The sequence below is a fragment of the Prionailurus bengalensis genome, chromosome A1 (genome assembly GCF_016509475.1).
Source record: "Prionailurus bengalensis isolate Pbe53 chromosome A1, Fcat_Pben_1.1_paternal_pri, whole genome shotgun sequence".
In the NCBI taxonomy this organism is placed as follows: Eukaryota; Metazoa; Chordata; class Mammalia; order Carnivora; family Felidae; genus Prionailurus; species Prionailurus bengalensis.
This window is the reverse complement of record NC_057343.1, coordinates 183,512,773-183,584,861: the sequence shown is the minus strand read 5'-3', so window position 1 is coordinate 183,584,861 and position 72,089 is coordinate 183,512,773.

The window sequence follows — 72,089 nt, the reverse complement described above, 5'->3', positions numbered from 1 at the left end:
TGTTATAATAGTACTGATAGGTTAAGTCTATGGCCGTGGCATTTCCTGTGTGCTATATATAATAATAAATTTGAAAGTTTTCAATTGAGATTTTTATCATACATAGCATAGATTAAAATGATAATTTCTTATCTAGTATATATACTCAGGAGCCTCTAACTTTCAATTTAGATGTTTGTTCCAATATTGATTTTTGTATTGCAACCCTAGAAATAAATACTGATTTAGAGTTGACAGTATAATGCTTTAAATATGTTAGATTGTTTTAGCTCCAGCAGTTCATTTTTTAGTTGTTTTGGTGTGTAACAATTTGGCTTAGGTTGCAATCTTTTTTTGACTACCAGTATTTAAATAGGGAATGAAAAGCAGGTTGATTGTTGACCCCTGGGCACCAAAGTAAGAAATCTCATCATTAGACTATTTTGTAGTGTGTATCCATGTAAGAGGACACCTGTATCTCTTACCTACACAATTGCTCCTACATTTCACATGAGATAATATGAGTAAATGAACAATCCTTTTGAGGTTGTATGTAATAAATTAGGACATTTTCTTATCTGATTGGAGGGTTAGACAAATAGATAAAATTGGTGAGGGTAGGAAATGTGAGTTTGGAAGTTCTTAAAAGCTCTCCTTTCGGGGCGCCTCGGTGGCGCAGTCGGTTAAGCGTCCGACTTCAGCCAGGTCACGATCTCGCCGTCCGTGAGTTCGAGCCCCGCGTCAGGCTCTGGGCTGATGGCTCAGAGCCTGGAGCCTGTTTCCGATGCTGTGTCTCCCTCTCTCTCTGCCCCTCCCCCGTTCATGCTCTGTCTCTCTCTGTCCCAAAAATAAATAAACGTTGAAAAAAAAAAAAAGCTCTCCTTTCAAGGTTTTTGAGTTTATGAATTTCTCATTCATAGAATGGGGATAACAGTAGGAACTTCCTGGTGGATTTTTGTGAGGAAAATGAGATGATATGTTGCTCAGTACAGTGCTTGGTTGCCACGATATATTCTTTAACTTAACCCAACATGTTTACTGAATATGTGCTACCTGGCAAGCACGTTGTTCTAAGTGCTGGGGAATCAGAGATAAACAAAACAATGTCCTTGACCTTATGAGCCTTAAAACAAGGGAGACATAAAGCTGAAAGTAACTCCAAATACAGAAAGTCTTCTGAGTGGACAACTGTTAGAGTCTTATTTATTTCAGTTGGTACCTTTCAGACCTAATTCTTTATTCTTAGTCATTCCAGATTTAGTAGCTCGATTTCTGATATACCTAATAGTGTTCATTACTGATCAAACAGCAACTTAAAGATAGAATGCCATTTGTTCAACTCATTCTTGTTTTCCTTTCTACAGCTTCAGATAAACTCTATTAAGGAGATGATGTAATAGGACAGTTACCTACTAGAGTATAATGATTACCTCCATTCTCATTTCAACTTAGACCAATTTTGAATGACAACTGGAAAATAAAAACACTTAGCTTCTGTAAGTTTCAGTTTCCTTAGTTGTTTCCATGCAAGGTTACACTTAATGAAAAAGAAGAAGAATGAGGAGGAGGAGGAGGAGGAGGAGGAGGAGAGGGAGGGAGAGAAGGAAAAAGAGAAGGAGAAGAGGAAAACAAGGAAGAAAGGAAAAAGAAAAGAAATGAAAAAAAGATCTTTAACAAGTACTTGCTTAATGCCTATTCTATGCCACATGCTGTTTTAAGAGCTGGGAAATTAGCTGAGTCAGTAAATAATTAGTTATAGTATGTCTGAGGGGTAAAAGAGTTCTAGGGAATGGAGAAGGGGAAAGCAAAGAAGTGGTGGTTGTGAAGGGGGCTGTGTTTTTGGATTTGGGTTGTCAGGAACAACTTCCCTGAGAAGATGGTGTAGGAGGAGAGAACAAAGGAAACCAGGAGGTAAAGTAGTGGAAGAACTTTCCAGGCTGAAGGCACAAGAAGTATAAAGGCCCTGAGGCCAGAGGGATGAGGTAGGGGTGGTCTTAAAAGTCCAAATAGCAACTTTGCATTTTTTCTGGCTGAAATGAGAAGTCACCTGGAGAGCTTTCAGCAGACTGGTGAGATGACTGTTTGCTGCTGTCAGAAGGAATGCAGTGGGAAGGAGACTACAGAACTGGATTGGACTTGTTTTTCTTGACCATTTACCTACAGCAGGGAACTGACAAACTGAACACTAAAGAATAGTGTTACAGGTGTTCCTTCCAAGAAAAAAAAATCACATATTTCTATACACAGGCTAATGGTGTCTAGGCATAGACATTCTATATTCTTTGATCCATTCTGGATGTTTCTGTTTTTTGACCCATTTCTTGTGATTCTCATTTAACTGTAGAAAAATATTTGATTGAGGCCATATATCCAAACTTAATGCTTTAGACCAATTAGAAAGCTGAAAAAAAAAAAATAAACCAACTCATAATCATCTTAAAGATAAGAGTCAACCTGGCATTGCAATATAAATAGAGACCAATTTAGGCAAGAGACATAAGGAGAAATCTGGAAATCTCTTTCAAGATGTGATAATATATCCATGTGTGAATATCATTGCATGCAAAAAGCTTCATTGGATGGAAAACTTAATGCAGTTTGCCCAAGGTTAGAGACTGTGGAATTGCATTAGATGAAAGTCCTAAAAGAAGTTCGTGGAAATCCTAATAAAAATATTATTGGTAGGGGTTTTAGGTACTTAGAGTTTTAACTTTTGATTACCCAACAATCTGATGTATTAACTTTGCTTTAGGATTTCAAAAGTCTCTTAATACTATTATTATTCCTACAGAGAGATTAAGCATAGCCAGCAGTCATATTGTTCTGAAAATAGCACTATCTCTTTAAAAAGATTGACATGCTTTGCAAATCGTGAATCTCTGCTTTGTTTTCAAAAACAAATGGACACATTTCCCATTTAAACAGTGGTCTTCACTGTCTGCCCTTTGAATAAATGCTGGGAAAGTGTCTGATGTGCATGTATTTATCTTACAGCTTGACAAATGGAATTAATGCCAAAGTGTTAAGCCATTACTGTGTAGGGGAATAGAGGTCTTACAAATACATTTGCTATTTCACTTTCTCTGCATGTTCTGTGCATTGAAGCCTGGGTTAATGATATCCTCAGAAATTGTATGGTCTGTTAAATGGTAGTGGTGATGAAATATGGTTGTCCACTGCTTCCAGAAGAATAGCTTTATTCGGTAATAAATCCACAATCTTGGAAGGGTGAGGATAGGAGTCAGAGATGGGTATGAAGCAAAGACCCAAAAGGTAGAACCAATTAATATCTTCCAACCTCTGGAAATATATGCTGTGGTCCTGAAGTTTCTCCCTTTCAGACTAAGAACGAGCCACTACCAGCAGCAGTTACCTTCTCATGGGGGTTTCTCATCATGAATGCAAGGACATGGCCAACTTATAGTCCGTATCTCCCAAGATAACACCAGAAGCTGAGACTTAGTTTAATTTTCAGCAAGCATTAGAACCATCACAAAGACGTAAGAGAGATCTTCAACACCCCTACTTACGAGAATTAAAACACCACATTTGGGGGAGAAATATAGGAGAAAAAGAGAAAAATTTGTTTAGCCCCTCCCTTCCCCATATCAAATTCCCCCTCCTCCTCCTCACCCCCATCTCTTCCTGTCCTCTCCCTTCTCCTTTCCATTTCAAAGTAGACCCAGGCCTCCACCATCCTCAGGGATAGGAAAGCCTCAGGGCAAAGTGAAACCAAAGTACTGTAGTTAATGCTTAGCTTTTGAGCTTCCCGAGCCCAGGTCCTCCAGATTTAAAGAAGTTTCAAGGATAATTTTGACAATCAGTGATGTTTACCTTAATTTGCCTTGTTGAATTGAGAACCTAGCTCTTGTATTTGAAGATACAATTTCACTGCATATGCAGTCTGCTTCCAAATTAGCTGTTTTTTTTTTTTTCAAAACATCAAAATATCCTGTTTCCTCAGAATAGGGACTCTATTATATTCATCTCTAAAACCTCACAATGCCTAGATCAGTGCTTTGGACAAAATAGATGCATATTGAAAGTTTCAGTTGATTTATATAAAAATCTCCTGCCACCTTTTGAAGACATTTTATCAGCTACACATTCCATAGACTGCCTAGCCAATCTGAGACTATAGATAAAAGGTTTTCTGTATGCTTTTTTATTTAAAATTACAGTTTTTCCTTGGTGAACAGAATAGAGTTATCTCTGAACTTGTTTTTAAATTGGAACACTAGAATGATTAAAGTTTGGTATTATTTACCAATCAAAAGTTATTCTCTAGTGAATATTCTTCCTTGAAAATATTCAAATTTTCTATAGCCACTGTGCCAGATAATCTAAATCCATAGGACACAAAGTAGCAATTTTATTTGATGCTGACATCTTCTCTTTGGGTTTTCCCTTTAAAAAAAAGCCTATGCGAAATCCACTGAGCATAAAAAAAAGAACCTCTATTTCTACTATCTACTGATGCCTTTTTGAGCTTCCCTTGGTTGGGAATTTAGCATTAACAAAGGAATTTGTGATGTTTTATATACTCTGTACTGTAATCTAATATTCGTCTGTGATATCATTCATAATTACTATATATTTAAATCTCAGTTTGGAATTCAGGTGTCAAAGGAGAAAGAGAACTGGGAAGTCTTCATTATCAGTTATGAGTTTGCTGTAAAACTTAGTGTTAAAACATCCCTTGAAATAGACATTAGAGACCTGAAAAAGGGATAATATAAAATTGATCAAAACCTATATTTCAAAGCAGCTTTCCCCACCATCCAGAAAAAAAAAAAAAGGCTTTAGCTAGAAGTGGTTTAGGGTTATTTCATACATGAACACTTAAAATCAGGCAGACATTTCTATCCTTTATTGGAAAACTTAGATAGAAAAATAGATACATAAATCTATGGATAGATGCATACACCAGATCAGGAATAAACTCCAGAAATAAACAAACTCACCATGAACCTCATCTGTGTAGGGAAAAAAAAATCACAGAGGCTCATTGACTGCAAAGGTTAATCAAGATTCTGAGGGGACATCTCCTGTGTAGCAGCTGACAAGCATTTCATTAGGGAAGAAGTCTGAAGCTTCAATGAGATTCTGGAGAACAAACCCACCAGGAGCCAGATTGCTGGGAGGAGGAGAGATCAGAGCTGGGTGGGTTGAATGGACTTGAATATTGACAGAGGTCTGAATCTCTTCCTGAAAAGTCACCTATTTCACTGTCCCTGGAAATCTTTCTGCCCAGAACTACATAGCACTTAGTAATAGCATTACCTGTAATTGTGAATTCTGCACTTAATAACTTACAACATCATTACTTTTCCCATCAGATAATCCACATTAAAATTCTATATTACTTCTGTGCCTATGTTATATGTCCATACACAAATTGCAAATAATATAGTTATTATTTTGGTTTCAGGTATCACAGATTTTCTCTGGCAGTATTTTATCGTTCCCAGTTTCCATACATTCCACTTATTTGGGAAGGAAAACACACACACACACACACACACACACACACACACATTTAAATTTACCTTTAAGGGTTTTATTGTTGTTATTTGGTTTTATTTGTTGTGTATTTTGGCTTATCAGATCCAATCACTAGGTTGAAATGGGTATGTTTTTTTATTAAATATTATTGAAAATTGGGGACCAAAGTTATTTGTTCAAACAAAGAAACTGAAAATACCATGATTATTTTGGAGATCGTAAAGATGTAAAATCAACATTTGAACCACAGCAGAGTGAAATCACAGCTCAGTAACAAGTTCTCATGGCAAGAATTGTTTATAATAATTAAGGCCAGATTATTAATTGGAGAGAGAAATAGAGGCACAAAAGAGACTCTTTTAAGACACATATTATGGAGAGAGAGCCAGAATTATTTTTAGATTTATTTTTGTACCATCTGTGTGGAATTTTGTTTATCCGTGAAACTCAAGAACAGTAGAGTCTGGTGATTTCTAAGTTGTTACTGGTGTCTTGGGTAGGCCTATTATGGTTATGTTGTTAGGCAGAGGAGTGTTACAATAGTTTTCACTTCTTTTCCTTTCCATTGCTTTATTTCCTTGAACTTCTTTCTGAAGGTAAATGGCCAGCACATTACATAGTCACGTAGCAAATGTCTTATGATCTGCAAAGCCAGTCTCCAAAGTAAATAAAACACCAGTCAAATCCACTTTGTCAGCAGCTTATCAAGAAGCATTTTTGTTTTGGTTAGTTTCGTTTTTTTCTTTACACTGTGTTTGAAGGAAAGTTTTATATTTGAGAGACTAAATGAACACTTGGATGGCAATTGATGGCCCGCCTCACATCCCGGCTGGATATGCATCTGCCTCATTTTCCAATAGGGCAGCCAGGGCTCTGAGTTTTCAATATTAGCGCAGATCCCCAAGGATTGGGTATGGCAAAAAAGCTGACGAACCTTTGTTACCCAGAGCTCTGGCCATCAAAGGCAGGGCCAGTGATGGGGCAGAATCTGCCTCTCTTGCTGTTTCCCTGATCCTCTGGATAAATTCATTACTTTGATCCTTAAAGCAGTAAATCTGACACTTCTCAGCAATACTAAATTCACTTCCTCCCCATTTTGAATAGAGGGACGTTTATAACAGTTGTCGGCTCCTCAGAATCACAAATCCAAGACTGACAGTGGGACTGTCACCTCTGGCTGTCCTGCTAGTATCAGTGGCCCAATATGGAGATGCATACATATTTAACAGAAGGCCTTTCAGTGGTGAAACAGCACGTCACAGCTGAATACTTTATTATAACATCAAATGGCTAAAACTGTTTATTCTGTGAACATAATGGTTTTCTGTGTCTTTGGTTCCTCTTAATCTGTTTTAGTGCCTAGCTTCTCTCAAAAACCTCTTTTGAATGCAGAGTTATTCATTTCAGAGAATAGCTGCAAAAGGAAGAAGAATAAAACAAAATTAGCAGTTGATCAAGAGTACTTTAGGCTGCCACCCTTTCCATTAACGATTTGATTTGATGTGAGTGCAATGCTTTCCCTGATACATTATGATAGAATAACACTGACAGAAAGTAAAACCAGAGAAAACTCAAACTTGATCGGAGCTACAGCAGCCTGCCCCCCTCTCTATTAGCATTTTAATTTGGTGGGAACCATGTGGTGTCTTCATCTCAGTTCCCACAAAAGGCTTTCTCATTTAAGAGTGTCTTACCCTATGAAGTTATCCTGAGCTTTTTAAAAACTGTGTTTATTAATGATCACCTCTGCCTTCCTGTTGGCAGTGGAAGGTGTTTATCAGACACTGCTTTACAGGAGAAATCTGAGGCTGCCTCTTGATGACAGATTGTAAGTCTTCATCAGGACTAAAGTACACACTTAAAGAAAAACATGTTCTTCTGATAGTACCTTTGTTGAAGTGGCTTCCTGCAAGAGAACTGTGTTAATAGTCAAATTTTCATTCTTTTTGCTTGAAATTATCTTCTGCTTTAAAAAGGAATCGAAGAGAAAAAAAATTAATCTTAGAGAGACCAATTCATTCATCATTAATTGAAGTCACCACATTAATCCTATAATGTTTAGTTAAGGGGGAAAAAAAAAGCGTTAGATCTGCAAATGGACATTTTGTTCCACCCACACAGGGATAAAGCAGTGGCGACATTTTCATGCTAGCCCTGCCAAATCCATTGCTCTCCTTCCCCTAGACACTTCCCACACCTGAACTTTGTGACCTGGCTTCCTATGTCAGATGTGGGGATTGAGAACAGTGGGTTGAATCTATCGAAAAGAATATTTTTCTTCTTCTGATGTCTTAACTCAGAACATTTAATTCTCTTGACTGATTGATCAATTCTCGACCAGAAACAAACACCGTAAATCCAATCGGACCCCCTGAAGGATCACGTTATCTTCCACAAGGTTTGCTTTAGCTCCTTTCCCACCCACCACCCCCCTTTTTTTTTTATCCACACCCTCTCAGCCTCCACGGAGAATCAAAACATTTTGTATACCTCGACATTCGGAAAAAATGCAGATCGGAAAATTTGAGAACAAAAAATAAAGGAAAACTTTTTTTATCACTATAATTTTTATCTAAAGGGAAAATTGTGCTTCTTTAAATTTCTTAAGTGGCTACCCAATACAGATAGGGTTCTAGTTCACTGTATTTTTATATTTTTCTGAGACTTTGTGTTAAAGCTTCCCTTTTCAAAATCATTTCTCATATGCATATTCCCTAACTAAGAGTCTTTCACATCAAAGTTACACTTTGAAGCTTTCTCGCAAAGTAGCAGCTAGGCAATCTATGACAACAGCAATAATTTAGTCGCATCGTTTTATTGGAGAAAAAGTTTCATCCTTATTTAAATAGCGGTTTTAAAGCCTAATTAACTAATTTGATAGCTTTATGTATGTAAATTGCCATAACAGAAGAAGGGAATATGCAAGATGGGGTGGGGGGAAGTGCAGGCAGTCTGTCCTTGTCCTATAATGCCCTTTTATTAAGCAGATCTGTATGCTACTGGGGTTTCTGAGGCGAGTCTGTGGCCTTGTAATTTTTAGCAAGGGGATCTGTATGGAGACAAGGTCTTTAAGTGGTTAGCAGCTAATCTAGCCACCATCTTAGGAGGATGAGACCTGTTCATTATTTGGAGATTTATTAATTTGGTACACTAATGACCTTTAAAAATCAGATTTGGGAAAATGAAAAAATTCTCATCCAATCAGCCTAGAGACCAATGGTAGGATACATAATGCCACCAAATTTTTTTCATTATCCTGTAGACACCTGCATATATATTATTGTAAAGTTCTAATAAGTTTATATTTATATAAAACACAGCCATGTACAAACATATTTACCATATATTTATCCATTAATATTTAAGTATTAGCCTATTAAACATACTACTTGTATAAGTTATATTAAAATGTTACTTTAAGTTACACAAAACTTACTTAATATATACTTATTTATTTGGTAAATATATAATAAAATATTTATTTTTTAGATTAAACCAACTGAAATTTATGGTATTCAGCTGTGTTTGACTTATAAAATTGTCATTCTCTGCGATTCAATATGCTGTATATAAAAATAAATGTAATTTCAGTTTATATATATTCGTTAAAACTAAAACTTGGGATTGTTTTTATATGATCATGAACTTGATGAAAGCTATGGATTTCTCCTTAGAAAAATTTACAGTGATATAAAATTTTTCATATAAATATAGGGTGTTTACCACTTTCTGATGAGCATCATATAATTTATCCACTGTTTCTTAACAATCTTCATGCATTGTATGAGACTGTATAGAAAGGCAGACAGCAGAGAATGAAATGATGTATGGGTGATTCGGTGGCCGAAGGGAGGGTTGTGAGGAAAACAGACTAGGACCTAAGCCTAGGTCTAGGCATGGACCCACAAGGATTTCTAAATGGCTGCTTTGGAAGAAAAACTACAATCTAAGGATATTAGAGTCTATTCTCTGGATAATTAATGACCCGTCCCCCCCACCCCCCTTTGGCCTCTTGTGGCTTCTTTCTTTAAGGCCTGAGTTTTCTTTTGGTGAGGAAAGCAAGAACAATTGCTTTATAAGACCTCCAAACTGTAGACTGTAGACTGAATTTCATCTCTGTCTTAAATCCGCCAATTTTTCCTAGTGTGTTATTTCTTCCCTGAGACCATTTCCTTGGCAATCAGAGTAAACCATGGGCATGAACCTAAATAAGGCACTCTAGGAAAACCTAGGAGAGAGTGATGAGCGCCCAAGATAAAAATCTTTGAGAGTTAGTTTACCTTGGAAGAGTAAATAATGTAATGGGCTCTTTCAGTTTAAACAGCTCTTAAAGACCGCCCATCTCCATCCACCTCTTTGAAATGCATGGTGACAACACATTGATATTGCCGAGGTTAATGAGTGACTGATTAACAACAGAGAGCACATTTGCAGGCAAATGAGCTGTAATAATTGTTGCAGGAACTCCTTTGAAGAAAATGTTTTAAATAGGCTTATAAAGGCTCTTGAAATGGCTTCTTCACTCACTCCATCCCCACAAGCTGCACCCTATTCCTTTATTTTTGCCTTCTGCGCTTTTTCTAGGATGGTGAAAGAGAAAATTCCATCAAGCTTTCCCTGAATAATCTAAAAAGCAGTACTTGTTCATCCAGTCTAAGTTATTTCAGGTAATTCCTATAGACAGAAAAATAAAAACAAAAAACAACCAAGCAAGCAAACAAAAACCTAGGGAAAGGTCCAATAAGAACCGTAATCATACATACAGTCTCTTTAACTCGGTGGAATTAACGTTTTGCTGCTTTGATTTGTAGTTTAGGTTTGCTAATTTAGAAACCATGAGCTAGAACTTCAAATCCAGAAAGGCTCAAGCCTATTTTCCTGTGCCTCAGAAAAGGAGTTTGGCATTTATTTAAAACAGTGAAAATGATAATATTATGTTATTTTTATATTCAGGTATAACATGCATGGAGTTACAAAATAAGAGTGTTTCTCAACTTCTTTTAAACCCACATGCTGTTTGTTAACTAGAAGTACTTAACTCCATGGTCCCCAAATTCCATTGGGGATCATCCATGTGATGATTTGGCCATGTGTCATTGCCAAAGTGGCAGAAGCCTTCAAAATTCAGCATGCATCCAAATCACGTGAAAGGAAAGGAAAGGAAAGGAAAGGAAAGGAAAGGAAAGGAAAGGAAAGAAAAGAAAAGAAAAGAAAAGAAAAGAAAAGAAAAGAAAAGAAAAGAAAAGAAAAGAAAAGAAAAAGGTTTGAGGCCCTGCTCCCAGAATTTCTACTTCAGTGGATCTAACAATTTGCGTTTCTAACACATAAAAGTTGATTCAGATTGTGCTAGTCCAAGGACCCTCCTCTGAGATCATTGTTCTTGAATATGGTCAAAATCAGGTAACTTCTCAGGTAGAGATACATACAGCTGGTCCTAACTCCTCCCACCTTCTAACCCACATCCTAACCTTTCCACATACATAGGCAGACATAAGCAGGTCAACTGCTTGGCAGAAACAACCAGCAAATTACCTTGCTATTCTTGTTATGTTCTACGGTTTTCTTTTTATTTGTGTTTTTAGTCATTCACTTAGTCAACATGCATTTGACAACATCCAGGACCTAGCCATTAAGCTAAGGCCCTGGAGTTACAAAAGTGACTGTTGACAGTCTGCAGTGTGATTAAAGACCTTACTGAAAGAAAGCACTGCCATCCTGCAAAAGGAAGCCAATAAATTCAGGTGCCTCAAATGAATAGAATCATTATGGCACCAAAAAAATGGGGATACAGTGATCAAACTTGACTAATCTACATGCTGTCTTCATGTATTTTTCTTTTAATTCCTTCACTTTAAAAATGTGTTAAATCTATTCTAAAGGTGATCATTGTATCCTTACCAAAAAGTTAAAACAGTGCAACTTCCCATGAATAGATGGTAACCAAAAATAAGTAAAGACATCTACAACAAGACAAGTCTGTTAAATTCTGGCTTTGAACTGCAGAAAGGTCTGTGCCTGGGGCTTTCTTAGTGAAAAAAGGGAGATTAGCCAATGCTTGGATGATGTAAAAGACATTCTAGCAAGACATGGAAATGTTCATTTTGATGTTGAAAGAAAACAGGGAAAGGGAGAATTTTTCATTATGTAATTTGCTGTTATTTATTGCTATGTCGAGTATGCTATCTGTAATTATATTAGGACCGATAGTATGATTCATCTCCCTTTTCCAGAAAAAAAATAAATAAATAAAACTCAGCTAGAAAGAGCAGCTAAGAGCAAGCAAAATGGGGTTGACAGACTAGACTGATAGTCTTAAGCCACTAAGAGACTGAGATAGCCAAGGTGAGCAGGATGTGTCAAAATGTGATGTACATGACAGAAAGATGGACTTGTAGAATGAATTGGGTCATCTTTATGGACTCACCTCAGCTCATCTGCATTGCCCAAGCTTGGAAGGGTACATTTGAATCTAATATGTTTTGTTTTTCAGTTTTACTGAGATATAATTAGCATATAACATTATATTAGTTTAAGGTGTACAACATAATGATTTGATATATGTATATATTGTGAAATGATCACCACAATCAAATTATTCTCCTCATACAGTTTTTTTCCCTCTGTGATGAGACCTTTTAAGATCTATTATCTTAACAACTTTCAAATATTGTTAACAGTACTCACTTATGCTATACATTACATCTCCCAAACTGATTAATCTTATAACTGAAAGTTTATACATTTGCCCACCTTCATCTGTTTCTCTCATCTCCCACTCCCTGCCTCTGGCACCCACAAACCTTCTCTCTGTTTCTGTTTAGTTTTTAGAGTCCATATTTAAGTGAGATCATCCAGTATTTGTCTTTCTCTGTCTGACTTATTTCATTTAGCATAATGCCTTCTACATTTATCCATGTTATCACAAATGGCAAGATTCCATTATTTATTATGGCTCAGTAATATTCCATTTTACATATGTCATATATAATATAAATACTTAGTTACTTTTTCCTTAATTAATTATTTAATTTATTAATATTTATTTAATATTTGTTTATTTACTATTTATTTAATTGTATATAAATTATATATATATGTGTGTACACACACACACACACACACACACACACACCACATTTTCTTTATCTATTTATCCACTGTTTCTATGCCCTGGGTATCTATTGTAAATAAATCACATTGTAAATCATATTGTAAATAAATCCGATAAATCAAATTATGAATTTGATTCTAATGCTCTTAATGCAAAACGATGGCCAGCGTTTCATGGGAAACTTATTAACAAGTATTTCAAAGGGTGTTCTCATTATCTGGAGTATCTGTCTTACTACTGCATGAAAGTGGAGTTAGAGCAACAATATTAGGGTTCATATCTTATTATAATGACTGTTTATGTGATCCATGCTTCTGATAGGAACTGGAGAATATCATATCCTGCCAGAAAGTACCCATGAATGCAATTAACACCTTAGCTAGGCAGGAAAGTTAAAGGAATCAACTTCTTTTCTTGGCCACTAATGAAAATTGCGAGTTGAACATAGAATGAGAAAACAAGTTTGGCATCAAAATGGGAAGAGTAGTCACTGACAAATAATACTCTATCACTCTACCTCTAACACCAGACCGTATAAATTAAATCCATATTTACTGGAGTGAAGTAAGAAGAGAGGGAGGAGGCATAAAGAAGAACAAGAAGAACGAGAAGGAGAAGAACAAAAGAACAAGAAGAACAAAAACAAGAAGAAGAAATAAAACTTACTTTTATACAAATTTTTCTAATTTTGACATACATCATCTCAATTTATTTTTAAACTGATTTACCAAATAATGAAATTTAATCCCAGAGAGTAACTTAATTTACATAGGTCATCTTGTCCATTGGTGGCATAGTCATTATTTGAAGCCAGTTCTGATTCTCAGCCCCTGTTCAATGATAATTAGCTGTAATAATTATAGCATAATAATAATAATAATAATAATAATGACAGTAACTTCTCTAGAGTACTTATTATGAACTCTTTTACATGAATTACTTAATCCTGACAATGTATGAGTTGAGTATTATTATTTGTTTCCTCATATTATAGATGAGAAAATGATGCTCAAAGAATTTAAGTAATTTTCCCAAAGTTATATAACTAATAAATGTCAGAGCTGGCATTATACACAGGCTCATTTTAGTTTTGTGAAGTTTGGAGTTCTTATGTGTCTGTTCTCAACCATCTTGGATGTATTTTATTTTATTTTATTTTATATTTTTTGTACTCATAATTGGAATAGACTTTTTATTTTTTTAATAATTGTTTCTTTTTTTATATGAAGTTTATTTTCAAATTGGTTTCCATACAACACCCAGTGCTCATCCCAGCAGGTGCCCTCTTCAATGCCCATCACCCACTTTCCCCTCCCTCTCACCCCCCATCAGCCCTCAGTTCATTCTCAGTTTTCAAGAGTCTCTTATGGTTTGGCTCCCTCCCTCTCTTTTTTTTTCCTTCCTCTCCCCCATGGTTTCTCAGGATCCACTTAATAGTGAAAACATATGGAATTCATCCTTCTCTGTATGGCTTATTTCACTTAGCATAACACTCTCCAGTTGTATTTTAAAAGAATATCTAATTCCTAGAGACAGACCTCGTTACAGAACAAGTATCAGCTGATAATGATCATCTGCACCTCCAAGAATCTAAGCTTTAAAGTTCCCTTTAAGTCACCTGGGGCATTATCCCCTGTCTCTCCCTCCCACTGTCAGATACTCAGGGAGGCATTAACTCCTCTCATTAAATGAATTCCTGCTAGGGGGTTAATAAGATGTTGTTATTGCTTCCTAACATCATTTGCAGGCAGTGTTTGCATGTAGGAGTTTTTATTTCCTGATCTCCAAGCAAACAGCTTCAGGTACTCCTGACTTGGTGGGGAATGTTCTCTTCTATTCCCTGTATTCCTTCTGTGAAGTCAGTTCCAAAAAGTAGGCTCTTAACCTTCTGCCTACCATACCATGACCAAAACACTTAAAAGCCCTACAAAACCTGACTTCTTACTTTTAACATATCTAGCTCCAACTTATAACAATTGTATTGCTTTTTTAAAATATTTGATTTTTAAATAATCAAGGACTAAATGAAAATACCATCTGGTGCAAAAAAAAAAAAACACTTTAAGATTGACATCCCGTAATTTTATTCTTCCAAAGGTAATATTTTTATGCCAGGATGTATGTGTGTGTGTGTGTGTGTGTGTGTGTATGTTTTATTTTCCCTAGACCATTTTCTACTCATTTACATGAATCTATGTATCCATAGAAAATATACAGTATTGTTTGTTGTGATTTTCACATAAGTTGTATCATAGAATATACATCTTTATCATGTGTATATTTTTTCCTATTCTTAAGTAAATGTGTAAAGAAACCTTTACGTGTATTTTGGGGGGCCTGGGTGGCTCAGTCGATTAAGCGTCTGACTTCAGCTCAGGTCATGATCTTGCGCATGTCTGTGCTGACAACTCAGAGCCTGGAACCTGCTTTGGATTCTGTGTCTCCCTAGCTCTCTACCTGTCCCCACTCATGCTCTCTCTCTCAAAAAATAAATAAGCATTAATTTTTTTTTAAAGACACTTTTCACATATATAGTTTTTACCTCATTCTTTTAGGTACTGTCTGGCCTTCTGTAATTTGAATATGCTATAATCTAGCCATTGTCTCACTGATGAATATTTGGGCTGATCACAGTCTTTTACTATTATAAATGGAGTTGCAGTGAGTATTCTTGCCCAGCACATGCTTGTCCATTAGATCCTCATCCATTTATACAAAGTTTCTTCTAGGAATGATATGGAGGAGTGAGATTCTGGATCATGGGACATGCAGGTTTCAAATTTCAATCACTGGCATCCAATTGCTTTCCTAATTGGTTGTTCCAATATTTACTCCCACTCACCACATAAAGAGGGCCTATTTCCACCACCCTCAGAAGCACATGGTATTTTCAAACGTCTTCTACATTCTTGTGAATATTCTGAAGAAAGGGAGGGAGTGTGGGGGGCAGAGAAGAATAACAGAAGATTAAATAGACTAGTGTTGCCCTAATTGCCTGTATTAGGGCTGTGATTCGGAAAGGGAGAGGCTCGGTTGGTCTGAAATATAACCCTTTTAACTTCATCATTTAGCATATTCCAGGCTTTTCACCCCGGCTGCCACTTCAGAGTCTGTCTCATTTATCTCTGCTCTCTCTAACATTAGCACCCATGGAATAAAGACTCCACGAGCTGGGAGGACCTGACAGTGCAGCTCAGTTGAAATGCTAGAGACAGAATTCTGTAATGCCAAAGGAGACATACTGTGCCTCTGATTATTTAAAAGTTAACTTTTTGCTTTTCCGGGAAATACAACCAAAATTAGTTGTACACCACCACCACCACCCCCAGAACACCCTCTCCCCTCCCCACCCCCAGGCAGCTCCTAAGGAATTAATCACCAGCTGAGGTTAATGAGTCCCCACTCTGCTCTGGGCCATCAACTCTCCCAGCTGGCCGTTAATCCCCTAGAAATGCCCCACGCCTAGGTAGTTACTCCTTAATTATGGAAGGCATTAAGGACCAGGAGGGAATCCTGAGCCAAATGAAAAGGCCATTTTTCACTGGTGCTCAGCGTAGGCCACTTCAAGTCCAGGTGGCACCAGGAGACACGACCACACTGTGATTAAACCAACTGCTTCCAAGGAGGGGTCATCAATCTCTATTTTGTCCTTTGATCATCCAAATTCAAGGAGGCTATTCAAGGCTACCATAGGTCTGAGACCAAGTAAATAACTTGTGTCTAATGAATTCTTGATTAAACTGCCTGAGGACCAATACTTTGGACTCATTCAAGCCACAGATAACTTTATCTTCATGTCTGGGAGGAGTAAGTGGTTGTCTATATGGTTTGATTTTTAAAAGGAGTCAAGGAATTCTCCTATTCACCCATCTATTTATCCCTACTTACCCGTGTCTAAAACTAGTCTGTTAATTATCCCCATGGGTCAGAATAGATTTTAGAATGGATTACTCAGAAAACTAGAATTATTTTCCCATTTGACTCACCAAATATTTTTCAGTAGATGGGATTGAAGGCACTGGTCACTACCATCTTCTTAACCCAAGCAGCGTGTATTTTTATCTATTTTTGATGAGGACATTCCAGTGTCTGCAGATGGAAACTTGTTAGATGAAAGTATTGTTTAACATTATAATACAGATTTGGGGGAAGGCTGATTAACAAGCATTAACACTTTAGTCTGAATTAAGTTAGTGCAGAACCCAGTCCCAAGGTGCCTGAGGGAGCCATCAGAGTGAGCCAGAGGCAGTAGAGGGTGAGAGTGGAGAGAGTTGTACAAATGAAGCCTAAAGCAAACTTTACCTGCTTCACCATTTTGTTCCAGTTGAAACATGCCCCATTATTATTTCTTCTAGTATGAAGGTAACATTGGATTCATTTGAAATTAATGCCACATCACGCAGTAAACTGACCTTTAAAAGAGGAAGTGCAAAATGAGGCAGTTTACAGAAGCTCTGTCTAGGGCTTTTGAGACAGAGAAACTGGGCACAAGTGCTGATTCTGTTCCTTACTTATGGTATGACTCTCGGCAAATGCCTCAACACCCTAGGGAAAAACGCTGTCTCCTCTATGTTGCTGTGAAGCCAAAAGAAAATAACGCTCGTCCGTAATTGTGCATAGCGATTCATAGTTAATACTTAATATATGCTATTTATAGACAGATTTAATCCATTATTTAATGAAATATAGCAATCATATTAAAGTGAAATCTTGGAGTTATCTTTGACTTTGACTTTTCGTTTGCCCTCTAATCTGTCATAAAATCCACCCTGTGAGTCTGTGCTGCTGCCTCCTGCTTCTGCCAGTGAAACCTCCCAAATCAATCACTCCTCTGGCTCCTCCATTTGGACCACTTAGCAACCTGGTCCAAGCTCGTATTGCTCATGCCTATCCTACTGTTACCCCTCCTTAACTGATCTTCTGGCTTCTTGTGTCTCTCTTCAAAACTTTCTTCCAAATGATGGGGTGGAGTTTTGTAACACACTGGGAAGAATCCGGAATTCTTTTCTCTTTACCACTTATCCAAATCCGCCACATCTTGTAAGACTCTAACCCCATCTCTTTCCTGCTCTTGGCCCACAGCACCCTGCCATCTTTGAAATCATATTAGCCTGTATTATTCACGTCACTCATCATACATGTCACATTCACTTGGATTGTTACTTTGCTTTTCTTTTTCTTTTGGTATGTGTGTTTAAGCCTTGTCTCCCCAGTCATGTTGTACATTCAAGCAATTGCTTACATTTTTAATTCATTGACTCTTCTGTGAGTATTCCTTTTGGCATATTGTTCATTTTCTAGGCAACACACATGACCCCCTGGTTAAAATAGGAAAGAAAGATGGTCCTTTCTTCATGAAGCTTATGAGTTGAGAGGGAGGTAGACAACATAGATGTCAAAGAAATGATCACTCTAATGTTTACGTGATTTTAATTTGCAGAAGGAACATATAACAAAAGAATCTGAGCTTGAGACTCATATTTTCTTCTTACTTGAAGAAAATATGGGAAAGGAGTTGTCTGGTGAAGAGTTACCTATTTGAGGAGGGTAGTAAGAATAACCCACACAAGGACAGAGATACCAAGGGCCAATGGCAAGACAGTGGACTGGAGGAACTAGAAAGGCCCATGGGACTAGAGTCAGGGAATAATAGAGAAAAGGTGTGAAATAAGAATAAATAAAGAGATAGCTTATTACAGTGTCCTCAATTTCTCCTAAGAGAAAGGGTATATATTTATTATCTCATGAAGGTTCCATACCTTCCAGGTGCCTGGTGAATATTTGTTGAATGAATGCCTAAATGAAATTGTGATGTTTATATAAATGCTCTTTGTTCCTTATGTATAACTGGAGAATGAGGAGGAAATCTGGAATGATTTATTGGCAGGATTTTCAAGGGCTTAGATTTCTGACCCACCTTCTAGACTGATAAAAATACTATGCATTGTGTGGGAAAATAATGAAATGAATGAAATAAAATTGTGTGGGAAAATAATGAAATAAAGAGGATAAAGCAAAGGGAATGTATTCTACTTAGAAAAAATTATTGAATGTTTTTTTCTGGAAATGAATGTTTTAAAAGACGATGTTTCCTTTGCTCTTATTTTTTAAAATTTGCCAAATAAAATATCTTGAAATCTAAATAAATCCCCACTCCAACTTCTATGGTGACTTTATACAGTGTCTCTATAATTGTTCAACATAAATCTTCATGACTTTGCTGCATTTTGTATCTGGAGCTTAGCTTCTTTAGCAATGAAAACAAAGTTTTACATGACTTGAAAAGAGGTCCTCCTTTAGAATAGACTAGTACTATTGTGATGAACATAAAAATACTGAAGTATGTAAGTATCTCCCCAAAGGCTAGTGAAGAAGAAAATCTTAAGAATTATTTAACCCTGTTACCTGAAATCATAATACATTTTTTGGTAAGTCAAGGCAAAATCTTAACTTAGTATCTGCATGTCTCACTCCTTACCTTCTATTCCAGCGTGCTTTATTACACAGAGCGGGTATTTCCTCCTTTCCTCTTCCTAAGACATCATCTGGCCGCTATCAAAGATTAAGCTCAGTTCTTTAGTCAGTCCAGGGTGACACATCTATTTAAAGCATTAATGGATAATCAGACTCCTCAGGGAAATTTAATGTGGTTAAATAGTAATAAAAGAACTTTCCAATAGAACATAAACAATACCATAATGAAGAATATTAAATCATATGTTTTGTCACTGAGCCCATTATAGAGCCAATTTAAAATTATAATAAATTTGCATTTGGCACTTGCTAGAGATTGGCAAATTTATTCATGTGAAAAATAGAGAATATAGATTAAATGTCTTTGGATTTCCCCGTTAGGGAGGACTGAAAAATAATCACTCCTGTATAAAGATAACTCTATCTATCTATCTATCTATCTATCTATCTATCATCTATCTTTTATATGTATACAAATATAAAACACGCATACATTCTTAATCCATTAAATATGCTTTACTGACTCAAAAGATATATTTTCGTGGAGACATTTTAAACACTTGAAAATTAATGACAAGCAACAGAAAAATTAGTGATTTGATTTTTAAATGCCTCTTTCCTCCCAGAAACTGGCTAGCATTTTGTTCCAACACATGATGTATGATGTATGAAGGGGACTGGACAAAGAGAGAAGCAGCATGAGCCAGGAAGAGTGATTCAGAATTGGCTGGTGCAAAAGCCAAAATGCACCCAGACTGTCTCCTCAGCAGCAAACAGGAGACAATCTGGTCACCTTTAAATGACTGGCAACTGTACCCTGCAACCAGTTGCTGGCGTTAGTGGAGGTAGTTTTTATATCTTTCCCTCCATTTCCTAAAATGTCTCCTGACTTTTTTCTCAAGACAAATAGCAATAATATGGAACACACTGCCCACTTTGTGACCTTCTTTTGCCTTCTAAGAAGACAGTACCACAAATTATTACCTCGTTTCAATATTACTTAGTGATGATGTGGTAATGGCTCCAGAAGAATAGTACGATTTGGTATTTTTCAACGATATTTTTACCCAGAAATTCCACCCCCAAGTACTTGTCATGATGTGTCCTGGGGACGTCTCTTTTCATGTTGCCTATTATATAAAAGATTAGGAATATTTTAAATGTTGAACCATAGGAAATTGGCATGTAGTGATTGAAGTGTTGTACAAGTACATTTATTGAAATGAAGGATACTCAAAATATATCATTAACAATGAAGGTAGGATATAAAGCAGTGTAAATGCATACACAAATATATATATGTAAATAGTAGGTATAGTTGATATGCAAGATGGGTGACTTTTAGACTTTTTTGTTTTTTGTGTGTTTTGTTTTTATAATGAACATGTGTTACTTGTATAACCCTGGATTATCTTTTTTTTCCTTTTTATCCTTTTTATCCTTTTTTCTCTTTAAGTAAATATGTCTAATAGTATTAGAATTTCTCATTATCAAAGAAGATAAATTTTTCTTACACAATGTGTTTTTGGTCAGGGTTCTTGAGAGAAACAGAAGAGAGAGAGACAGAGAGACAGAGACAGAGAGAGAGGGGAGGGGGAGCAAGAGAGGAAGGGGAGAAGAAAGAGAGGGAGGAGAAGAGGGAGCAATCGATTATAAGGAATTGACTTACACCATAATTATGGAGGCTGCTAAGTCCCAGGATCTGCAGCCAGCAAGCTGGAGAGCCAGGGAAGCTGATGGTGCACTTCAAACTCCAGTCCAAGTGTGATGGCCTGAGAACCAGGAGATCCAATAGTTTTAGTTCTAGTCTGAAGGCTGGCAGGCTTGAGACTCAGGAAGAGATGATGTTTCAGTTTAAGTCCAAAGAGAGGATAAAACTGATATTCCACATTGAAGACAGTCGGGCGAGAGGAATTCCTCCTTACTCTTGGGAAGGTCTATCTTGTTCTAGTCGGACCTTCAGCTGATTGAATGAGGCCCACCCACATTATGGAGGACAATCTGTTTTACCCAGTCTACTGATTTAAATGTTAAACTCATTCAAAGACACCTAACAGAAACACTCAAAATAATGTTTCACCACATATATGAGCACTTTATGGCTCAGTCATGTTAGCATGTAAAAGTAACTGTCACACACAGAATTTCTTAGACTGTCTTTATTTTCCATGTTCTCGACCAGTGAAATATTGTAGATTGCAGAATGGTTTTAATTCAACAACAGAAAATGAAGAAAGAAGTCTCCATACAAGGTAGTTTTTTTGTCACCTATGCTCACTGTATGTAAAACAACATTTTGAATGGTTTGATTCAGAGAGAAGCTGAAGAATTAAGGGATTTTGTGAAATAACTCACATAGTATCTATGAAGTCAGTGTCTTGGGAATAATGGGTGGTTCTCCACTACTGTGATTGACTTTTTATATTAACCCTAGTCAGTGGTACATTTCTTGTGTCATCTTCATGGCTTCTGAGTAGAAAAGTAGTGTGAACTAAAAAGCATAATACAAAATCATAAATTTTGTTTTCATTTATCTTGTTTTGGTGGAATAAGTGCCATTATATATGTGTGTGTGTGTGTGTGTATCTATATATCTATATACCTATATCTAGATATATACCTATATCTATATTGCCTATATCTATGTCTATATCTATATCTATATCTAGATATCTATCTATCTATCTCTCTCTATATATAGATATAGATATATACCTATATCTATATTGTCTATATCTATATATCATCATCTATATATCTATATAGATAGAGATTTTGGTTATGATATTGATTCTGATAATTTATTAATTAAATTTATTTTTTATTTAAATTGATTTTGATACTTCAACCATCAAACATTTATTACAAAATTTAATGATTTTTTTTCTTATAATCTACTATTGCTGCTTGAACAAATTATGATTTAAATGGTATAAATGTATTATCTCTCACTTCTGGAGGTCAGAAATCCAAATAGTCCCAGTGATTTAAAACCTAGGTATTGGCAATGCTGTATTCCTTTCTAGGGGCTTTAGGGGACCAGTCTGTCTCCTTGTCCTGTCCAGTTTCTAGGAGCCACCCCTATTCCTGGCTTCCTGCCCCTTTCTTCCGTCTTCAAAGAAAGCAGTGTTTCACTTCTCTGTATCTTTCTTTCATAGACACATCTTCCTCTTGACTGATTGTCTCCTCTGCCTCCTTCCACTTTTAAGGACCCTCCTGATTACATTGGGTCCATGGAGATAATTCAGGATAATCTCCCTATTTTAAGGTCGGCGATTAGCAAACTTAATTTTACAATTTTAGTTTTGCTTTGCCATGTAACCTCACACACTCACGGTTCCTGGGATTAGGGCTTGGGAATCTTGAAGGATCATTATTCTACCTACCACAATAATTAAATCTCTTCCCCTGAATACAGCCTCATGGGGACTTTAATCAAGATGTCCTGTCCTCCCTAGTCTAAGAGCTGTCATGTAACCGAGGAAAAGCTATTTGTGCTTTATTCTACAAATTTATACTAAGAAAAATGATCATAGACTGAGAAAGTTGGAGCATATTAGTTTCAGTGGTAGAACCTGAGTTCTCTTACAAAGATTCTCTGAAGCTACTGCCCCCTGTTGTTTATTAGTTTCCTTGCTTTATTCTTTATTCTTCATTTACTTCGGTGAGCTCCTATATCTTTCCAGTGAATTCTTCTTTTCCTTAATTTAGCTAGGGTCAATTTCCTTGGCTTACAACAAAATAATCTTAATGGTACAAGAAAAGACAAAAAACAAGGAAGACTGAGGATGATTAGAATCACCCTCCAAGTGAATAAATACGATTTATTTTATACCACTGTGTTTAAATATTATAAACACTCTAGATAGTAAATGGAATTTCATACTCTTCTAACAGCACACATGTAGAATTACAAAACTGCATTGTTGTTCCATGGGAACTAATCATAAAGATGAATTAGGGGACAATGTGGTTATTTATGTATTATTTCTATTTGTTTAAGTGAACTCATTGCCCCAAGGCCTATGGGCATGTGTACAAAAATTAATAAACACAAGACTAGCTTCTCACAGCAGTCTCTGGAAACCTCCCTGGCTTTTGAGATTCTCCACTGAGTATAAATAAGAAAACAACTATAGAATTCTAGGGTGCCTTGAGGGCTTAAAATCCATACAAAACAGATTTTATTAAACAATAAAACTAAAAGTTGGCCTTTTTTTTAACATGTGGTTTTTGCTAAGTAAACTGTAATGAAATTCCTTTAAATGCTACACAAAAGGTTCAACCATGATAAATGGCTGCGTTAGTAAGAAGGTGTTAACAAAGAACCAATCGCAAGTATCTCTCACTTTTCGAAAGTTTATGTTATGCTACTTCACTTTTATAAAAGACCCACATCAGTACCTGGTTTTGCTAGCCCAATGAAATCCCCAGAGGATTTTCACTTTTACAGAAAAAGGTGAAAAGCAAAAAGAACGTTCAGTGTTTGTTTTACAGTGAGCTGTTTCAGAGACAGTTTGCACCCTGAGCAGTGAGTGGCCCTGTCACGCTCCTTCCCCAGGAGCTACACTTTGCCTCGAAACATCAAGCCACCATAGCTTTGAACTGTGTCCGTGAGCATCTGTGGTTTACCTTGATTTATTTTGTGCATCTGTTAGCAAGATGTGTCCTAAGGTATCGGAAAAGCCTAAGAGAGGCTTGGGTGTCTAGGATAACTCAAAATTTTGCCATACAAATTATTGGTAAATGCTTCATTGTTTCATGTTCTTTTGCCTTAAAAAATTTGTTTATAGGAATGCTCTATTTTGGACCTGTGTAGGATTTGGGTCTTGGTTGGGTGATGTAAGAAAGGCCTAAGAAGGAGGTATTTGCTCTAGATTAGATGCTGTCAGAAGGTGGAGGTAGTTCTAAGATTGGGTATCTCAATAAATCTTTTTTTTTTTAATTTGTATAATTTGATTTTTTTTCTTTTCATTTTTTAGTTAAATTCTTTTTAGTTAAATGCAATAGTGCAATATTGATTTCAGGGGTAGAATTCAGTGATTCATCACTTACATATAACACCCAGTGCTCAACAGGACAAGGGCCCTCCTTAATACCCATCACCTGTCTAGTTCATGTCCCACCCACCTAATTCTAGCAACCCTCAGTTTATTCTCTATCATTAAGAATTTCTTATGGTTTGTTTCCTTGTCTCATTTTTCTCTTTCTTTTCTTCTTTTCCCCCTCCCATATGTTCATCTGTTTTGTTTCTTAAATTCCACATATGATTATATAGAGGAGGAGACACTAGCAGAAGGATAAATCTGCAGTTGGTAAAGAAGTAGCCGTCATGCATTTTGGCCAAGAGAGTAGGCATTTGGTATTTTGTAGATGATAAAGGGAACTTGTTTTTGTCTGTTCTTAGACAAAATTAAGAAGTGGCCTTGCTTTGTCTAACTTTATCTTGGTCTCAGAGTAACCTGTTTTGAGGTTGGTATTCTGTGAGAATTTTATGTCTAAGAGAATAACATGGTCTAGGTCTAAGTATCAGGCTAGGTTCTAAACATCAGCAGCTATCTGTTTGCTCTCTTCCTCCCTTCCTCCTCCCTCCCTCCCTCCCTACCTCATCCCTAACCATCCTGCAAGATGCTGGATACCTGCCACCCCCCAAAAAATTTGCAACTCAGAGTATCAATAGAACTGAGGTTGAGAAATACTCTGCTAACTGAAAGTAAAGTGATGATGATAATAATAATAAATTTTGGAATTATATTTTGCGAAGTGATTTTTCTGAGGTTACAAGAAAGAGGAAAAAATAAAAGGTGGAAGGGAGCACCAAATTTCCCAAACTATTCATTCTACCAGTTATTTCTTGCTTCAAGTAGAGGTAAACCAATACTTCTCACTGGACACCACAAAAGAATTTCCAGATGGATTTGCCTGAGACCTGGGTCACCCAGAAGAGAGGGTAGTCAGAATAGAGGGAACCCCATGAGGGTACTCTGAAATGGCTGTAAGGATGAGAAGTGTCTCATTATTATAATGACAAAGGTCATCCTTGATTTGGACTCTGAACCAAAGACCCACACTGTCTGTTCTTATCCTCCTCAAGGCTTTGTGCCTGCTGGTTTCTGTTGCTTAAGACGCTCTTGTACCTTCTTCACATAGCTAGCTCCTTCTTAGCTTTGAAGTCTCTCCAAATGTATTTGATCACACACCACATCTCCATTCACTCTTATTACTCTGTCTTAATTATTTCATGGGGATTACACTAAGTGTAATTCTAGTATTTGTTTATTACTGGATTTGCCTATATTTTCCGGTAGAAAATAAACTCTATGAGAGAAGCAACCTTGTCCATTTCACAGCCGTATCCCCTGTGCCTACAGCAGAGCCTGGTGCATGCCAGTAAGTGCTCTGTTAGGCTCACTGAGTAAATGAATGAGTGAAGGAATTGGTCTTGGCTCCTTCTTTGTGCCTGTGGAGCCATATGGTCAGGCAAATGGTATCCTGGGAGAAAGAGGGGCGTGCTGAGACTGTTCGTTCTTCAGCAATGGGAGGTGAGATTCTCCACACATAAGAATAATTTTTTTTAAAAAAAGTAGAAGAGATGCTAGAGGATTCCTCAGTTCTATAAAGCAAACAGACTCAAGCAAAACATCAGGTGCTAACAGGAAGGGAGATAAATTTGATGACAGACAAATGAGGAAAAAAAAAAAAGAAAAACTAAAACAAAAACCACAGAGGTTCCATTGTTTTGTTTTGGATTTTCATGTCTGTCTTTAAGAAAAAAAAATTTTTTTTGAGGCAGAAAATCAGAAAGGTGCTGCCATGAAAGTCAAAATGAAAGAAAAATGAAGAAGCCATAGGATATAAAGACAGACAACATTTGAAGATACTTTACAACTCATTGCATATTTAAAATCAGTAGGGTCTGATGACATGGATTCTACATGTTCAGAAACTGATGAATAGTGTTGCAGAATATCCTCCTATTAATTGCTAGAACTTTTAAAAGGCAAAGATAATTCCAAAAGAAAAGATTACATTTAGGCCTTGCCTTAAAAAATAGGTGTTTGGAAAGGAGGCACCCAGCTAATTACAGATTGCCCAGCTTAGTGGTAACAATCAAGAAGATACTAAAAGAAATTACCTCCCCCCACCCCGAAAATCATATTTTGAGCCCCTAGAGAGGAACAGAGTTCTGAGAAGCAACCAAGGTTTTGTGAAGAGTGAATCAGGCCAAACCAACTTAATTTTCTTCTATGATAGAGTGGCAGGCCTTGAGATAAAGGGGAAGTAATAGATGTAATCTACCTCGATTTCATTGAGACTTCTGATTATGTCCTACATAGCATTCTTGTCAGTGGGCTGGGGAGATTGGTCTATGCTGTACTGCTATTAGGAAGGAGCACAAATGCCAAAAGACTGCCCCAGAAAGATGGTTATCTACATCTCAGGATAGAACCATGGTTCAAGGAATGGTAGGGCATTGTAGTGCTCAGTACGTTAGGAAAGAACAATGGATGATTTAGCAAAGGGGGAAGTCTGTCTCAAGCCTACCTCTATCATTAATCATTGTATCTTTGAGTAGCCTGATTCCATTCTCTGGAGCTCAGTTTCACAATCTGTAAGAAGGGTGAATTTAGAGCAGATATTTCTAAGGTCCATTTTAGCTTTAAACTTGTATAATCCTTTGCTTAATAGTATTTGGCGGATTTCCTCATGACTTGGGTAATAAAGTTGAAGGTTCTCGTAGATATGTTGGCCACTGCAATATTATTTACAACTTCCATTTAACAAAAACAGTTATACAGGATGGGTTTCCCTTTTCTGGTAACTCTCATATCTATGTAGTTATTCACTTGCCTAGTACTTAATTTGAGTGTTTTTTGAGTGCTGGATATGTGTCCAATGATAGGAAATGAAGGATCGATTATCAAAAGCAGCAACTCTCACCTTTTATGTATCATACATGACATCAAAGAGTTTCTTGAAAAGCAATAATTACAGAAGAATATTAAAATGGAGTATTTGCTAATAGATTTAAAACAAGGACTGATATAAACTCTAAGTTTAAAAAATTATAGAGTCATGCAAATTAATTGTTTGCTACTCAAATTATAGCAAAATGGTTTTTGCAATAAATGAAAACTCAAAAGCATAAAATCTAGACCTTGCTTTCATTGACTCAAAAGCTACTTGCTTATTAAAAGCCTATGCGATTTTCTTTTTCATTAAATACTTTATTCGGAAAACTAACCAACCTTGGTCAACTCCAAACTATTCTTAATTCCTGAGAGCTGATTGATTTCTTACAACTTGAGCTAGTTTATATGGAAAACATACCTTTAAATTTCTTGTAAAAAGCACCCAGATGGAATAACATCCTAAGGTGATAATATGCTTATTGTTCATTACTTCACTTTTTAAGTTGGCATTTCAGATTAGTTAAGCATTTGATAAAGCTCATGTTTATGCAAGTGTTTACAAATTAGAAAAGCTGTTAGCAGCATTTAATTTGTTTGAATATATATATTTAATTTACTGCTTCTAATAGAAAAAAGCTTAAGGGAATTTAAGAGTCATAGCCTTATTGATAGACATTAAGTACATGCAGAATGTGGATTTTATTGCTAATATTTTATATTTGCTGCATGCCAACAGTTAGGTTCAGTAAAGAAACCCATGTAATTCCAAAGGCAGGAACATGTGCTGTACATGCAGAGTGTTTATATCACTATACATATTTATCTTGTTGTAAGCTTTTTCACTGCCCTCTAAATCAAATGTGTTTTCCTCCCACTAATTTCCTCACACTAGTGTTATAATGAGGATTGGAATGCTCCTCTGATCCTTTGGCATGGGATTTGTCTAATCACACAGAAATTCTGGACACAGCTCAGATCCTGTCATGACAAATATCATTGCAAGCCTTTGCCAATGGCCAGTTTATCTCCAGGACTATGTGATTAAAATGAATCATTTAGAACAAGATATCATCCAGCTATCTTTCTGAAACCCATGCAAAGGGTTTACGTTGGTCAGGATTCCTGCTGATCCATCTATAGGCACGCTGCTTCTGACTATGGATCTATGAGTAATGATGACTTCATCTTTATTATTTTGGGAAATTATTTGATTTCAAGCTGAACAAAATCACTTATTCAGACATGATTTAAGCACCTACTTTGTGCCAGGCTCTGGGCTGAGTGCTGGGAGTGCAAAGGTGAATAAGAAAAGGTTCTTCTCATCATCACTTCTAAACTGGGCTATTAGAGCAGGCTTCTGTCTAATTTCCCTGACCCTGATTTTACTGGTCCCTTCTGATTTATCCTCCACCCAGCCATTAAAAGCAACCCCTCTCAAAAATAAATCAGAGCATGTTAGACCTTACATTTAAACCCTCCAATGACTGCTCTGTCTACCACAAGATAAAATCTGGGCTTTCAAACATAGCATCAAAGGTCTTTCATAATTTGGTCTCCACAGCACTATTTGTCACCCTCCTCACTTAAACTTTTTGCTCCAATAGCACTGAACTGATTTTAGGTCCTCTATACACCGTTTCTGGCCTTGCTTATTCTATCTCTGGCAAAAAATATCTTTATCTGCTATTTTCTCTTCTTCCTTAAAGACTCAGTTCAACCACATCTGCTTTTCTGATCTCCTTTCCATCCAAGGATCAGGCAAATTAGGGCTGCTGTGTTAAGGCTTTGGTCATGCTGTTCACTTATCTCCATAACTGCATTTACCACCTAGTTGTATAATTACCTGTTTATTGTTTCAACTCCCCCACTAGATAGGTGTTTTCCTTGATTTAAATCAATGACTGTGTTTTTTTCTTTTCTTTTCTTTTCTTTTCTTTTCTTTTCTTTTCTTTTCTTTTCTTTTTTTTTTTTTTGGAGGTTGGGGAGGGCGTTCATGGGCATGCATGGGTGCAAGTGCAAGTATGGGGTGGGGGCAGAGAGAAAGAGAGAGAGAGAGAATCTTAGGCAGGATCCACACCCAGCCACCAGCATGGAGCCTGATGCAGGGCTCAATCATGACCTGAGAAGAAGTCAGGAGTTGGGTATTTGACTGACCCACCCAGGCACCCCAATGACTGTTTTTTTTCATTTCAATAACACTGGATGGTACTTTTTTTTTTAAATTTTTTTTTCAACGTTTATTTATTTTTGGGACAGAGAGAGACAGAGCATGAACGGGGGAGGGGCAGAGAGAGAGGGAGACACAGAATCGGAAACAGGCTCCAGGCTCTGAGCCATCAGCCCAGAGCCTGATGCGGGGCTCGAACTCCCGGACCGCGAGATCTTGACCTGGCTGAAGTCGGACGCTTAACCGACTGTGCCACCCAGCGCCCCCAGATGGTACTTTTTTAAAATTCCCACCTGTTTTTATTTCCTCTGCACATTAAATTAAAAAAAAAATTCTGTTCCATATTTTGGGAGTCATTTCTTCATTTATCTTGAAAGATTGTAAACACATTCAGTTTGAAGTCACTTTTTGTAGACTGTTCAGTCATTTCCATTTACATGAGGTGAATGAATCACCTCATTGTCAATTTTCTGATACTGCATGTTGCTACATTTCCCAATACGTTTCAGAATTTTGGCTTAAGTTTCTCTTCAGTGGAAACCTCTTTACAGCATTCAGCCCTCAGACAGACTCCATGAACCACATGGTCCCAAACCAAGTCCTTATACTCTCATAGTTGTAGCTTAGGATTCCTATCCTGTGGGATTCAAATCCAATCATCAAACTGGTGTGTAGCCTGCCCAGGTTTGACTGAGAGAGAGACAGACAGACAGACCGACAGACTGTGCCTGTTGTTATCCTTTTAATTTAGCCTCATATAAACCTTTAACCTGCGGGCATCACTCAATCACATTTTATTTTCCAGGAACAAAAGGGGTGCTTCAGCCTGTGGTCTTTAAAAATGAACCTGGGTTCAGTCTGTATGAAGTATGAGGAAATTTTAACCCCCGCTATCTCACATATACATGCTCTTTACCTCTTCTCTTCTGAAACCCAAAACGCAGGAGACTTTGGGAGAAGTCAGTCTTAGTTAACACTGAGTTTTTGTTTTATGTCCAGTCTTCAAATTGTTCATCTTTGGGCCATGGCTATGTCTTTTTACTTTTTCTTATTTATATTTTATTTAATAATCTTATATTTTTGATGAAAGGAGGAGGAGTTAAGGAATAAACTAATATGTTCATCTATCATCTTTATTTCCTTTTAAGGGAATAACTAAAAAGGGGAAAAGGGGAAGCATTAGGGAGCTGAAGGAATAGGATAAGTCAACTCAACAAATAAAAATTAAAATATTCTGAGGAGTCTGGGTGGCTCAGTCACTTGAGCATCTGACTCTTGATTTCAGCTCAGGTCATGATCCCAGGGTTGTAGGATCAAGCCCTAAATTAGGCTCTACACGGACCTTGGAGCCTGCTTAAGATTCTTTCTCTCTCTTTCTGCCTTGCACACTTCCCTTCTTTCATGCACACTCTCTCTCTCTCAAAAAAAAATAATAATTATGGCACAAAAACAGACACATAGACCAATGGAATAGAATAGAAACCCCAGAACTAGACCCACAAACGTATGGCCAACTCATCTTTGACAAAGCAGGAAAGAACATCCAATGGAAAAGAGACAGCCTCTTTAACAAATGGTGCTGGGAGAACTGGACAGCAACATGCAGAAGGTTGAAACTAGACCACTTTCTCACACCAGTCACAAAAATAAACTCAAAATGGATAAAGGACCTAAATGTGAGACAGGAAACCATCAAAACCTTAGAGGAGAAAGCAGGAAAAGACCTCTCTGACCTCAGCCGTAGCAATCTCTTACTCGACACATCCCCAAAGGCAAGGGAATTAAAAGCAAAAGTGAATTACTGGGACCTTATGAAGATAAAAAGCTTCTGCACAGCAAAGGAAACAACCAACAAAACTAAAAGGCAACCAATGGAATGGGAAAAGATATTCGCAAATGACATATGGGACAAAGGGCTAGTATCCAAAATCTATAAAGAGCTCACCAAACTCCACACCCGAAAAACAAATAACCCAGTGAAGAAATGGGCAGAAAACATGAATAGACACTTCTCTAAAGAAGACATCCGGATGGCCAACAGGCACATGAAAAGATGCTCAGCGTCGCTCCTTATCAGGGAAATACAAATCAAAACCACACTCAGGTATCACCTCACGCCAGTCAGAGTGGCCAAAATGAACAAATCAGGAGACTATAGATGCTGGAGAGGATGTGGAGAAACGGGAACCCCCTTGCACTGTTGGTGGGAATGCAAATTGGTGCAGCCGCTCTGGAAAGCAGTGTGGAGGTTCCTCAGAAAATTAAAAATAGACCTACCCTATGACCCAGCAGTAGAACTGCTAGGAATTTATCCAAGAGATACAGGAGTACTGATGCATAGGGCCACTTGTACCCCAATGTTCATAGCAGCACTCTCAACAATAGCCAAATTATGGAAAGAGCCTAAATGTCCATCAACTGATGAATGGATAAAGAAATTGTGGTTTATATACACAATGGAATATTACGTGGCAATGAGAAAAAACGAAATATGGCCTTTTGTAGCAACGTGGATGGAAGTGGAGAGTGTGATGCTAAGTGAAATAAGCCATACAGAGAAAGACAGATACCATACGGTTTCACTCTTATGTGGATCCTGAGAAACTTAACAGGAACCCATGGGGGAGGGGAAGGAAAAAAAAAAAGAGGTTAGAATGGGAGAGAGCCAAAGCATAAGAGACTGTTAAAAACTGAGAACAAACTGAGGGTTGATGGGGGGTGGGAGGGAGGAGAGGGTGGGTGATGGGTATTGAGGAGGGCACCTTTTGGGATGAGCACTGGGTGTTGTATGGAAACCAATTTGTCAATAAATTTCATAAAAAAAAAATAAAAAATAAATAAAAAATAAATAAAAAATAAATAAATAAATAAAAATAATAATGAAAATATTCTATGTATAGGAAACAGTGTTAAAACCCAAGAGGAATGCCAATGCTAATAAGATATAGGGCTTGATCTTCAGGGGTTAGAGTAATATATACTTAATCTTATTCATTCATAAAACAAACACTTATTGAGTACCTATATATGACAGACATTGATTAGATGCTAGGAATTCACTGGGAACAAATTAGACAAAATCCCTGAACCCAACAATAGCTAGAGAAGATGTGACATATAAAATTTTAAAAAGATGTGACATATAAAATAGAGAAGATGTGACATATAAAATTTCCATGTGGAAATGTGGGCCATTTGGGGGAATCTAAGCTATTTGGAACACCAACCCTTATTCTTAAGCTGACACCAAATGATGAGTTGAAATTAACCATTCAACAAGTAGGGGTGTTCTCAAAAGAGGTAACAGCATGCAGGAGACTCTGGAGGTTGGAGAGAGCATGGTGCTATGGAGGTACAAAACTATTTCAGTGAAGCTAGACTAGAGATGGTAAGCTCAGGTCATCCAACTACATTGGTGTGTTAAATTCCCTCTACAAAGAGACTATTTCCAGTAATGAGCAATGACTTCTTATACAATACAAGTCTATCTTTCGCCACTAAAGTGTTCCCTAGGTATTCACAATGATTTCTGGGTACCTCCTCCTTTTCATTCTCCTCTATATCATTTGGTATTACACAGCCCAAACTGAAGTTTTAAGAGCTGGTATAATTTTCCTTCCAAAGATCTCATGTCAAGTATCTCCAAATTGTTTGGAATCCAATTGAATAAATTATAATATATACGACTATCTTTTCTCTCCCAACCTATCATGAACTCTGAAATGATATGATGTCTCACTCCGAAATTACTTAGCACTGTTGAAATGCCAACTAATTCTTCCTGGTTGGCCAGAAATGAGTACAGGATGGCAGTTCCCCCAGGAAATTTTCTCCTCTGGGAAATGAAGCTGTTAGCAAAGCAAGTCAAGGACCTGTTAGACATTCTGCTGTTAACCAAATGAGACTTCCAGCAGATGTCTGGAGAGTTGAAATCCCCATCACTACTCTGTCTTTTCTCTGCACTGATTTTACAATCTGTGTCTGGTAATACACCATACATTTCCTCCGTGTGTCCCAGTGTACTCTCATAAAGATAGCACTTCTCTGTTCTTCATTTGTCCTAATCCATATGCTCCTGCCCTCAGGTCTGGGGATTTCCATATGAATGTACATCTTCATGACATTTACCCCTCCTCTGCCTCCTGTCTAAGCAGTCTGTTTCTTTAGGGGTGGATATAACCTTCTATTACAATGTTGTGATACCCTTCCATTGAATTATAATATAGAGGTCTAGTCCACAAAATCCAGGTAGTCGTTACAAACTCACCCCATTCTTGCTGGCCTATCTCCAATGCATGTATCAAAAACAAAAACAAAAACAGAAGCAAAAGCAACAAAAACAAAAACAAACAAACAAACTCTTTTATGTTCTCAACTGCTCTCCGATAAAAATTACCAGGAATTCAGGGTTAAACTCTGTGTTCCTTGCTACTCTAGACCAGAAGCAGGGACCTCTTCTCAGATCCTATTAGAAATGCAGAATCTCCGGCATCATCCCAGACCTACTAAATTGAAATCTGCATATTAACAAGATCCCCAGGAGATTTACATTAAATGCATATTAAATTTGCAGAGCACTACTCTATGGCACCAGATTTCCCCTGTATATCTAAAACTTATTCTCACTTCCACATGCCATAAAGCCTTCTGGATCAGCTTCAGCTGGTCTTTCTGCAAGCTCACAAAAGGTTATCAACCTCTGTCCACATTCATCCTTACGATACAGAGAAGACAACTGATTCATTTGGCATTTAAATATGTGACACTGTTTACACCATGTTTTCTCCATGTAGCAGGCATAATTGTACCACTTTCTTGACTTTAGCGTATCTGGTTTCCACTACATACAACCTCCAGAAAGGTATCATATCAGAGCATGCTACCTGTTTTGTAATATTTACAAGATATTCTTAAACTTTCTTACCTGTTTATATATATATATTTTTTTTATTTTAATATGTTAGAAAACTTAATTTTATCTTAAAATATATCAGTTGTTATGACTAGAAGATAACTTTAAGTATATCTCCCCCCGATCAAAAACCAAAAACAAACTGGCATTATTAAATTCTAGTTAGATACTGTTCTCTGCTAAAAATTCTGAGCCTAAGGCCTTTTCTTTGTTAAACAGAGAGAGTGTGAAGTATTAAAGACATGTTAAAGATATATGGCTCCAAACAAAGTTTTTTCCTCTTTGATGTAATGTGAAGCCTTGAAAGACTAGAAAAGGGAATGTTCTGCATGCAATGTGTCTCAAATGTTATTAGTAACTAAAATTAATCTTCCAGTTGAGTCTTTGGAAAACACTGTGCTGTTCAACTAAGACTGCTTGTCACTTAAGGCCTGCAGTAATTGCTAATAGAGTTAAGGTTATAAATCTGAGGGAAGTGTGTCTACCTTAATTAATTGTATCAGAGGAAAATTTTTAGTCACTTCTCAAAGATGATGCTTCCTTGACATATATACGGAATTTCAAAGTAACCAGTGGTCATGAGTGACAAGTGACTTGTATTGGTGTGTTTGCTACCATAAAATAGGGAGCCTTCTTATCAAAATGAGACTTATAGTTTCAAATTCAGTGTGAAATCTTTCTTTGTGCTGGGCACACATTTGGAAACAACCTCTCTATTCTGCTAAGATCTCAGTGTTTATACTGGTACATTTTCCACACTGACAAGTAATGTACAAGGGCAGAACAAAACATCACCACAGCCTTGCAAAAGCTTTATAATAACATTGTATTGCTTTGAACCATTCAATCAATTGTAGACATGGTTTAAATGTACAGAAAAACTAAATGCAATACCATGGGAAAAAAATGAAAAGTATTTTGCAGCCTAACTTCAGCATAAAGAGTTCAGGAGCATATTTTTTTTAAGAGAAAAAAGTTACACCTAGGCTCCCTGGATTATTATATTTCTAGTATGGCTATAATAATTTCTCTTTAAAGATTCAGAGACCCAACATTTCACTCAACAAAGCATGTTTTATGCTAATTAAAAGTGCCCAAGAAGTCATGAATTCCCTATGATCTTTATGGAGAGAAATCAATACCTGTATCTATTTCTATAAAACTCCAGGGTTTTACTGGTGGATATTAGAATCCAGAAAGGTAGGCTTTTATGTTGTGTTTCTTGTAATAATGAGCAATCTAGGGTCAAATAGAAGTCTCATGCAGAGTACAGAATAAAAGAGTAACTATAAACCATTGAAAAATAAATGCAGAATCAGATATTTGTAATGCTGCTTAAAGCAAGGCTAATCTTTATTCAACATTTTTTACTCACATATAAGACTCCCATTGTGTGCTGTCTTAGCAATGGATATATTACTGAGGTTCTAAAAACTCAGTATTAATGCAAAGAATTATGGTTTTACAACTCAGTAGGGGAATGAATGTATGCACACAGACACACAGACACATAGACCCCAATAATTGCTATCTCTAGCAGCATTTATTTTAATAGGAGCCCTAAAGAGTCTTGGTTTTGCCGCAATTCAAAACAGCTGAAATGTGTTGAGGAGGAGTACTGGCTAATACCTACAGGCTCACCCAAGAGTAAGTGACATGGATAGCTAAGATATCTCACTGCATGACCCTAGCGGATACCATTCAGATTGGCCACAATCATAATGCTAATCATCATTACAAAAAACTCAAAAGTGTATTTAATCATGTTTGATTTTGTGTCCAGTAAAATTACAACATAATAGTCTAACTGTAGCATTGACTGACATCACAATAGAATGAGTTCCTAGAGATTCCTAATGTGTTCTCAGCAGATTTTTCTGAAGGGTGGGAAGAGGCAAGATTCAATGAAGGAGTGTGTTCTAAGACATCTTCACATTTTATATTTGTTTGAATATTAAGTTCAGTATTATAACTGCTGTTATATCATTTTTTCCTGAAATGCAAGTGTTTCAAGATAATGATGGAATTATTTCCAGATTCCACTTGTGATAACTCATGCATTACCAATTGACTGATAAAATTGGTGGTTCCAAAGGAAGACATGAGGCATATAAAACATGCACATCCCATCAACATCAAAAACAGAGTGAAATGATAAAATGTCATACTGCTTTCAGAAAATTAAAAGAAAGTCAGTGAGTGTGTAATACAGGGTTATATCATCTCCCGGGTACTTGTCTTGATTTGTCATTGCCAATCAGCTGCCAGTAACTCATATTAATCATAGATGAAGGTAGGATTTAGGATTTTTTTTTTCTTCTGATTGCTGTCCTAAGTTTACCCAACAGAGGCTATTGTTAGTACCTTAGCGCCTTAGAATTTATTCACAGTGCTGGGATGTGTTCTGAAGTCCTCCAGGAAAAAGGGCTTCAAAATATACCTTTCCCTGTCCCTCTTGTTGAGAGCTCCTTTTTTGTGAGCCGGTAGGAAGTAGCATCGACAAATCTGTGCTCTTTGATAATTGGCACATACAGGATCCCTGTGCATTCTGGTCCCTGCTGACTCAGGAGAAAGAAGATGACAGGGGGCGGTGTCTTGGGCGGGCCGTTTGTGCTCCGGCTGCATGCCGAACACAGCTCCTGGGCAGCCATCATTTGTAGACTATCTTTTCATTGGAAAGTAGGCCTTCACCTTTGGCAGGTGGCTCTATTATACTAAGCAGCTCACAAATCTGGTGGAGAAGCGCCTCAAACTTTCTTTGAATGGTTGTGTTCCACATTCATAGGTGGTGTTCAGAAAACCTGCATGGGAGCAATAATTGTGTTCTCTTTAGAGGCAGTGGTGTGCCCTGAAAAGCTCACATGGAAAAGCCATGTGTGGCCCCTAAAGCCATCCGCCACAGTTGTAATGGAACACACCAGAAGTCATAATAATGAAATGCTTGGCGGATTTTTCTCTCAGCTCCCTAATGATGAAGCTTATATTTTTTACAGCCATTTGAAGTTTTTTGGGGTTTTTTTTTGGTTTTTTTTTGTTGTTTTTTTAAGATTTGTTATTTCTCTCAGCATGAAAGCATGTCATGTGGGTAGTTTACATAGTCATGGGATGTCAGGGTTTAGTTTTATCTTATTTTCATGTTAGCTATCATTATGATCCAGTTTTACCAGCAGACTTTGGTCCAAGATGTCTTGAAAGGAATGCACCAATATTTCCTACCTCAAAATGTCTCTCCTTATCAATATCTGAAATCCACAATTAGAGATTGATTTTCAGTATATGCAAATGTCTACACCCTTAAGATTTATTTATTAAAATAAAAAGGTACCAGAAATGGGTAAACAATAAAGTTGTTCCTTAGTTCAGTTCAGTAACATGTACTGAGCATCTCTTGGGTATCAGAAACTCTGCTGGGCCCCAGTAATGCAAGGAGTGGATAGAGACTCACTTCCCTTTCAAGCAGCCACCCTAAAGTTTAGGCTGGATCTTGGGACTAGGTTGGGAACAATGTACATGTTTGGAAACAAGAGTGAAGAGAAAACAGGTTTAACTTCCCTCACAATTTTAACAAGAGATAGATTCAGTTACATTTACTTAAATTGTGCCCTTGACAGCTGCTTGTCATATGTCATTTGATTCCTAATATGCTTTATGTACATTCAGTAATAAGCTTAAGCCTAAAAAGAATAAAGGGATGAGAAAAAAAAACACTCAGAGTTATATAGCAGTTATTTAATGTTTAGAGGGCTGGTGGAATATATCAAATACCTAATGTTGAAGGATGACCCACTATCAAGCCATATTGCCAGGTACCATAAACAGATATAAATTGTCAGAGCAGCAAAAGTACACAGTGACCCTGTGTTCAACTAAGCACAGCATTCACTCTAGTAGTTAACCTTTGACTGTAGTAGTAAATTAATGCAGATCTCCAAAAAACACTCCTAGGCAAAAATCACTCTGGAAACACTGATGCATAATAATAAAAGTCTAACAGTGATTTGACCTCCCAAAGCTTATGGCTAGGGGAGGTATCCTGTAGTGTTGAACTAGGGAGGAGCATATGTTCATTAGGAAGGTTATTGAACACTAGACATCTTCTATTTTATGGTTAAATTCTGCCACAGCCCAAGAACAGCAACTTGTGTTATAAAGACAACAATGTCAGGTGTTCCAACCTATTTTAGTAACACCCCTTTATTACTGAAAGTGCCTCCGGTAAATGCCCAAATTGCCTATTTGCACTAAATAAAATGTCACTTTGTGAATAAATTAGGCATTTTATGCTACCTTCTGTATGTCTAATGACATCCGTTGTAATATAATGTTTGCTTGTCTCTAGAGGCTGGCTCTAGAAATCAGCTTGCACCTGTGGCTTTTGGGAGATATTAAGTAGAGCTTTTTTGTACTACTTTCCTGTGGCAGAATGTCAGTGATATTCAAGGGAAGACTTGAAAAATATTACCAGAGTATTTCTTGATACACCTCTAGGGTTTAGAGTTTTGAATTTACATGGACCTTTTGACATGTCGTGGTCCCTGTCCAATGGGAGTTACTAGCAGCTTGTAATTCATATTCTTCACCTTGATTCACCCTGTGAACAACCAGAGTCAGATTATGCTGTGTGCTTGGCATAACTGTGACTTTTTTTCAGATGGTCTGGTTTTGCATTTATCTGTTGTTGCTTCTATCCCTGAAACAACTCAGTTTCTACTTTCCTTTTCTATGTACCTTAATTTCAAACAAAAACTACAAATTTAGCATGACCACCAGAAGGGAAGGATGCATCTGTATGCAGTGTATAATGATCCAAATAAATCCTTGGAGTTGCAAAAGTTATCCATTTCTCATGTCACTATGTCAACACCCAAAGAAATTTCTTCTGGTGGCTTTCTTGACCCTATAGATGCCAAAACACCAAAGTTGTGGGCTGATTTGGTGAAAGAAATTCCCTTAACAGAATGGTCCAGAGAGAACTTTCACACAGAAGTGTAAGGTACAAAGCATTTGTATTCAGCATTTCTTTTCTTCCTCTTTGATTTGACTTGACTAGAACTGGTAAAAGTGGAGATGCAGGTAAATGGTACCCTAAATGCCTCATCATCTAAAAGAGAGAAACTATAAAAACAGTTACAGTTGTTCCTTGGCACACTTGACTCTATAAGAATTTTGAATAATAGCAATTGATAACATAAATTGAGTATTTACCATGTGCTAGTAATTATCTAAGGCATTTTGCACGAATTATCTCTGAGTAGTTACAACTACCTACTGAGATAGGTAATATTATTGTCCTGGTTTTTCAACTGAAGAAGAAATTGGTACTGTACCATGCTACATCAAAATTAGGACAAGTCTCCTTGTTAAGTCATACACTTTGCATTACAAATTTTCCTTTTAAGTTGGAGAGTTGCACAGTATGTTCTTTATAAGCATAAGTGGTGGAGTCAGAGAACCTTAGTTTGAATACCCTCTTTGCCACTAACTCTTTAATTGATCTTAGGTAACATTCAGAATCTTTTCCGTTGCCAGTTACAGAGTCACACAGGCTCGCACACAAAGAAATATTGGGAGAAGAAAAATTTATTCCTCATAGAACAGAAATTGCCAAAGTAATGCAGTTTTCAGGCATGATTAGCTTCGAGATTTCAACAGCATCACCAAGACCCAGTCTCTATTTATATTCCAGCTCTCTTCTCCTTCTTGTTTTTTTTTTCAAGTTTATTTTAATGTTTATTTATTTTTGAGAGAGAGAAACAGAGCATGAACAGGGGAGGGGCAGAGAGAGAGAGGGAGACACAGAATCTGAAGGAGGCTCCAGGCTCTGAGCTATCAGCATAGAGCCCAATGCAGGGCTCTACCTCAGACTGCAAGATCATGACCTGAACCAAAGTTAGATGCTTAACTGACTGAGTCACCCAAGCACCCCTCTCTTCTCCTTCTTGTTGACTTCATTATTAGGCTTTACTTGGTGACCTGATGGAGGTTAGGAATCCCAGTCCTAAACGTTCCCAGGTTCAAGCTCAGTAGGAAAAAACAAACAAACAAACACCTCAGCCCACTAGTTTGGAAAAAAAAAAATCTTAAGCCTCATAGATGCATTTTGGAGCTAGTAACTGAAGCCAGGGGAATGCAATGCATTGATTTGACAGTATAAGTCTGGGTCACATGCTCTTTCCTAGAGCTCCAACTGAAATACCTATAATAAAAGAGGATGTGAATGGTCCACCAGTGGAATATCGGATTGTTCTTATTGGGAAAGAAAAGTGGGAGGGGGGTGGAGGAATTGATTCTGAGCATCAGAAACAACAAAAGTCCAATACAACTTGGGTTATCTCTTCATCTCTCTGAACATCATTAATAACTACTTCACAGAGTTGTGAGAATCCAAATAGTATGTGAAATACAAGCCTGGTATCTAGTTTAATTGGCTTCTCCAATTCTTGCTTCTCTTCTTTCTCTCCTTTTCTCTTCCTCTTATCCCTCATTTTTATTTTTATTTCTTTTTTTCTTTACCATTACCACCATCATCACCATCATATCTGTAAATCATTTACTGCTGGATCTGGCCTATGGCAAGCACTCCTATAAAAGACCCTTCCAGGAGGAAGTGAGTAGAGAAAATCTGATAGTAGCTTAACATGTAATTCCTGGAAGTCAAGCTCCTCAAAAGAGGTATCCTGGATCTCATCTAAATATCACATCTAAGTATATTTAAAATTGCGTACACAATACTGTACACATTACTGCTGGCTTAGAAATCATCTAATCTTTTGTAAAATCCAGGTTCTGGTGTTAAAGGTTATTTCCTCCCATTGTCAAGTCTCCCAGTCTTGGAGCAGCAACCACAGAAAACTGTTTCACACCTTATAGGTTGTCTCCTAGAAAACAGAGTGAACCCCAACCTAGCACATACATCGCTCTTAAGTTTTCATAACACATCTACATGAAAATTATACATTTTGTGATTTATAACAAAATTATAGAAGACAATCATGTTCCCTGTCTTTATCTCTGATTGGATACATCATATAAGCCATGCTTTATTACCAATCCCCAAATGATGTGATTGGATTATAAATGCTAAAATTCACAACTTCTTCATCATTGCAAAATAGCAACCTGATTAGTAAAAATATACTTAGTGTTTAAACCCAGTCACCACCTTTTCTGAACATTAAAGTTCAGCATACATTTCAGTTCAAATTGACAAGTGTACAGTGAGTACCTCCTTGACTTTCCTTAATTTCCAAAATAAAATCCTGGCATAGGGATGTACCGGTCCAGGATGGATCAGTTGTATATCCCAGGACACATAAATGTAGTCCCAGAAAAGGGACATTGCATCGATCTACTGTCCCCTGGGTAATCACGGGGGATTGGTTGAAAGCACACTTCCAAAAAAAGAAAGAGAAATGGTTCTGGACAGAGAACACTGTTTCATCTGTATCTACCTCCAATACAAACTTCTCAGAAGATATGTATGTGTGTGTGTGTATAATTTCAGCTTTATTGAGGTATAACTGAAAAAATTATAAGATACTTTTTAAAAATTATAAGATATTTAAAGTGTACATCCTGATGATTTGACATATGTGTACACTGTGAAAGCATTCCTTCCATCCAGTTTACATATATGAAACCATTTAAGCTCTACTTTCTTATCAAATTTGAATTATACAACACAATGTTATCAACTCTAATTATGACCTTACAAATTAGATCCTCAGATTTTATTAATCTTATAGCCAAAAGTTTGTACCCCTTATTAACCTCTACGTATTTCTCCTACCTCCAGCCCTTGGAAGTCAGGTTCCTACTTTCTCTATCAATTTGACTCTATTTTAGGTTCTACACATAAGTAATACCAGGAAGTATTTGTCCATATCTGTCTGTCTTATGTCACTTAGCATAATGCCCTCAAGGTCCATCCATGTTGTCATAAACAGCAGGATTTCCTTCCTTCTCATGGCTGAATAATACTTTCTTGTATACACACATAGACATAGACACACATACACACATGCACACATGTCACGTTTTCTTTATCCATTCATTCCTTTGACAAACACTTAGGTTGTTTCCACACCTTTAGTATTGTGAATAATGTTACCGTGAACATGGGAGTGCTGATATCTGTTTAATACCTTGATTTCACCTTTTTATACCCAGTACTGGGATTGCTAGATCATATAGTAGTTTGATTTTTAATTTTTGAAGAATCTCCACTTTGTTTTCCATAGTGGCTGCACCAATTTACATTCATACCAACAGTGTACAAGTGTTCCTTTTTCTCCAAATACTCACCAACACTTTTTTCTTTTTGATGATAGCCATCCTAACAAGTATAAAGTGATATCTCATTGTAGTTTTGATTTGCATTTCTCTCATGATTAATGATGTTGAGCAACTCTGTGTGTATCTTTTAACTGGGTACATTTTTCTTTTTGGATGTTTGTCTTCTCTGGAAATATATCTAATCAGTTCTTCTGCCCATTTTTAAACTGATTGCTTGTTTGTTTGTTTTTCCTATTGAATTGTGCGAGTTCTTTATGTATTTTGGATATTAACCCCGTATCAGATATATGATTTGCAAATATTTCTCCCATTCCATAGACTGCCTTTACATTTTCTTAATGACTTTCTCTGTTGTGCAGAAGTTTTTCAGTCTGTTGTAGATTTTTCTAGATTTCAAAAGTTATGGATTTCTTTGGAGGGAAACAGCCATAAACAAAACTTACCACCTTCCTTTCCATATGTCTAAAATACCATTCTTCCTTTAACAAACAGCCCAACTTTGCTTTGCTCTTGGTGTCAGATCCAAAAAACATCACTGCCAAGATCAATGTCAAAGAACCTACTCCCTATGTCTTCTTTTAGGATTTTCATCATTTCATGTCTTATATACTCTTTAGTCCATTTTAAGTAGATTTTTGGGTATGATATAATATAGGAGTCCAGGTTAATTCTTTTGCTTTTGACTTTCTGGTTTTCCCAGTACCATTTCTTGAAGACATTGTCTCTACTGTATATTCTTGACTCCTTTTTCATGAATCAGTTGACTGCATAGACATGAGTTCATTTCTGGGCTCTCTATTTTGTTTTGTTAACCTGTATGTCTCTTCATGCCAGTATCAAGTGTTTTGATTACTGTAACTTTTCAATATAGTTTGAAATTAGGGAATATGATGCTAAAATTTATTTTTACTGTCTTGTAAAAATACCAGTTACATCTTCATTTAGAGTTATTCATTCCAACATTAAATAGTCATCAAGAATTACCTCAAAAAGGATTTGTTTTTTGTCTTTGTGTGAAAGATTTAATTCTAAGATTTTATGTGTTGTAAATAGTTGTGATTTTTCTTTGGTTTGAGATACTCTTGAACAGAACTAACCACTTTCCTTTCTATGTGTCTAATACTACATCCTTCCCCATTTGGCTTAACTTTTCCTTTCCCAAGCATATGTAGCTAGTAATGTGGAACACAAATACTATGTTGCCTTTTTAATTAGTTTTTGAATGTGTGTGTCCTACCCTCTGAATTGGATTATGAGTCAAGGGAGAACAATGAATTCCAGTCTTCTCTGTAACCTTGGTATTGAGCCCCAAATTTTTTATAAAGATTTTTCTTCAGCTGCAGCAAATGTTGGAAATAATAATAGTGACAGCATATTGAGCTTCCACTATGTATTGTGAACCGAGATGAGCATTTGATAATCATTCATATATAATTCTCAAGAAACACTAGCCAGGCAATTATTATTATCTTTGTTTTAAATGTACAGAAACTGAGACTAAAATGATAAAGACACCAGTCCAAGATGGCCCATGCAACTCCATACTCTTGTTTCTTTAATATCCAAAGACTGTTACTAATTACCTATTAAATCTCAAAGCCTTTGAATATGTTTCTTCACAATGAGAAAACAGTGTGTTTGTAAACTCATCACTACTCTGAGAGGTGTAAGATTCTTAAATCACGACATGTGTTGAGGCCCACATTGAACCCCTAACATCTAAGCCTTTTGATGAACCTCTTTAATAACCTTCACACATCAATATTATTGCACTTTGGGGTGTCTGCTAAACCATGAACAAATTATGGATAAATATTATGTTGTATTAATTTTTTTCTCAAAACTTGGTACAGTGTCTGATGTATTATAGCAGGTATTGAATAGATAGTGCTTGCATATATAACTAAAAGAACAAATCAATAAATCCATTCAACTCTTCATAAATGCAACAATGAATAAAGAAGAGGTTAGATGGTGCTACAGATATTTGTGTACAAAATATCATCTAATCTGGCGTGGATAAATATTAGCAATAAGTGACTTTCCTAGACTCTTAACCACCTTGGGCCTTGGTAGAACACTACACCAAGCACTCTCTAGGGCTGATTGCCAACATACTGCTGCCAACACAGTGCCCAAATCCTTTGACTTGCATTTATTAATACCTTATTATGTATTCTATATCTACAGCTTACCTTTAATTTATGTACTTGAATCCTAAGCTTTGCTATCAGCCATGAATGTTTTCATGTGACATAAACAAATGTGAACATTTAAACAAGCAACAGATTACCCAACAGTGAAATGTACTCACCACTTCTAAAGCAGGTATCAAACCAACATCTTCTGAGTATTGAGTTAGCAGACAACTCGGCCAGAGTTGTCAGAGTTTGAGTATGTGCCCTTCTACCTAATAAGCATATGGAGAACCTCGTATGTTGCCAGCAGGCCTGGACATATAATAAAGGGAGAATCATGTAACTCAGAGGGAACACTTCTGACTGCTAGTAAACTCATCTCTTCAGTGTAGGTTGGAGAAGAGCTGTTGTGGAGTTCCTAACTCTTGAATATGGTTTCCTCCAAATATTCTTAAATTCTATTTTACTTACTCCAGCCCTAAAAATCTGTAATAAAACTGAAAATATTATTATCTCTTCAGTGACTGTTTAAGTCTCTACTTGAATGATGATGTGTCTCTCTAACAATATTTTAATGTAGCTGAAAAAGTCCAGGGTAAGTCGCCTTACCTGATCTTACTAGATGGAAGATGCATTCACTTTTGTATATTTGTTTTCTTTTTGCTTAATATGGAGTTACCATATCCAAACTCAAAGCCTGAAATGTTTCAGATCGTTCAAAATAAGATTTTGAATAATTACATGAGCTAATAGATGTGGCTCAGTATTCTCATTCATAAAATGATGCTATTTTTGTTACCATTTTATATGTATATATGTATGGATAAAAACTTACATTTATTTATAAAATAACTATTTACTGATTATGCATAATGCCAAATTTATATAATTCTATAACTCATCTCTATGTATATGACCTCCAGCTACATAAAGGGATATTATAGTGAGCAACAATGCAATATGAATGAACAATATATAACACTAATGCATTACCATTATTAGATAATAAAATAATGTTTGCCATTATCACCTAGCCTAGACTGATATACAGTAATCAAAAAATAAATACAATATGGCTCTGATATTTCCTCCTCCTCTTCCTCTTCCTCCATCTCAGTCTCCATTTCTGTCTCTCTCTCTTGTGCATGCACACAGACACATGCAGAGCTTAATTTATATATGGTTGGTTGGCAGCTGGATTCAACCTAAAGCAAAGTTTGTATAAATCAGTATCTTCAGAAAATTAAAAGTGGTTGAAAATACAACCACAAAAACACATAAAAAAATATTGTGTATACTTGTATGACTTTGCTGCTATCATCCTACAATCGCAGTCAGAGCTTCATTAGGGATTTAGCTAAATGTTCATTTGGCAGTGACTTCCTATTTGAATAGTAGAGAGTAAGACTTTCAGGATGTTGTGAATTCTATGCTTTTGCTGATAGATACACTTGCTGTCCTCATAATTGGTTTATCCCAATAGATAGCCTCCTCAGAGACCATGCAGTCACGGAAAATATCACCCAATTTCCTTCCAAGAATTGTTGGAAGGTTTAATCAAGAAATGTTTGTGAGGTGCATTGGGGAGGGAAGTACTCTCCAGAGGCAGAGAGAAATGATTATTACTGGAATTAGTCTTTACAAAAATCTCTAATCATCACCCAAACAAGATGAAGAGATGATGGAAAAAATCCTATGCAAATTAGGAACCAAAATTTCCAAATACATTTTTTTTCTTTAATTAGAGCACATTTTTTTCCTTTTAATGTTAGTTGCCACTGGGGGTCTAATATTTTAGATGAGTTTTTAGAACAAAAAGAACATTAAAATTAAGGATTTGGACTTCATTCATTCTATGCTCTACAATTCCAACTTGCCTATAATTTCCTTCTTTACACATGCAATGTAGAGATGGTTGTTTTTCACAGACCCTGCTTTTCTACTAATTAGTTGTCAGAATTAAGTTTGTAATTACCCAATTGAAATATTTTAAGAAAATGTGTCATGTATCAGAAAAATAATTGAAATGCATAATTTGAGAAAGAATGTGGTTCCTGTCTTGTACAGTGTAATAATTTGAGTATTTATAGCAAGTGAGAGGGATCAGATTCAAACTAACTTAAGCAAAAGTGTAGATTTATTATAATGATCTTTAAGTCACTCATGAAAACCAAGAATAAGAATATGACTGGGCCTGAAGACTTATTGAAATAACAAACTCAAACACATTTAGGACTTACTTTCCATACTTTGTGTCTTCTCTGTACTCATAAGCCTTTCTTTTCTTTCACTCTGTAATAAGATTTTCTATGTTCCCTTAGTCCTTGTGGAAGAAAACCTGATTGTCAAGAATTGCATCTCACATTCTAGGCTCTTCAAAAGAGACTGACACACTTTTTCCTGTTTCAGTTCCAGAATTCCTAGAGAGGGACTCCTAGTTCCAGGCCAGGTTGGGTGCCTACATGTAACTGATCAACTATAGTTAGATGGGGTTTCCCTGGGAACTAACCTAACTGTTCTTAAAATAATCACATAGATGGAGTAAATGTTTAGGGGCTATCTCCAGTTACAAGTGCTTGGGAGACAATTCTCTAAGGACTTACTACATACATTTAAAAGATAATATTTCTAAAACAGTCCACAGGTTGCTTTTCTAAAAGTAGAATGGGGAAAAATCATACAATTAAATAATATTATATTTAACCGTCTAAAAATAGCTTGATCTAACTTAATCCCAAAAGCGTAAGAGTGTAATTTTTCTACTTGGTAAAATATCATTATTACATAAGGGTGATAGCCTCAAAAGAGTGAAAAACTCAAAGCTATCCATGGATGATAATCTACAAATTATTATGAGAATACCGAGGAGAAACAAAGCCCTGTTAGGAGTGAGTGGCAATCATAAATGGCTTCCCAAAGGAGTCAACCTCTCAACCACATCTACAATGATAAGTAAAAGTTATTCAGATAAAGAAATGGAAAACTATCATGGCAGATAAGCAGGAGCAGATGATGTAGGAGCTTGAAAACCTAGCTAAAGAGCTCAGGTTTTTCTAAAAATTCCTAAGAAGAGACCACGGGAGTGGCATGATCCATTTTGCTCAGAACTAGGTCTGAGTTACATTTCCTACAAGCACAGTCATAGAGAGTTGGTTTCTAAGTAACTTTTCAAGTAATTAAGTAAGGGAGGGTAGTTTTGCAGGGTGGTGGGGGGGGGGCGTGGAGAAAAGGTAGTCCAGCACATTCTGTCAGGTCCTAATTATACAATACCCCTGTACCACGCCCACACACTTCTGCAGGTGGAAAAAATCTGCTAGTTTCAAGAAACAATTGTGTTCAATCAAAAAAAAAATAAAAAAATAAACAGAATTAACTATTTGGACGTCTTCCTTGTTCCAAGAATGCAGAACACTTTACCATATTCCCCTTCCTTTGTATCACTCACCCCACCAGACCTTGGCTTTCAATTATAGTCAGGCTAAATTGCCTGCCTTCCCTGCCTTTACTCATCATAAAGTCATTTGAATTTGCTCTTGGGAATTTTCATGCCCAGGACCGACTCTTTCTCCCTATCTGCCAGAATCTATGGTTCTCATTATTAAAAACTCAGTTTGAGGCCATTCCTCCTGGGGCTGCTCATTACATTAGATAGGGGATGTGTGGGACTCTCCTTCTGTCAGTCCCAACCATCTCCTCTAAAGCATTCATGATATGTGAGTGAATTTTTGTTCCTAATATTTTTGTGTGTGCATTCTTCTTAAAATACCCAGAGCTAAAACCTCAAAGCATTGTGATATGCCCTCTCAAAAATGTTTATTAAGTTGAATGATACTAACTTTAATCACAGAAACAGCGAACAGACATGGTCTGCTTTCCTATGTGCACATTTTGTGCGAGTTTCAGAAATATTTCACACAACAAAAATATTATTTCTATTGCCACCTTGTAAAATGAGATGTGATGTTGTCATTTTCCAGTAGTAAAATGTATTGGCTTTAAACTCTAGCAGGTCCTGAGAAATTGGTCCATGAAATCAATGCATAATAATTTAATGAAAATCTATCTAAAAAGAAAAAAATAAAATCTAAGAGTTTTAAAATATATACAAAAACTAATTATCCATTACTTGTCCTCAGTGGTTGATTTGTTATAGCTAGCACCGGGGCCTCTTATTTGGCAAATAAAGAAAATCCCAAATTTAAAAACAAAAACAAAAAAAAAAGTTTTTATCATTCTGCTTTTTCATATACAATCCGTTCATACTCTAGAAAGGGTTCCTGTTCATATGTGCTGTATTTGTGTAAGGCCTTTCTCAATATAATGAAAGGTATCTACTAAAAAATGCAACTATGATTTAACAGAAAATACTTGTAAAATTAAAAGTCTACAACCATATTTTTTTTAATCCTCTAATAGCAAGGTTGGTCCCAAGCAATTACTATTTATTTATTTGTTGGCATTAAGAATGTCGTTAGGACTCCTGCCCTGAAGTGTGTGTGCACACGTGCACCCTCCATTTCTGTAGGATCTTTCAGTGCTCCCCAACCTCTGAACTCTTTCTTGAACCTATTTACACTCTCTAGGCTTAGCTGTTCCTACCGCTATTCTCCCAACCCTTGCTTACACTTTGTTCTCTTCTCCCCTTCCCAGCCCTACCAGTGCTTATGTCACCAAACATGTTTTGTTCCAATCATGCAACATACTTGCAATTTAATAGGAATCTCCTGAAACGTCATTTTCAACCTTAAGGCATGGCTGTTCAAGTAGCAATGAGGTACAATGGAAAAAGTACTAGAGGAGGAGACTCATTTCCTGTGTGCATTTTTTTTAAAAGTTTATCTATTTATTTTGAGAGAGAAAGAGAGAGAGAGAGAGAGAGAGAGAGAGAGAGAGAGAGAGAGAGAATGTGCAGGTAGGGGAGGGGCAGAGAGAGAGGGAGAAAGAGAATTCCAACCAGTCTCTACGCTGTCAGTGCAGAGCCCGACACAGGGTTTGAACTCATGAACTGTGAGATCATGGCCTGAGCTCAAATCAACTGTCAGATGCTCAAATGACTAAGTCACCCAGGTGCTGCTCCTATATGCATGTTTTATGTGAGGTTTAGAAACATTTCACAAAACAAGAAGATTTCTGCTTTTGCCATCTTGGAAAATGGGATTGTGTTTTGAAAAAATATTATAATCACAATCTCAAGAATCTCATCAGTTATAACCTAAGGTAAGGAATTAATACTCTCCAGGATTGTCTCTTTCTTTACATCAAACCAATGGTTTTACTAATGTATTTCTTTCTTTCTTTTTTTTTTTTTTTAAAGTAGACTTTATGTTGTAGAGCAGTTTTAGGTTCACAGCGAAATTACAGGGAAGATACAGAGATTTTCCCTATATCCCCTGCTCCTACACATGCATAGCCTTCCCCATTATCAACATCCCCCACTACACTGGTGCATTTGTTACAAGCGATTAACCTACATATTATTATCAACCAAAGTTCTTAATTTATATTAGGGTTCACTCTTGGTTTTTTACATCGTATGGACTTGGACAAGCATATAATATTTATCCACCATTATAAAATCCTACAGAGTAGTTTCACCGCCCTGAAAATCCTCCATTACAAATGTGTTTCTTGTCTTTCTTTTTACTTTGTTGTTTTTCTTTTTTGTTTTTGTGAAAGGGTGACACTCTCCCGTCATTTTAGTTTTAACCAAATCTTCTATTGACTCTGAATGTTTAAAGCAAAAAGGAGAATTACTCTATTTAATGAAGATGTGGAATATCTGAAAGGCCTGTCTCCTGGTGTCCATCTTGCCTCCTCACCCCAGACTCCTTCTTTATGCTGGTCAAAGAGACTTCTGTGGACTCACAGGAACATAGTCTGAAAACTACCACTAACCTACTCTCTACATGTCTTTAATTCGTGAAACATACCTGGGATGGAGCTGGGAAAGCAAACACTTGTTCAAAATGGTGCCTTTTAACACATTCTCATGGTAGTCGTTGAGATGATATTAGAAAGCCTTTGTTGTTAACAATATAAAAGCCGAATGCCAGCCTGCTCAACAGACCATTAGATCCATACAAAAGATACTCAGATGTTGATGCTACTTTGTGTTCTGGCGAATTCTCCCAACTATCAACTAATGAATATACAGCTGTATCAACCTGGTGGGCCTTGGCTGTCCCCTCCTCCCACACCGCAGAACTGGAGCCTATTTGCTGTCCTCTGTCCTATGTCAGCCCTTCCTAATTTCCAAAGTGGGGATTTCAAGTGAGTTGTATATGCTACTTGAAGACTTGACTCTACCCCATGTTCTGGACTTACAAGTAACAGAAAAATGGTCTTTCTCATGATAAAAAAAGAAAGCACCCAGACAACAATGCCGAAAGAAAGTTATTTAATAGAGTTATGAAGAGACATTCAACATCTAGAAGTCTACATAGATTTTACTTTTCTTGTTTGGTAAATATAACCTGTGATTCATTCTTAAAAACATTTGCTTGGACCCCATAGCTTTTGGAAAGTCAAACTTGACAGATGCTGCATACTTATGTATTCCATTCACAGATTTGCTAAGAAACTTGTCCTTATCATACCATGCATTTTGATATAGTAATTAACCACACAAAACAACACAGAGAATTTATGAACAGTTAATATAGACATGTGGGATGGACAATGACAACTGTTTCATTATGACATGTGCGGTAATTCTCATTTCAAGTAAACTGTCATTTTATATAGCATTTGAGGTTGGGATGATTGTGGCAGATATACATAATTTTATTTGATGTATAGCCACAGACAAGTGTCAAAATTAGGAGATCTGGAGGGAAAAGCTTTACTTTCAAGCCTCAGGGCACGTTTTAACACTACTTCAATCTTCAGTGCCATACATCTTCAGTGTCCTCTAATCCTTACTCTTCAACCTAGGCTTAGTGTGACTTTCAGGTTATCAGTAGCTGGGCCACAAACACCCCCATATTTCCTTTACTTTGGTTATCTCATGACACTTCCTCTCCTCCAAAATCCTATAATAGCAGTGACTGATATTATGTAATTCAGCAATCAATATCAGAGTATCTTTTAAAACTTGCTAATTATTTAACATCTTATTATCCTCCCCATATATATATATATATAAATTTTTTTTTTCTTGTCCCACTCTTAGAAAGATTCTGTAAGGGGTCATTGGAAATAGTCATTCAGGGAGCCCTTCACAATTTTGCAAGGGATATTTATTGGAAAGAAGTGGAAATGGAAATGAAGATAAAGTCCAAGAAGATAAAATAGGGAACATAGATATAATCTGTGGGAGCCATACTGAGAAAAGTATCTCATTTTAGAGCATGTGCTTCCATTCTGGTCCCGGGATCTCATAGAGTTAACTGTTTAACTTGAACATCATGTGTTAGCATCTCATAAAATTATGTTTAATGAAAGTCACTATCATTGCTGTTGCTCTTATCAGTGTCATTATATTTGTTATGGAATTGGCAGCCTTATTATTATTTTTTAATTATTGACTACAGGATACAGATCCAAAGTGATTTAAGTCCTTCCCTTCCATCCAGTGTTTTGTTTTGTTTTGTTTTGTTTTGTTTTGTTTTGTTTTGTTTTGTTTTGTTTCCCTAGAGGGTAGAATTAAAGTGACGATATTGATCAATGCTGTGTCTAAACAGTGAACTCTCCCCACTCTCATCATCCCTGAGTAATGCATTTGTGTAATGTGACTCAATGAAATAGTCCTTTAAATTATATATATATGTATATATACATGCATATATATGTGTATGTGTGTATATATATATATATATATATATATATATACATACATTCATACATATATATGGTATCTCTTCCTGAGATAAACTATTTTAAGGTATCTCTACTTATAGGTCTTTGCATACATGTGTGTGTTTTAATATATGTTTTGTTTAAAGAAATAGAAGTGACTGCGAATTTATGTGGAAAGCTTGGATTGTGATCCAAAAAGCATACTTTCTGTCTTATAAGTGAGATGATCGGTCTTGCATTTGTGCTGTCTCCCCCAGTGAAATGAACAGCAACTGTGATAATTACTGAAAATCTATGTTTATATAAAACATACCAAATATAGACATTTGCTACTATCAACATATATGCTGGCTTTTATAAATGCACTTGGCATGTTTAGCAATTATCACTGAAAGTATTTCCATGAACTTGAATGTAGATGTTGAAAATCCTAACAAAATAAGAAAATACCATGTCGTCATTATTAATGTCTCAGAAATGTGTTTGTAATTCAATGAATTCAAAGTAAAGGTAGTTTTTGCCTTGAATACTTTATTCATTTTATCTTTAATTTTTATCTTATTAAAATTCTGCCTGAGCCTATTTTGATCACAAAATATACTGTTTTATTTCATTTTGTCAACTTCTCAACTATTAAGCTCAAAATACCACTGTGTCTGTCACATGATCAGCAAATGCTTACTTTCTAGGATGTATAAGATGCTTTTTTTTTTTTATACTCACTGACAAGCAAAAAAGGGCAGGCCTCAGAAGACTTACTTGCCACTTCTTTTCACTTTCTCCACTTCTTCTCTGCCCTTCTTTCCTCAGTGAAAGTAGATCTGATACTTATGATCTCTTTTTAATGAGCTGGAGGAGTTGATTATTGCCGTTTGAGTGTCTGTCTTGTCACATATGGGTTCGTTTAGGGCAGACAACACGTACATCTTCTTTACTATGGGCTCCTGGTATTTGCCACAAAGCCAAGTCTTAACAAATATGTTAGTTGAAAGAGCCAGTATTTTATTTTATTCACTTGTGTTGGGCCAAAACGGATTTCCTAATGGAGCAAAATCATACTACGCTTCACATAATGACTCTCTTTTTTTAAATTGTGCCACATGTTTATTTTATGCTCATTGGTATCTGATTTTCCAATACAGTGGCCAAGTTTCATTTTTCCACTTACTGGAGCTGCCCTCTGAGGCCCTCATCATTAATTGATATTTATTGAGCATTTGCTAGCGTGTGGCTTTGCACCGGTCCCTCTGTTTAAAATATTCCTCCCGAAATGTAAGAGTTTATCGTTCACATTAGACACAATCCTCCATCAGAAATGCATGGAAATTTCAAAACCAGCATTGGCTGGCCCCTAATTAATCAATACCGAACGCTGCTACTCGTCAGTTTGGGCTGGTTGCCTTCTCAGCCCTGACGGGAAGGCCCGGAGGAGTGTTGATTCGAAGATGTTCTGACTACAACTTATGCCGCTTAATAGCCATCATGCGGGAAATTTACGATCCTATATCACACTTTAGGGAAGCTTCTGCAACTTGCCAGCTCACTTTGTTTGCAGTAGTCAAAGCCCTAGAGGCATCAGCATTTAACTGTGATTTGAAATTGCTGAAGTGGGCCGTTCCACCAGGCTGGGGGCCTACACAGCAACTCTAATAACAGAAGGCGTCTATTTGGGAGGAAATAGCCAGACGTGCTCTATCCAGATTATCCCCAGTGAGAAGGCCTTATATGCCCAAAGAAACTGCTTTTCTCCCTTACCCCCCACTCCACCCTTTTTTCTTTTTGAGGATGGGGTACAAATGTAACCAGGGCTGACCTTGGGCTCAATGTATTTATTCATGGTTTGTTGAACCCTTGGTCAAGTTTCTGTGACTGTTATTAATCATTCAGATTCCAATTGTCAAACAGACAATTGGAACCCTTCTGCACAAAAGCTGAATAAACAGGGTGCAGTTGGGGGGAAAGAGAAAGAGAATGAAAATGGAGGATTAAGGCAAATAAAATGGATTAATCCTTGACATGATCATTTATACCAGGACTAGGAGTCCAACAGAAGAGCTGTTGTAGATTATGTGTGTGATTAATCGCTGGCATAGTTTCATCAGTGACAAAATGATTAATAAAGTTTAGGACAAAAGCAAATTCTTTTGGATTTGCACCTAAGTGTGTGAAATCTAGCAAGGGCTTCTCATTCAGACCTTGGTTTCCTTGTAAAACAGGCAGACTTCTAATTCATATTTCTGATGCCCTAATTGGAAGAGAGCTTTATCTTTACAATAGATCCACTCTCCATTCGCTTGCAAAATGGTAGGGGGTTAGGAACAAGATCCCATTTCTGAAAAGACTTCCCAGGGAGAGGTTTATTTGTGTTTAACTACCAAGAAGGATAAATACTGCTAGCCAGCAAATTAAGCAATATTCCCTCTAGCCCTTCTTCGCCCAAGTAAGAGATTGTGCATTTCAATACAAAATAAAATATCAACATCAGAGAAGGTATGGGAAAATGGATGGAGGCAAGAAAAGATATAAGCAATATAGCATTTTATTTCAGACTTTAATCACACTCCATTTCAATGGGGTATATGTCAGCTTGTGATATTCTTTCACATACTTCATATACTTCAACTCCTTAAGACTCACAATAACAAAATTTACTGTGGATAAACATCACTTGGGGCATGTGTAGGTATTTATATGCAGATCCCTGACCCCCTCCCCCAGAGATTAGTGTCAGTAGATGAAGAGGGGGAAGAGGGACAATGTGTACTCTGTATCTTAATAAACGTCTTCAGGTCAATCTGATGTATGTAGAGCTCAAAGAAGTTTCAAGAAATAATACTTGAAGGCAAAGCATGTTATTATGATTTTTTTTTTGTATGTGTGAAGAAACTAAGGATCAGAGAAACTAACTTAAGGTCAGAAAGTCAGACATCTTGAATGCTTTGACCGCTGTCCTTTTTTTCTTCTGCACTAAACACTTTGTATGAGAAGATTCCCAACACAGTCACAATAGACAGCCACAGAGGAATATGGTTTAAACAGTATAAAATAGTGCTTTGCAACATTGGCTACACATTGAAATCAACTTGGGAGTTTCAAAAATATGGATGCCTGTGTCCTACTCTCATATACTTGATTTTATTGGTCTTGTGAGTAGTTTGGAAGATGGGGATTTTTAAAGATTGCCAAGTAATTAAAAGTGCAGATAAGTTTTGGGATCGCTGGTATGAATCTATGAATTAAGACAATATTCCTACATTGACCCATGCTTGTCATATGAAATAAGAGATGGCTTTCTATACTAGGACACTTTTAGTTTCAACAGTTAGGTATTTGTTTTAATGTATATTTTTTTTAAATGTATTAATAAACCAAACCCTTTTTATGATACATATTCCTTAGGACAAAGCTAAATTAGGGATTTACATTTTTTAAAAGTGAGTTAATTAAAAATATATTAAGCAATTAATAGAAGTGGCAAAAAATATGGAAGCAGTATATAAATAACTGAAATTTAAAGCAAACTGGGTTAAATTATTATGCCTCTAAAAGGAGCCCATTTCATAAATGCAAGTAAGTTATTGAGATGATATCTAATCCCTTAATTATCTGATTAGTATATTAACATACTAAGAAGTCAACATGTTGTTAGGTATGACTTCTGAGAAGTCATATCCCAGGTAGGCAAAACCATGAAGCATCTGGGATGACAGAGAGGGACAGAAGCATGAATAGCAGGGAATGACTAGAAAGAGTTTTACCTTCTTCACAAAAATGGGCCACCTGAACTTGAATATATCATATAGAGACGAGGTAGAGAGACGAAGGAGACAAGATATTCCTCCAAGTAATGCAAAACTTTAAGAAAAGAACTGAGATGATATTATTGAAAATAACACTAAAAGTCGGGGCGCCTGGGTGTCTCAGTTGGTTGGGCAGCCAACTTCGGCTTAGGTCATGATCTTGCGGTCCGTGAGTTCAAGCCCTGCGTCGGGCTCTGTGCTGACACCTTAGAGCCTGGAGCCTGCCTCTGTTTCTGTGTTTCCCTCTCTCTCTGCCCCTCCCCCATTCACTTTCTGTCTCTCTCTGCCTTTCAAAAATGACTAAATGTTAAAAACATTTTTTAAAATAAAAAAAATTTTTAAAAAGAAAATAACACTAAAAGTTATCTGAACTCTAAATACAAGAAGATAGCACAAGAAAATCTTAAAAGGCCTAAAGGATGAGAAAATGCCTAGCCAGATATTATAACATAAAATCACAATCATCACCACAATGATAATAACAGTGATAATAATATGACATAGTACTGGCAAAAGAACATCTGAGAAAGATCAGTGATACAAACACAATATCTAACAGTCTGTCCCAACATATTAATATTTAATATGTGGTAAGGATAAATAATGAATGCCTTGGCAAATGGCATTGGGACAATTAGCAAATAATAACATTATATCTCTAATTTGTCACACAAAAATAATTTCCAGGTGAAATAGAGATATACATATAAAAGAAAAAAGGTAAGAATATTTGAGAAAAAGTAGTAAAATATAAATACATATATGTAATATATTTGAATGGAGAAAATTTGCTTTCATGAAATCAGACAGAAACCATAAAGGAACATTTTAATACATATAACCATATAATAATTCAGTTATCAGAGGACAGAATTAGTGACAAATCAAAAATGGATAAAAATATTTGCAATTTATATTATAAAATGTTAATATATTTGGCATATAAATAAGTCATAAATCAGTAAGCAAAGGACAAATATGGTCAAAGGACAAATCGACCAAAAATGGTCAATAGATACTGATATGGAATTCTCAAAGAAAAAATATATTTATTAAACATAAAAAATGCAAGTAATGAAATGTAAATTAAGGTAATGATGAAATGCATTTTTCTCAGCTTGGCAAAAATATTAAATTATAAATAGGTCATAGATAGTCAAAATAATTTTGGAGGACTATTGGCAATAAAGAGCAAAAGCACAATTTTATAAGACCTTTGATCTAACAGTTCTACTTTTAAGAACTGATCAGAGGAAGAAACAAATATCAACAGGAACAAAAATTTAATTCTAATATTGTTTATTTTCACATTAACTGGAGGATACATATCTAAGATCAGGGAGCCAGCATGGTCAAATTCTGGTGAGAGCTCGCTTCCTCCTGGCTTGCATATGGCTGCCTTCTCGCTGAGTCCTCATGCTGAGGAGAGACAGGCTCCAGTGTGTCTTCCTCTTGTTGGCAGGGCATTAATTCTGAGGGCTCTAACCTCATGACATCATGTAACCTCCTAATACCTTCACCCTGGGGGGTTAGGACTTCAGATATATAAATTGGCGGAGGGAGATATATTCAGTCCATAGTAATGTTGTAAAAATATATAAATATGGGGAACTCCTTGAACAAAGAATGGCAAAACATTTATATTGCTGAACTTGGGTCTGGGTTACAGTCGGGCTCATAATATTACTTCCTCTTCTTTTTTGTATGTTTAAATTTTTTCATACATAAGTTCATTTTTAAATGTCTATGGTAGGGTAATACGTAATGACATGGGAAAGATTTTTAATATATTTAAAGAAATAAGCTAAAGAAACTTACATTGATCAAATCTGAAATTTTGGAGTGAAAAATGGCCAATCTTTGTGGCCTGTATCGGGGAAAAAAACACCTCATATGATAAAATATCATAGCAGCAGTATTAGGGTTACAAATATTTTTTTTAATAATCTATCTTCAAAAACACGTTACATTTTTAATTTTTTTAATGTATTTTTAAATTTATTTTCGAGAGCAAGAGAGACAGAGCATGAGCAGGGAAGGGGCAGAGAGTGGGAGACACAGAATCCGAATACACCCCAATACATGTTACATTTTTTAAATCTTTTTTTAAATCTTTATTTATTTTTGAGAGACAGAGAGAGACAGAGCAGAGCAGAGAGAGAGGGAGACACAGAATCCGAAGCAGGCTCCAGGCTCTAGGCTCTGAGCTGTCAGCACAGAGCCCAACGTGGGGCTTGAACTCATGAAACGTGAGATCATGACCTGACCAGAAGTTGGCTGCTTAACTGACTGAGCCACCCAGGAGCCCCTGTGTTACATTTTTAATAAAAAAAAGTTATAGAAACAATGCTTGGTATCAATTTTTCACCTTGACATTTAAAGATACCAATTTTAAGTGGCCTTTTTTTTGACATTTATTAAGCACCTAATATTGTCAGGCATTGTGCTTGGAACTGTAGATAAAAAGATAAATATAACATAGCCTCTTGTCCTCATCATATTCACAGGGAAATTAGGTATACAAATTAAATAATTATGTCATTATAAATGCTATCATAGGAGGGTATGTAGACAGTCATGAGAACTCACAGAGAAAAGGGACATAATTTTAATTTACTTTAGATTTCCTAAAAAGCAAACAAGAAAAACTTAAAAACTGCTATAAGTAAACTACAAGATTTCTTGTCATGAAGAGGTTTGAGTTTTAAGTAGACCTTTCTGAGGCCATTCCTTGTGAACTGACACTTTGCCCAGAGCCATTCTACCTCTGGGCAAATCCATTTCTTCAGCTGTAGTTCTTGATTCCTAGACAGGTTCCATCAAGGCTGGAGAACAACCAGTGATCTTGGGCAAGTGGAGATACTTCCAAGTGTGTGGGAATTAGTATGGGCCTTGATTAAGCCCTGATATTGCTAGAATATCTACAGTGATCCTACATTCCTTATAGTTATTATTAGAAAGAAATGAAATGAATCCAGTTTCAATATACCTTATCTATATGCAGAATACTTATCAAGGCTGAGTTGCACTATCTATTACAGTACTACTAGGCCAAGGACACGTGAAATTTGACTAAGTGCAAATTGCAGTATGTTTTAACTATAAAATACACTACAAATTTTGAAAACGTATGTATAGGGAATACACACACACACATACACACACACACACACATACCACTAAATAATTTTTATATTCCTTACGTGTTGAAATGATAATATTTTTGAATTTGGCTAATTAAAATATATTATTAAAATTAATTCCATTTGGGGGCACTTTGGCTCAGTTGGTTAAGCATCCGACTTCAGCTCAGGTCATGATCTCTCAGTCCGTGAGTTCAAGCCCCACGTCGGGCTCTGTGCTGACATCTCAGAGCCTGGAGACTGCTTCAGATTCTGTGTCTCCCTGTCTGTCTGACCCTCTACCACTCACTCTCTCTCTCTGTCTCTCAAAGATAAATAAATGTTAAAACAAAATCCATCTTTTTTTAACTTTTTAACTGGGAATTACTAGGAAATTTTAAATTACAGTGTGTGGTTTACATTTGTGGCTTCCAATTATAGTTCTATTGCCCTCAGGCAGTAGATTAAAAGCTTCAAGTAGATAAGCACCAAGATACCTCAGATGCTGCCATTTTATAAGTATTTTATTACATTTTAACAATTCTGTCTGGTGAGGATGGCATTTTACAAGTGAGAAAACCAGAATACATGGCCCATCAGCTCACTTCCCGAGTTTACTGAAAAGCATTAGATAACTTATTTTATTTGTTTTGTTTGTTCAGTCAAGTACTTGTTTTAGTACTTAAATACCATGTGGAAATGGGAACTATGCACCATCCACTCACCTGGCATGTTACTTTCTGTTCATATCTTCCATGTGATAAGGAACATACATGTAAACAAGGAAATTCATCAGTTCTAATACTCAACCTCTCTCCAAATCTCTCTTACAATACATAAATGTATGTATCTTTCTTACACACACACACACACACACACACACCACTTTGAAAGAATTCTCTGTCATTTAAAATAGTCATTTAAAAATACAGAGTATGAAAAAAATTTTTAAAAAAAGGGGGTGCGCCTGGGTGGCTCAGTCGGTTGTGCACCCAACTTCGGCTCAGGTCATGATCTCGTGGTTTGTGAGTTCAGGCCCTGCGTCTGGCTCTGTGCTGATAGCTGGGAGCCTGGAGCCTGCTTCAGATTCTGTGTCTGCCTCTCTCTCTGCCCCTCCCCTGCTTGTGCTCTGTCTCTCTCTGTTGCTCAAAAATGAATAAATGTAAAAAAAAAATTTTTTTTAATAAAAATACAGAGTATGAATTTTATAGCTGATGGGGAATTTGAAGTCTTCTAGTCCAAAAGCTGCTTCCCCTCTGCCCAACCACCCCACTACCTTCCCCCAGCCATGGAGTCCTTTCTTCAAACTAGCTTTCAGAGAGAGTGCCAGCACCAGATGCAGATAAAACTCTGAAGTGCTGGTGTATGCAAGGAAAGAGATACCCTGAAATCTTACTCCCTCTACTCCCTTCTTCAACTTCTAAGGCAACTCTGGATTTGCAGTTTAGAAAGGAAAGTGAGTCCCAGAGAGGTCCTTTTCAGGAGCAGTACTTGCTTTTAAAGCACTGAAGGTGATACTTTCTGTATCACCAGGTGCATTTTCAGAACTAATCCAAAACTTGATTTAGAATAGCAAGGATACACCTTCATTCCGAGAAAAGAATCAAGATCGTAAAGATCTTTCTTGGTCATGTGGCTTAGGAGACAGGGAAGATAAAATGCATTAAGAGAGAAATCAACCAAAACTAGTCAAATTAACAGTACTTTATCCACTTACTTTAAAAGTTCACAGTAATACTGTCTTGGTTTCCAGAATTAACTTTTATATTTTCAGGAAAGGCCAAATGCTTTTTTGTTTCAAATTTGAGACACATTTTTCTTTTGCACCTAAGTGGACACTGAGCCTCTTTTTTTCTCTTTGTCTTTACTACGATTCTTGAGAAAAACACACCATGGCCAGCCTGCTTTCACTTCATCCTCCAACTCTTCAGGTTTAGGATGGTCACATCTGGTAACCACAGATGGCTATCACTGAAGGCAGAGAGAAAGTGGAGAGACCTCCTTAGGTTTTCAGCTACTCCCTGTGTTTGTTGTTTTAGCCCTAAGAATTCTTCTTTGCTTACAAATAAAGCTCGGCGCCTAACCTTTTCAGAGAACTGACTCTCCATTCCCCAGAAATCAATGATCAGGAGAACATCAGGATTTGGTTCTGAATGAATACATGTCACTCTGCCCTGAAGAAAACCCAATGTTTACATTTTTATCTGTTGATATTTTAATTAACAATATAAGTGCAATGTTTGCCCTGTGAGTTCAATGGGAAAAACTCTGCAAATAAACAGCAGTTCCCTCTTGGACAATCACTCTGTAAATTAGCTTACTTTGTCAATAAAGTGCATGCCTATCAGGCTCTTCAAAGCAGCAGGGGTAAGGATGTTCATTTACTTAAGCAGTAGGTTCTACCATTAGCGTTTGTGATTGGTGTTAATTAGAACTGTGTGTGCCTGTCTCTCTGCCACAGAGCCCACATTTTCAAAATCCTCCTAACAATCAAGCTATTAATAAATTAAGTACCCATATTTGTTTGTGTTCTTTTTTAATCTAATTGAAGCTCTCTGAGCAATACCATCTTGATAAGCATTTGAGGACTGGTTTCTCAGTAATGTAATGGCTTGAATCCTGCTTCACTTCTGTTTCTTAAAAGAGCTAATGGAGATATTTAATATTTTCATTGCACTTTTTTACAAGGGGTACAATTGGGAATCCTATGTGTTTTGGCTATTTGAGGCAAAAGCATATTTATTTTTAACCTTTTTTTGCATTAAATGGACTTTGGTAAAGTAAATGTTTTATTTTCTCAAAACCAAGCATTGAAGGCACGTAAATTAGCATTATGGACATCCAAAAGAATCTAGAGGGTGTTATGAGGTATTCAAGTGGATGTTAATGTTTTATTAATAAAGTGAAGTAGTTAGAGCCATTAGGAAGGTAACTGAGCTGATGTAGGTGGAGACATAGGTAGGGAGCTCTGCCATCCAGTGGGGAAGAGAGTATTTCTCTTGGACCTGAAAAAGCCAGAGTAGCTAGATTATTTTTGGGTATCTCACTTCACCTTGGGAGATATCACCTAAATGTTTCTCAGTTATCTTGAAACTGGACATCAAGTGAGCCAGTACAACTCAGAGCCAATTGTGATAGCACTAGCATTTACAATGAGGAAAAGAAAAAAAAAAATGGTTTCCATATTACTCTGTTGGAATTTTTTTTTAATCAGCAAGCACATGTTTCTCTAGAAAAGTTCAGCAACATCAGAATCCAACTTTGTGCTTTGTATTAGCATCTTAAAGAAAATTTTAAAGCTGATGCTCCTTGAAAAGTTCCTATGGATCAAGTAGGAAAATCACAGTTGTTGTTTTGCAGTGGTTTGTTTTCGGCTTAAATATCACCAATCACCCAGTGAACTATTTATTTCTTAATTTCCTGTCTTAATGCTGGTGATTTGATTATTGGATAGCTAAAGATCAGTTGTGACCATACTTGTGAGTTCTTACATCTTTATGGGGATATTTTTTAATGATTAGCAAAGCCAAAATAAATCTTACAGAAACACTTAGAAAAATTATACTTTACAACCCAGTTTTCTCAAAAATATTTATGGCATTTGGCTTTAAAGAATAGGATTCATTTATTAATAAATTTTAGCCCCATTGGCTCCTGATATTTATGTGCTCTTGAATTCATGTCCTCTGTTGATAGCATCCCCATAGTCCTGTGGTAACCATGCAGCATGCTACAAAGGATTATTATAGTTGGTAGAAGAATGATCACAAGTTGAGGACACTTGTGGTAATATGAAAGGGAAATTAGAAATGTCAAATAGGCATGGACATCATGTTTGTTTCTAAACTATGTACTCTGACACAAAGGGAGAAGAATTGTTCTACGTGTTAACAGACACATTTGTGTATTCCTCATATGTGGCAATTGTATATTTATGGTTTATTTTTTCATTTTATATATATATGTATATATATATATATATATATATATATATATATATATAAAATTATTTTGAAGTCTGTGCTGGTAGATATTTGGGAAAAAAAAAACAGGATGTTGTCCATCCCACATTACATTTTCCTCCTTTTCTAAGTTTTAAAGAGTATCTTATTGCAAGGGAGAAATTTCTCATAGAGACACAACATAAACCCTAGAGTAGCCAAAATATCCAGTAAATTACATTTCTAATGAAAGAATTTTGCATTGTGAGGAGACAACCAGATTATTTTTCCTATTGCTAGATGCTTAGAGTTTGCAGGCTATATCTGTTTCTTCTTTAAAAAAAAAAAAAAAAGTTGAAGGGAGTGCTTTAAAAGAAAACCAGCCAGTTATTTTCAAACAAATGATTTCCTTTTCTTAAAAAGGCCAATTCTTTTTAAAACATTAATTACATGGGTGGTATACTTCTGATAACAATAAAATATAGATGTTAGATGTATATATATAGATGTATGTGTATATATGTATATATCTGTATCTGTCTTAAAGATTTCATGAAAAGGGAGATAGAGAAAAAAAAGAGAGAGAGAAAAAGAAAGAGAGAAGCTGTTTAGGTCCACTGAGAATAGGTGTACTTCTGTATAATATCAGAGATTTGCAGGTTTTTCCTGGCCTGAGGCATGGGAAAGATAAAGCATTGATTTGGTTTTAAAGGATTTTGTAAGCAAATGTATACAAAGTGTTTATAAAGACCCTTGGAGTATGTTGGGAAAACATACTGAAAAGATACTGCTGAATTTATAAAAATAGCCACTAATAGTACCCAAGATCACAAGTGTTCCTATTTATTGTACAATGATAAGTTCTGTTTTTATTTTGTAAAAAATATATATGTTTAGCCCCAGTGACATTGCATGGATCTAAGAGCTGTTAATATTTGCAAGTATTAATGCATGTTACTTCACCACAAAAAAGCTGTATCTGACTCATGTGACCTTTGGAATAAGAGAAACTCTGACTTCATTTTTAATTTGGCATTCACTAAGTATGCAAGTGTTTATTTTCTTAATCTTTAAGGAATATGAGTTTTCTAAATTGAAGCACACTCTCTCAGTGCCTTGCTTACCTCCTCCCACCCCTCTGGACATTTGGAGCATGTGAACTGGAGTTACACCTATCAGTACCAAAGACTCTTGGCCTGAAAGATCTCTGTACTCCGAAGTCCAGCTCTGCCTGTATGTAAGGCAGCCTGCAAGTGCCAGGGCACTAATGCTTTAGGGAAGCAGTGCTCCATGAATGAGTGAATGGAGCTGATTGACAGATAGCTCTCCTCAGTTGTCCCTCCAGAGAAAGGACTCTGAGGCATGTGTTCTGCACTGTTTTCTATAGTGTCCCATGGGATTGCGCTCCATTTGCTCACAGTGGCCGTCTGTCTAGTAGACTCATTGGCTTCCTGCCCTTTCCTGTCTTACTTTCCTACTTCTCTGCCAATGATTCCTGCAATCCTGTCTCAATAGCCTGTATAAAAAAATAATTCTTGTTTTAGGATCTGCTTCTAGGAAAGCCCAACATGAGTCCTGCTTTTTTTTTTTTATTTGCTTACATAGCCATGCAGTTCAAAGATTCATAGGATAGAACACATAACATAAAGTAATTCTCCATAATACCCTCCCTGGTCCCCCAACAATAAAACACTTGTAGGTATGGGCAAGAGGAATCTTCATCATGTTCTGCATGTTTTCACGAGAGTTGTGTTTCTTAAACACATACACAAAATAAGTTTATTAAAATGATGAGATGTTTTTACTCTTAGGTTCTGACATTTAATGCTGGCACAGGGAACACCCTTAAATTCATAGTTCAGACCCCATGGAAGTACTTGTTCATGTCTCCTGCCTGATGTCTTGAAATAAAAGGCACTTACCTTCAAATGCTCTGAAGGTTGTGGGTTTTGCTATAGTCAATGTTGCAAATGGACACTGCTTCAGAGGACAGGGAAGTTTTGAGCATGAAACACTTAAGTAAAAGAAAAATTAATTAACTTGTCGAATCCTTTCTCTCAGCATAAATGTAATAGATTCCTTAATGATGAAATATTATTTCCCAGTAGTGCTAAATATCCATTGCTTATTCTCCCCCTGTTCTAATTTGTGGTCCTGAGGTATTCACAAGTTAGTATGGTGTTCACCACAGTTACACATAGAAAGTAAAGAATTTTTGAATTATTAATAATTTAGATTATTATTAAATGTGTATATATTATACAAACCTATGCAAATATATACTTGAAGTATAAGGAAGTCTGATATAAATGTTTTGCATCATCTACTGGAGAAACATTGCTGAAGTTATATTTTCTTTTTATAAATATATCTTAAAACTTTAAGTTAAATTTCAAAAAAGTATTTCAGTTTTATTTGACTATCATTGTTTAAAATTATGATTTTTTTAAAGCTTATTTATTTATTTTGTGAGAAAGCAAGCATGAGTGGGGGAGGGGCAGAGGGAGGGAGGGAGAGAATCTGAAGCAGGATCCAAGCACTGTCAGCATGGAACCTGATATGGGGCTCGATCTCCCAAACCATAAGATCATGACCTGAGCTGAAATCAGAAGTTTGCCACCTAATCAACTGAGCCACTCAAGTGCCTCCAAATTATGGCATTTCTTATTTCCAGTTTATTTTTGCTTGTTAATTTTTAATGAAGAATTGAGTTACAATTAAAATTATATACAAGTCAATATTGGGATGAAATAAAAATTAGATTGGCACTCAGGGAAAAAAATGGCAGAAAGTTAAGAGAAAGGCAAATTTCCAAGGAGGTAATCTAGTTAATTTTTTTAAGTCTTAAAAAGTGAAAGTAAGTAGATTCTCTCAAACATGACCCAAGAATTAGGGCACCTGGGCAGCTCAGTTGGTTAAACGACCAACTTGATTTCAGCTCAGGTCATGATCTCACAGTTCTGGGATCAAACCCTGCCACATAGAGCCCCTTATTGAGCCCCTTGTTGAGCCCTGTGTCAAGCACGGAGCCTGCTTAAGATTCTCTCCCTCTGTCTCTCCCTGTCCCTGCTCATGTTCTCTTTCTCTCAAATAAATAAATAAATAAATAACCCAAAAATTCATGAAAAGGACATTACACATTCTTTACTTAATAAATATTTAATTACTGCTCAAAACAAGGCAAATGAAAAGAAAATTATCCATTGAGCATCATGAATAGGTTGGGTAAGTACCTGAATTTTCCTATGCTTTACTAAGTAAAAATTAAATGTTTATAAGTACAATGAGAATGAAAAAAAATATTATCCACAGGAAATTCACAGTTCAGAAGCAAGAATTGTATCTCTTTCTTCACATTAGAAGCTAAAGGAAATTATAACTACAAAATTATCAAATTGGACAAGAAGTATCAAATAAACTGGAGTTATGTTCTAGGAGTATCAAATAAACTGGAATGATAGTTCTAGAACACAATCGTCATATTTCTCTGGTGATGCAGAGAAAGTTTTCTAGTAAAAACAAAGTTCAAATTAACGATTACAATTTTCCATTGATTTCAGATGGCAGAGAAGATTTTAATTTTACCCCAAATTATTTAAAATGAATAATGCAACGTTAGAAAGTAGCTTTTATATTCTAATTTCAAAGACATAATATTTTGCCAAAGATTAGCTTTCACAAAAAGTTGTATTTGTAATTAGAAGCATTTAAGCTTTCAATTAAAAGAATATAAAATATCACTTGAAGACACATACATACACATATATTGCATGAATCCTTAATGGATAATGAATAGTATTTAGCAAAGACAAGGAAACCTTTGTCTGATACAAAACATCTGTGTGGTTGGTTAAAAGAATATCATATGTCCAATATTTAGCCAAGCATAAGGAAACTTTACACAAAATAAATATCAGTGGAAATGATGAAAAATATGTATACTTAATAGAAATATTTTGAAGTGTAATGCTAGCATAATCAAACATGTAAAATGATTTTAAAAATATTATGATCTAGAATAGTCAATTCAAAATGTGAACATTAACTTAATGGATAATGAAATGAGAGAATATGTCATACAACAAAATTTTAATCAGAAATAAACCTTATTCAAGGAGATTTTATCATGGAGAGAAGTCATGTTAAATATCTAGTATTCCTTAGGGATAGATATTATGGAGGTTTCCAAAGAAGAAAACAGAAAAATAGAAATAATTTCACTGGGTTGACACCTGTTCTTCTTAAGAAGTACATGTTTTGACTTAAGTAGAGTTCTGAAAAGAGGATTTTTAATTTTTGGCATTGACTTAAAATATCATCAGGGCACCTGGGTGGCTCAGTCGGTTAAATGTCTGACTTCAGCTCAGGTCATGATCTCACCATTGGTGAGTTCAAGCCTTGCGTCAGGCTCTGTGCTGACAGCTCAGAGCCTGGAGCCCGCTTTGGATTCTGTGTCTCCCTCTCTCTCTGCCCTTCTCCTGCTAGCTCTCTCTCTCTCTCTCTCTCTCTCTCTCTCAAAAATAAATAAACGTTAAAAAAAATATTTGGGATGAGCCCTGGGTGTTGTATGAAAACCAATTTGACAATAAAGTATATTTAAAAAATAAATAAATAAACATAGTTTAAAAAAAATTAAAAATATTGTCTAATGCTTTTGAAAGGGAACTAACATAGCCACTTAAGAAAGAGGCATAACATCCAGAGTTTTGACTTAATGTCTAGAGCCATTCTTTGTGCTAGGCATGGGACATGCTTCTAAATGATTACCAAGACACATGGCCTTACCTGTGAATAACTTTGGAAGCAATTCAAATGGTAAATATGACATTTTCTGGATCAGCAGTAAGATAGAAAATCCTGATGGATCATTTTTCAAATTTAACCTTACTGAAACTCCTGGACAATTGGTGAAACTAAATTATGTTAAAGTATTAACAGTTAATTTAGACAAAACATAAAACATGCAAGTTCCACGCTCAGCGTAGAAACCAACGTGGGGGGCTCGATCTCATGCCCTGGAGATCATGACCTGAACCAAAATCAAGACTCAGACGCTTAATTGACTGAGCCCCATAACAGAATATCTTTAAATGGTTTATCGGGATATTCGGTAGAAAGAAATGAATATGGAATCACCACTCTCCACACTTTTTGATGATTATGAATAGTGCTAGCATAAGATTTGCAAGAAAGCCTAAATAGATCTAAGTTTGGCAATATCACTTGTTAAAACAGTTTTATTCCTTTAACTTAAAAAAATTCATAAATAAAAAGAAACTGTGAAATATGCAACGTAAGTGGCTCTGCGGATACATTTAGATAATGTCTATGGATGCGTTTGCACTACAAAGGCAGAGTTGAGTGGTTGCTTCAGAGACCAAATGTCCCTCAAAGCTTAAAGTATTTACAATTTGTGTTTTTACAGAAAATGTCTTTCAGCCTCTGATGTAGAGAGTGCTTTAAGGAGACAGTCATCTTTGATATTTTGTCCACCTTTAGTCATAAACCGTAGTTGTTTTTCAACTTTGTAATTACAGAGTTACATTTGTCAAATGAGAGGATAGATTATTTAACAATTTTGTTAGCTTGATGTATAACTTTTAAACATGTACACAAATAATATGTGGACTTCATTTGTACTCTTCTCCACCCCCCCCCACCCCAGGCCTGCCAATATAGGAACTGGGCTTGTCCCTCTGTTTCTGAGATATCTTCCCCAAAGCCAACCACTGCTATCATTTTCTGGAACATCCTTGCAAATATACAGATATGCGTGCACACACACACACATACACACACACACACACACACACACACACACAGGAATATTAAGTTGCATTTATTGTGCCAACTTGCCATAAATAACATCTAAAAAGACTCATAACATCTCCCTCACCTTCTTCCCTACTGAGGATGACACATCCTCAAAAATGATAATGCTAGTGAGAGCTACAGATGCTAGTGATACAGGTTTCTAAATTGTGTTCACATGTACCCCACCATGTGGGGTAAATTAGGTTCTCTCTCTGGCCTTCATAGTCATTTATCTGTATCTATGTTGTAAGATATCTGTGTCTTTGGCTTTTGTCATAATTATTTGTGGTTTTCTTTTGTTTTTGTTTTTTGGCTTTTTAATGATTGCCATGGCTTTAAGGGGTGATAGATATTCCTTCACTCTTTGGAGCTTGATAATGGGTGTGTGTGCATAAGTCTGAAGGTAGAAGCCATGAGAGGGATGAATTAGTTTGCACAATTAGTAAAGAAAGGTGGAAATCAGCGGGAGTACACGGATTTGAGGAAATCAGACCCAGAAGGGCTTATGCTGAAGGAAAGGCAGAGAAAACCTGACTGACCCTCACTTCTAATGCCCCTACCCCATCCAGGGGGGCAGAAAGAGTCAGGATTACATGATATCTGATGGAGGCCTGTAAGTTTTGAGGAGTAAAGTGTGGGATTAAACCCCTTCTCCATTTCTACCACCTAATTTTAAGCAAAAACTATAGACTTCATTTATACTTTTGGTGAGAGAAGAAACTCTTTCTGGCAAATACCAAAAGATGTTTTAGTACTATATGGAATTTGAAACGGAATAAAATTGGACACAGCATGTGGGGACAGCTGACATCTGGATAGCTTATTCTGTATGTCTGTTTTTCTTTCCCGGGTCTGTGGTTTCAGACCATGAGAGAATATGTCTTATTTTTTCCTGTTTCTCCAATGCTGAAAAGGTGCTTTGGTTGCAGTTATGCAACCATTAATTATTTGGAAATTTTGTTAGATGAACCAGCTTTTATGTTCCAGAAGGTGTGACTAGAGAAGTTGATTTTCCACACATAGTAAAGATATAGTGAAGAAATTGGAATTTTTAAGTTGGATGATACCCAAGCTCTATCATCCCTTAGTTAAAAGAGAGACACAAGTATTAGCCATTCTCTAGTTTAGTGCAATGCTGAGGCTAAAAACTCCATTGTGATAAAGGGGTATCCCTAAGCATCTAATTCCCAGAAATGACTTACATAACTGAAAAGACTCTCACTTATTTTGCAATTTCTGTTCCTTTACAATATACTAATAAGTACCACTTTGGAAGAATCATACACAATTCATTTTAGTCTTTGCAATGAATTGAAACTAAGGCATTATGAAATCCTTGCAAGGATTCCTCATGTTTGAATTTGATGCTCTCAATGTTTAAATGACACCCCTTGAAAAGATTCATACCGTTAAAAAAAAAGAAAAAGAAAAAAAGTAAAAGACCAATTTCAGTTCTGTGAAGAGAATATAGAGAAATTAATTCCTCTGCAAGACATTTTGAAATGCAAGATTGGTTTATAGAAACAGATCGTGTACTGCGATCTTATTTCTATTCCACTAACCTTTTTTTCTGTAACTTGGATTGTTTTTGATAGAACGCTCTTTTGATGGAAATGCAAACATCCAAGGAAAAATAGATTTTTTAATGATCAGAAGGAACAGCTTTCCCATAAAACATGGGGTTCACTGAATTTCCAGGCACACAGAATTTTTTTATTATATGAAATTTTTATGAACCAACATTCTGAAAAGAGGTTCCATGGGCCTAAAGGGGACATAATGTGTCAGATTATGTTGATTGAGTGAGCGATAATAATGATAATAACAGCTAAAATTTATTTTGTATTTTTCTTCTAAAAAGCTCAAAGTATTTCACGTATACGAGCTTTTTTTTTCCCACCTTGTACAAAGAGTATTTTCAGGAGCATGCTGACCCATCAGGAGGCCATAGGGAAATAGTTTCATTACCCTTTAGTGCCAGACTGTGTAAGAATATTTATCTTTCTGGGACCTGAGATGAAGTGAAACATATGTAGTCATTCTGATCATATAGCTTTGAAGTCCCTGGGGCCCCATTTCATGGTCTGCAAATAATTTAACTAAAAACACTGAGAGTATATAAATATGGAAATTCTGCTAAGACATTTCCTCCTTTTATAGAATTCTCAAGGTTCACTTTTCTTAGTCCTAATGATATTTCTTCATGGCTTTTTGTTGAGGGGGGGGGAGGGTGATAATGAATTAAGGACATGTGTGCTAGCCATTTTTCAACATTGGCTGTACTCTGGGTGATAGTAAAAAGACAGATTTATAGCCAAAAACTTGTAATTTTAAAATGGACAGTACAGTGTTTCTCAAATAATCAACTACTGAGATGAGAAAACAGACTAAATAAAGGCAAGTGACTTGCTTAACATGAATCACTTCTCTAATATTCAAATGAGAATGAATACCAATCTCCTTCCTCTCTCCTTGACAGTTCAAGAGGGCAAGGCTTTGAAGGAAAATCATGAACCCATTAGCTCTTATTACATTTGAGCCAAACCTCTGACAAGGGATGTATTAAAGTCTTTCCCATTTTCCAGAGTAAAGTATGAAAAAGCCTATGAAATTTATCCCTGTTCCTTCAGGTCTTTCCAAGTTCTGCCTGCCACATTCTCATTCTTATTGACACACCATCCCAAAAGGGCTGCTCCTTTCTTTCCCTAGAGGGAGAGTTGTTAACTACATCAATGTGCTCACCTTTGTCACTTTCAACCCTAAATGAGTAAATAAAGAACTTTTCCTTAATAAAGAAGTAATTTTGTACAACCTTAGTGCTAGAATCTTGTCTAGAATATTCCTGACATCTGTCCCCTTGCCTCTGAACACAGACTTCCAGGGATTAGCATTCTCTCCTTTACAAGGAATTATATTAATTAGTAAACCATTCTTAATGTTCATGTTTAAACATTCTTAATTATGATAAACTACCACCTGCCTACCACTGGCCCTAGTTTTAACCCGAAGGGCAACACAGATTAAAGCGATTTCTTCTTTGGACAGTCATTTTCTTATCTGAGGAGAGCAACTTCATCATTCTTTAAATTCACCTCTTTTTCAATATAATATGTTTCCAAAG